General features: G+C 53.6%; 1 protein-coding gene across 1 annotated transcript; it reads right to left on the bottom strand.

Annotated features, from left to right (window-relative positions):
- Nucleotides 1-15723: 15723 nt before the first annotated feature.
- On the bottom strand, nucleotides 15724-60514 carry LOC144737102 (uncharacterized). The gene is made up of 24 exons (XM_078619777.1): nucleotides 60336-60514; nucleotides 59516-59638; nucleotides 57640-57759; nucleotides 56602-56724; nucleotides 55195-55317; nucleotides 54183-54302; nucleotides 52685-52807; nucleotides 51385-51504; nucleotides 50058-50180; nucleotides 48614-48727; nucleotides 46579-46701; nucleotides 45537-45659; nucleotides 40959-41075; nucleotides 39360-39482; nucleotides 36126-36248; nucleotides 34984-35106; nucleotides 32359-32481; nucleotides 31186-31308; nucleotides 29842-29964; nucleotides 29036-29180; nucleotides 28251-28432; nucleotides 20107-20254; nucleotides 17857-18060; nucleotides 15724-17150 (listed from the first exon to the last, which is right to left on the bottom strand). Exons 5-24 carry the CDS (start codon nucleotides 55298-55300, stop codon nucleotides 17126-17128), a joined length of 2511 nt encoding a protein of 836 aa, XP_078475903.1. The 5' UTR covers nucleotides 55301-55317; nucleotides 56602-56724; nucleotides 57640-57759; nucleotides 59516-59638; nucleotides 60336-60514; the 3' UTR covers nucleotides 15724-17125.
- Between the last annotated feature and the right edge of the window lie 1169 nt (nucleotides 60515-61683).

Genomic DNA, 61683 nt, shown 5'->3' on the forward strand with positions numbered 1-61683 from the left:
AGTATAGTGTATAGTGTAGTATACTAATTCAGCACTAACCGGTTGTGTGTTGGAGAGTATATCCACAACATTTACAATTATAGTGTAGTGGATAGTATAGTGTATAGTGTAGTGTATAGTGTATGGTGTAGTGTATGGTGTAGTGTATAGTGTAGTATACTAGTTCAGCACTAACCGGTTGTGTGTTGGAGAGTACATCCACAACATTTACAATTATAGTGTAGTGTATAGTATAGTGTATAGTGTAGTGTATAGTGTATGGTGTAGTGTATAGTGTAGTGTATAGTGTAGCATACTAGTTCAGCACTAACCGGTTGTTTGTTGGAGAGTACATCCACAACATTTACAATTATAGTGTAGTGTATAGTATAGTGTATAGTGTAGTGTATAGTGTATGGTGTAGTGTATGGTGTAGTGTATAGTGTTGTATACTAGTTCAGCACTAACCGGTTGTGTGTTGGAGAGTACATCCACAACATTTACAATTTGAGTACCGTCAAGTTTCGCTGGTGGGGCGGTGGCGGGTTTAACGGCACAGCTGTAGATCTACCCCAAAAATCTGATTCTTTTCATCATATTGCCCACGGAAGCTTCCTTCTTGTCACACTTTCCTGGCTCCCGCCCAGCAGAAGTCTCCGGCCCCACTGATTGGATGACAGCAGCGGAGCCGCAGCCAATCAGACACCATTCAACACTCCGCCCCACAGTGTGTCAGGATATTGCAACCACTGTACTGTAGAGGCGATCGCGTTTGATTTCCGATTTAGCGGGAGCGCACACGTATTTTGTTCGAGCTAAGCACGCGTGTGTTCCTCGTAATGAACACGTCCAAGAAAACCAAAGCGTATCACGGTTGTCGATATTATTAACTTTGGGTTTAAGGGAACAAGCTCACGAGTTTTTTTTATTGCGTGTCAAGATCTCAACGTCGGTGCAGTTAATCTGCAAATCGGACGAAGCCGCACGCAGACAACCCGCCACCTTGCTACATATTTTATGTATACATACAGAGTTACAAAGTTAATGTTTAAACGGAGCTTATGTATTATTTCTTTGTTGAGTTTATCACCAGGTCGATGATAAGGTGGGCGTGTTGGGATGGGCGGTTGTGCAGGCAGACAGCTTCATCAGCACTACGTTTCTACATTATATATATCGTAAAATAACACGTTGGTAATTTAATCTCTCGAGTTTTGGATTTGATGATGTTGGCGCTGCGTGGCTGATTTATACCAGGCAATCTGACACACACACACACACATTCTCACTCAATCACTCGCAACAAAGATAAAGATCCCCCGTGTAGACTTTACAGGCTGTATGGGGCAAGTGCTGTTCGTGAGCACCTATGAAGGCCGGCACCGTGGCACACGAGGAGAGTGGGTGGTCAGCAACCACGCCCGGACGCCTTTGTCTCCCCAGTAGCGATGTTTACTACACATCGCACCAGGTACTTATTTGAGGCCGAGTCGACCTAGGGGAGGCCCCCGTCACTGGTTCAGATATTCCTCACCAATTTTGGCTGTGAGCAGGAATCGAACTCAGGTCGACGGGTTCGTAGCGCAGCGCGGGAACCACTACACAGCCACACACACATACGCTCATCCATCCACCCACTCACCCACCCACTCACTCCAGCACTCACACACTCACCCACGCAATCAACTCAATGAAGATCAAAGTCATCCTAGCCATTACCCGCTTCCACCATGAACGTATAAACAAACATACACCTGGCTTGAATCACTCACCCACCCATCCATTAACTCACCAACCCATCCACTATCCCACCAATCTACCCACCCACTAATCCCTACACCCACTCAACCACCCATTCACTCACCCACCCACTCAACAACCCACACACTCACCTACCCACTCACACACTAACCCGATCACACACGAACCCATACACCCACTTAACCACCCACCCACTCACTTACCCACCCACTCATCCACTCACTCACTCACTCACCAAATCATGCACTCAGCCATACACCACTCACCTATCCAGCCACCCACTCACACACTCACCCATACAACGACTCAACTACCCACTCACCCACTCACCCACCCACTCACCGACCCACTCACCCACCCACTCACTCGACTACCCACTCACCCACCCACTCACTCACCCACTCACCCACCCACCCACTCACCCACCCACTCACCCATCCACTCACTCGACTACCCACTCACCCACCCACTCACCCACCCACTCAACCACCCACTCACCCACCCACCCACTCACCCACCCACTCACCCACCCACCCATTCACCCACCCACTCACCCACCCACCCACTCACCTACCCACCCACTCACCCACCCACTCACCCACCCACCCACTCACTCACTCACCCACCCACCCACCCACTCACTCACCCACCCACTCACCCACCCACTCACCCACCCACCAACCCACTCACCCACCCATCCACTCACCCACCCACTCACCCACCCACTCAACCACGCATTCACCCACCCACCCACCCACTCACCCACCCACCCACTCACCCACCCACTCAACCACGCATTCACCCACCCACTCACCCACCCATTCACTCGACCACCCACTCACTCACCGACTCACACGCGTGACTTGCCGCATGTTCTAGCACGTTGGTTCGCGTGTTCATTCACGACAACAACAATGACAGTAGTAACAATGACACACACACACACGAGACGCACCACACATTGATAACAAACACAAACATGAACACAACGTTAGGGCCAATCATAACCCCCACCCCTTCTTCACAGCTATCTGCGTCTCAACCCCGGCGATTCCACAGTGAGTCGCGTGCCTGGTGCGGGGTGGACTCCATGGGGGACACGCGTCAGATGCACGCGTCAGACACACTCGCAGCGATCCTCTCCGATTGCTCGAACTCGATCTTGATATTCCAGCAGGCGACCAGAGCCTCCACTCAGCTGCGCGGCACTTTCAATTCACAAATGATTGCAGCTCAGCGAAGTGGGATGATCATCATAATGGGTCTTTGTGTGTGAGTCTGTGGGTCTCTGTGTGTGAGTCTGTGGGTCTTTGTGTGAGTCTGTGGGTCTTTGTGTGAGTCTGTGGGTCTCTGTGTGAGTCTATGGGTCTTTGTGTGAGTCTATAGGTCTATGTGTGTGAGTCTGTGGGTCTCTGTGTGAGTCTATGGGTCTCTGTATGAGTCTATGGGTCTCCGTGTGAGTCTATGGATCTCTGTGTGAGTGTATGGGTCTCTCTGTGAGTCTGTGGGTCTCTGTGTGAGTCTATGGGTCTTTGTGTGAGTCTGTGGGTCTCTGTGTGAGTCTAAGAGTCTATGTGTGAGTCTATGGGTCTCTGTGTGAGTCTATGGGTCTTAGTGTGAGTCTATGGGTCTCTTTGTGAGTATGTGGGTATCTGTGTGAGTCTATGGGTCTTAGTGTGAGTCTATGGGTCTCTGTGTGAGTCTATGGCTCTCTGTGTGAGTCTATGGCTCTCTGTGTGAGTTTATGGGTCTCTGTGTGAGTCTATGGTTCTCTGTGTGAGTCTATGGGTTTTGTGTGAGTCTATGGGTCTCTGTGTGAGTCTATGGTTCTCTGTGTGAGTCTATGGGTCTCTGTGTGAGTCTATGGGTCTGTGTGTGAGTCTATGGTTCTCTGTGTGAGTCTATGTTTCTCTGTGTGAGTGTATTGATCTCTGTGTGAGTCTACGGGTCTTTGTGTGAGTCTACGGGTCTCTTAGTGTGTCTATGGTTCTCTATGTGAGTCTGTGGGCCTCTGTGTGAGTCTGTGGGCCTCTGTGTGAATCTATGGTTCTCTGTGTGAGTCTATGGCCCTCTGTGTGAGTCTATGGCTCTCTCTGTGAGTCTGTGGGTCTCTGTGTGAGTCTGTGGGTCTCTGTGTGAGTCTATGGTCTCTGTGTTAGTCTATGGGTCTCTGTGTGCGTCTTTAGGTCTGTGTGTGAGTATATGTGTCTCTGTGTAAGTCTATGGGTCTTTGTGTGAGTCTGTGGGTCTCTGTGTGAGTGTATAGGTCTTTGTGTGTGAGTTTGTGGGTCTCTGTGTGAGTCTATGGGTCTCTGTGTGAGTGTATGGGTCTCTGTGTGGGTATATGGGTCTCTGTGTGAGTCTGTGGGTCTCTGTGTGAGTCTGTGGGTCTCTGTGTGAGTCTATGTGTCTCTGTGTGAGTCTGTGGGTCTCTGTGTGAGTCTATGGCTCTCTGTGTGAGTCTGTGGGTATATGTGTGAGTCTGTGGGTCTTAGTGTGAGTCTGCGGGTCTCTGTGTGAGTCTGCGGGTCTTTGTGTGAGGCTATGGGTCTCTGTGTGAGTCTGTGGGTCTGTGTGTGGGTCTGTGGGTCTCTGTGTGAGTGTATAGTTCTTTGTTTGTGAGTCTATGGGTCTCTGTGTGAGTGTATGGGTCTCTGTGTGAGTCTATGGGTCTCTGTGTGAGTCTGTGGGTCTCTGTGTGAGTCTATGGGTCTCTGTGTGAGTCTATGGGTCACTGTGTGAGTGTATGGGTCTCTGTGTGAGTCTATGGGTCTCTGTGTGAGTCTGTGGGTCTCTGTGTAAGTCTGTGGGTCTCTGTGTGAGTCTATGGGTCTCTGTGTGAGTCTGTGGGTATCTGTGTGAGTCCACGGGTCTCTGTGTGAGTCTGTGGGTATCTGTGTGAGTCTGTGGGTCTTAGTGTGAGTGTATGGGTCTCTGTGTGAGTCTGCGGGTATTTGTGTGAGTCTGTGGGTCTTAGTGTGAGTCTATGGGTCTGTGTGTGAGTCTGTGGGTCTGTGTGTGAATCTGTGGGTCTCTGTGTGAGTCTGTAGGTCTTTGTGTGTGAGTCTGTGGGTCTCTGTGTGAGTCTATGGGTCTCTGTGTGAGTGTATGGGTCTCTGTGTGAGTCTATGGGTCTCTGTGTGAGTCTGTGGGTCTCTGTGTGAGTCTATGGGTCTCTGTGTGAGTCTGTGGGTATCTGTGTGAGTCTGTGGGTCTTAGTGTGAGTCTGCGGGTCTCTGTGTGAGTCTGCGGGTATCTGTGTGAGTCTGTGGGTCTTAGTGTGAGGCTATGGGTCTCTGTGTGAGTCTGTGGGTCTGTGTGTGGGTCTGTGGGTCTCTGTGTGAGTGTATAGGTCTTTGTTTGTGAGTCTATGGGTCTCTGTGTGAGTGTATAGGTCTTTGTGTGTGAGTTTGTGGGTCTCTGTGTGAGTCTATGGGTCTCTGTGTGAGTGTATGGGTCTCTGTGTGAGTCTATGGGTCTCTGTGTGAGTCTGTGGGTCTCTGTGTGAGTCTGTGGGTCTCTGTGTGAGTCTATGGGTCTCTGTGTGAGTCTGCGGGTATCTGTGTGAGTCTGTGGGTCTTAGTGTGAGGCTATGGGTCTCTGTGTGAGTCTGTGGGTCTGTGTGTGAGTCTGTGGGTCTCTGTGTGAGTGTATAGGTCTATGTTTGTGAGTCTATGAGTCTCTGAGTGAGTGTATGGGTCTCTGTGTGAGTCTATGGGTCTCTGTGTGAGTCTGTGGGTCTCTGTGTGAGTCTATGGGTCTCTGTGTGAGTCTATGGGTCACTGTGTGAGTGTATGGGTCTCTCTGTGAGTCTATGGGTCTCTGTGTGAGTCTGTGGGTCTCTGTGTAAGTCTGTGGGTCTCTGTGTGAGTCTATGGGTCTCTGTGTGAGTCTGTGGGTATCTGTGTGAGTCCACGGGTCTCTGTGTGAGTCTGTGGGTATCTGTGTGAGTCTGTGGGTCTTAGTGTGAGTGTATGGGTCTCTGTGTGAGTCTGCGGGTATTTGTGTGAGTCTGTGGGTCTTAGTGTGAGTCTATGGGTCTGTGTGTGAGTCTGTGGGTCTGTGTGTGAATCTGTGGGTCTCTGTGTGAGTCTGTAGGTCTTTGTGTGTGAGTCTGTGGGTCTCTGTGTGAGTCTATGGGTCTCTGTGTGAGTGTATGGGTCTCTGTGTGAGTCTATGGGTCTCTGTGTGAGTCTGTGGGTCTCTGTGTGAGTCTATGGGTCTCTGTGTGAGTCTGTGGGTATCTGTGTGAGTCTGTGGGTCTTAGTGTGAGTCTGCGGGTCTCTGTGTGAGTCTGCGGGTATCTGTGTGAGTCTGTGGGTCTTAGTGTGAGGCTATGGGTCTCTGTGTGAGTCTGTGGGTCTGTGTGTGGGTCTGTGGGTCTCTGTGTGAGTGTATAGGTCTTTGTTTGTGAGTCTATGGGTCTCTGTGTGAGTGTATAGGTCTTTGTGTGTGAGTTTGTGGGTCTCTGTGTGAGTCTATGGGTCTCTGTGTGAGTGTATGGGTCTCTGTGTGAGTCTATGGGTCTCTGTGTGAGTCTGTGGGTCTCTGTGTGAGTCTGTGGGTCTCTGTGTGAGTCTATGGGTCTCTGTGTGAGTCTGCGGGTATCTGTGTGAGTCTGTGGGTCTTAGTGTGAGGCTATGGGTCTCTGTGTGAGTCTGTGGGTCTGTGTGTGAGTCTGTGGGTCTCTGTGTGAGTGTATAGGTCTATGTTTGTGAGTCTATGAGTCTCTGAGTGAGTGTATGGGTCTCTGTGTGAGTCTATGGGTCTCTGTGTGAGTCTGTGGGTCTCTGTGTGAGTCTATGGGTCTCTGTGTGAGTCTATGGGTCACTGTGTGAGTGTATGGGTCTCTCTGTGAGTCTATGGGTCTCTGTGTGAGTCTGTTGGTCTCTGTGTGAGTCTGTGGGTCTCTGTGTGAGTCTATGGGTCTCTGTGTGAGTCTGTAGGTGTCTGTGTGAGTCTATGGGTCTCTGTGTGAGTCTGTGGGTATCTGTGTGAGTCTGTGGGTCTTAGTGTGAGTCTGCGGGTCTGTGTGTGAGTCTGCAGGTATCTGTGTGAGTCTGTGGGTCTCAGTGTGAGTCTATGGGTCTCTGTGTGCGTCTTTAGGTCTGTGTGTGAGTCTATGTGTCTCTGTGTAAGTCTATGGGTCTCTGTGTGAGTCTATGGGTCTCTGTGTGATACTGTGTGTCTCTGTGTGAGTCTATAGATCTCTGTGTGAGTCTGTGGGTATCTGTGTGAGTCTGTGGGTCTTAGTGTGAGTCTATGGGTCTTTGTGTGAGTCTGCGGGTATCTGTGTGAGTCTGTGGGTCTTAGTGTGAGTCTATCGGTCTCTGTGTGAGTCTGTGGGTCTGTGTGTGAATCTGTGGGTCTCTGTGTGAGTCTATAGGTCTTTGTGTGTGAGTCTGTGGGTCTCTGTGTGAGTGTATAGGTCTTTGTGTGTGAGTCTGTGGGTCTCTGTGTGAGTCTATGGGTCTCTGTGTGAGTGTATGGGTCTCTGTGTGAGTCTATGGGTCTCTGTGTGAGTCTATGGGTCTCTGTGTGAGTCTGTGGGTCTCTGTGTGAGTGTATGGGTCTCTGTGCGAGTCTATGGGTCTCTGTGTGAGTCTGTGCGTCTCTGTGTGAGTCTGTGGGTCTCTGTGTGAGTGTATGGGTCTCTGTGTTAGTCTGTGGGTATCTGTGTGAGTCTGTGGGTCTTAGTGTGAGTCAGCGGGTCTCTGTGTGAGTCTGCGGGTATCTGTGTGAGTCTGTGGGTCTTAGTGTGAGGCTATGGGTCTCTGTGTGAGTCTGTGGGTCTGTGTGTGGGTCTGTGGGTCTCTGTGTGAGTGTATAGGTCTTTGTTTGTGAGTCTGGGGTCTCTGTGTGAGTCTATGGGTCTCTGTGTGAGTCTATGGGTCACTGTGTGAGTGTATGGGTCTCTGTGTGAGTCTATGGGTCTCTGTGTGAGTGTATAGGTCTTTGTGTGTGAGTCTGTGGGTCTCTGTGTGAGTCTATGGGTCTCTGTGTGAGTCTGTGGGTATCTGTGTGAGTCTATGGGTCTCTGTGTGAGTCTATGGGTCTCTGTGTGAGTCTGTGGGTCTCTGTGTGAGTCTGTGGGTGGCTGTGTGAGTCTATGGGTCTCTGTGTGAGTCTGTGGGTGGCTGTGTGAGTCTATGGGTCTGTGTGTGAGTCTGTGGGTCTCTGTGTGAGTCTATGGGTCTCTGTGTGAGTCTGTGGGTCTCTGTGTGAGTCTATGGGTCTCTGTGTGAGTCTGTGGGTATCTGTGTCAGTCTGTGGGTCTTAGTGTGAGTCTATGGGTCTCTGTGTGAGTCTGCGGGTATCTGTGTGAGTCTGTGGGTCTTAGTGTGAGTCTATGGGTCTCTGTGTGAGTCTGTGGGTCTGTGTGTGAATCTGTGGGTCTCTGTGTGAGTCTATAGGTCTTTGTGTGTGAGTCTGTGGGTCTCTGTGTGAGTCTGTGGGTCTTAGTGTGAGGCTATGGGTCTCTGTGTGAGTCTGTGGGTCTGTGTGTGAGTCTGTGGGTCTCTGTGTGAGTGTATAGGTCTTTGTTTGTGAGTCTATGGGTCTCTGAGTGAGTGTATGGGTCTCTGTGTGAGTCTATGGGTCTCTGTGTGAGTCTGTGGGTCTCTGTGTGAGTCTATGGGTCTCTGTGTGAGTCTATGGGTCACTGTGTGAGTGTATGGGTCTCTCTGTGAGTCTATGGGTCTCTGTGTGAGTCTGTTGGTCTCTGTGTGAGTCTGTGGGTCTCTGTGTGAGTCTATGGGTCTCTGTGTGAGTCTGTAGGTGTCTGTGTGAGTCTATGGGTCTCTGTGTGAGTCTGTGGGTATCTGTGTGAGTCTGTGGGTCTTAGTGTGAGTCTGCGGGTCTGTGTGTGAGTCTGCAGGTATCTGTGTGAGTCTGTGGGTCTCAGTGTGAGTCTATGGGTCTCTGTGTGCGTCTTTAGGTCTGTGTGTGAGTCTATGTGTCTCTGTGTAAGTCTATGGGTCTCTGTGTGAGTCTATGGGTCTCTGTGTGATACTGTGTGTCTCTGTGTGAGTCTATAGATCTCTGTGTGAGTCTGTGGGTATCTGTGTGAGTCTATGGGTCTTTGTGTGAGTGTATGGGTCTCTGTGTGAGTCTATGGGTCTCTGTGTGAGTGTATAGGTCTTTGTGTGTGAGTCTGTGGGTCTCTGTGTGAGTCTATGGGTCTCTGTGTGAGTCTGTGGGTATCTGTGTGAGTTTATGGGTCTCTGTGTGAGTCTATGGGTCTCTGTGTGAGTCTGTGGGTCTCTGTGTGAGTCTGTGGGTGGCTGTGTGAGTCTATGGGTCTCTGTGTGAGTCTGTGGGTGGCTGTGTGAGTCTATGGGTCTGTGTGTGAGTCTGTGGGTCTCTGTGTGAGTTTATGGGTCTCTGTGTGAGTCTGTGGGTCTCTGTGTGAGTCTATGGGTCTCTGTGTGAGTCTGTGGGTATCTGTGTCAGTCTGTGGGTCTTAGTGTGAGTCTATGGGTCTCTGTGTGAGTCTGCGGGTATCTGTGTGAGTCTGTGGGTCTTAGTGTGAGTCTATGGGTCTCTGTGTGAGTCTGTGGGTCTGTGTGTGAATCTGTGGGTCTCTGTGTGAGTCTATAGGTCTTTGTGTGTGAGTCTGTGGGTCTCTGTGTGAGTCTGTGGGTCTTAGTGTGAGGCTATGGGTCTCTGTGTGAGTCTGTGGGTCTGTGTGTGAGTCTGTGGGTCTCTGTGTGAGTTTATAGGTCTTTGTTTGTGAGTCTATGGGTCTCTGAGTGAGTGTATGGGTCTCTGTGTGAGTTTATGGGTCTCTGTGTGAGTCTGTGGGTCTCTGTGTGAGTCTATGGGTCTCTGTGTGAGTCTATGGGTCACTGTGTGAGTGTATGGGTCTCTCTGTGAGTCTATGGGTCTCTGTGTGAGTCTGTTGGTCTCTGTGTGAGTCTGTGGGTCTCTGTGTGAGTCTATGGGTCTCTGTGTGAGTCTGTAGGTGTCTGTGTGAGTCTATGGGTCTCTGTGTGAGTCTGTGGGTATCTGTGTGAGTCTGTGGGTCTTAGTGTGAGTCTGCGGGTCTGTGTGTGAGTCTGCAGGTATCTGTGTGAGTCTGTGGGTCTCAGTGTGAGTCTATGGGTCTCTGTGTGCGTCTTTAGGTCTGTGTGTGAGTCTATGTGTCTCTGTGTAAGTCTATGGGTCTCTGTGTGAGTCTATGGGTCTCTGTGTGATATTGTGTGTCTCTGTGTGAGTCTATAGATCTCTGTGTGAGTCTGTGGGTATCTGTGTGAGTCTGTGGGTCTTAGTGTGAGTCTATGGGTCTCTGTGTGAGTCTGCGGGTATCTGTGTGAGTCTGTGGGTCTTAGTGTGAGTCTATCGGTCTCTGTGTGAGTCTGTGGGTCTGTGTGTGAATCTGTGGGTCTCTGTGTGAGTCTATAGGTCTTTGTGTGTGAGTCTGTGGGTCTCTGTGTGAGTGTATAGGTCTTTGTATGTGAGTCTGTGGGTCTCTGTGTGAGTCTATGGGTCTCTGTGTGAGTGTATGGGTCTCTGTGTGAGTCTATGGGTCTCTGTGTGAGTCTATGGGTCTCTGTGTGAGTCTGTGGGTCTCTGTGTGAGTGTATGGGTCTCTGTGCGAGTCTATGGGTCTCTGTGTGAGTCTGTGCGTCTCTGTGTGAGGCTGTGGGTCTCTGTGTGAGTGTATGGGTCTCTGTGTTAGTCTGTGGGTATCTGTGTGAGTCTGTGGGTCTTAGTGTGAGTCAGCGGGTCTCTGTGTGAGTCTGCGGGTATCTGTGTGAGTCTGTGGGTATTAGTGTGAGGCTATGGGTCTCTGTGTGAGTCTGTGGGTCTGTGTGTGGGTCTGTGGGTCTCTGTGTGAGTGTATAGGTCTTTGTTTGTGAGTCTGGGGTCTCTGTGTGAGTCTATGGGTCTCTGTGTGAGTCTATGGGTCTCTGTGTGAGTGTATAGGTCTTTGTGTGTGAGTCTGTGGGTCTCTGTGTGAGTCTATGGGTCTCTGTGTGAGTCTGTGGGTATCTGTGTGAGTCTATGGGTCTCTGTGTGAGTCTATGGGTCTCTGTGTGAGTCTGTGGGTCTCTGTGTGAGTCTGTGGGTGGCTGTGTGAGTCTATGGTCTCTGTGTGAGTCTGTGGGTGGCTGTGTGAGTCTATGGGTCTGTGTGTGAGTCTGTGGGTCTCTGTGTGAGTCTATGGGTCTCTGTGTGAGTCTGTGGGTCTCTGTGTGAGTCTATGGGTCTCTGTGTGAGTCTGTGGGTATCTGTGTCAGTCTGTGGGTCTTAGTGTGAGTCTATGGGTCTCTGTGTGAGTCTGCGGGTATCTGTGTGAGTCTGTGGGTCTTAGTGTGAGTCTATGGGTCTCTGTGTGAGTCTGTGGGTCTGTGTGTGAATCTGTGGGTCTTTGTGTGAGTCTATAGGTCTTTGTGTGTGAGTCTGTGGGTCTCTGTGTGAGTCTATGGGTCTCTGTGTGAGTCTATGGGTCTCTGTGTGAGTCTGTGGGTCTCTGTGTGAGCCTATGGGTCTCTGTGTGAGTCTATGGGTCACTGTGTGAGTCTATGTGTCTCTGTGTGAGTCTGTGGGTATCTGTGTAAGTCTACAGGTCACTGTGTGAGTCTATGGGTCTCTGTGTGAGTCTACGGGTCTCTGTGTGAGTCTACGGGTCACTGTGTGAGTCTATGGGTCTCTGTGTGAGTCTACGGGTCTCTGTGTGAGTCTATGGTTCTCTTAGTGAGTCTACGGGTCTCTGTGTGAGTCTATGGGTCTCTTAGTGTGTCTATGGTTTTCTGTGTGAATCTGTGGGCCTCTGTGTGAGTCTATGGTCCTCTGTGTGAGTCTGTGGGTCTCTGTGTGAGCCTATGGGCCTCTGTGTGAGTCTATGTTTCTCTGTGTGAGTCTGCGGGTATCTGTGTGAGTCTGTGGGTCTTAGTGTGAGTCTATGGGTCTCTGTGTGAGTCTGTGGGTCTGTGTGTGAATCTGTGGGTCTCTGTGTGAGTCTATAGGTCTTTGTGTGTGAGTCTGTGGGTCTCTGTGTGAGTCTGTGGGTCTTAGTGTGAGGCTATGGGTCTCTGTGTGAGTCTGTGGGTCTGTGTGTGAGTCTGTGGGTCTCTGTGTGAGTTTATAGGTCTTTGTTTGTGAGTCTATGGGTCTCTGAGTGAGTGTATGGGTCTCTGTGTGAGTTTATGGGTCTCTGTGTGAGTCTGTGGGTCTCTGTGTGAGTCTATGGGTCTCTGTGTGAGTCTATGGGTCACTGTGTGAGTGTATGGGTCTCTCTGTGAGTCTATGGGTCTCTGTGTGAGTCTGTTGGTCTCTGTGTGAGTCTGTGGGTCTCTGTGTGAGTCTATGGGTCTCTGTGTGAGTCTGTAGGTGTCTGTGTGAGTCTATGGGTCTCTGTGTGAGTCTGTGGGTATCTGTGTGAGTCTGTGGGTCTTAGTGTGAGTCTGCGGGTCTGTGTGTGAGTCTGCAGGTATCTGTGTGAGTCTGTGGGTCTCAGTGTGAGTCTATGGGTCTCTGTGTGCGTCTTTAGGTCTGTGTGTGAGTCTATGTGTCTCTGTGTAAGTCTATGGGTCTCTGTGTGAGTCTATGGGTCTCTGTGTGATATTGTGTGTCTCTGTGTGAGTCTATAGATCTCTGTGTGAGTCTGTGGGTATCTGTGTGAGTCTGTGGGTCTTAGTGTGAGTCTATGGGTCTCTGTGTGAGTCTGCGGGTATCTGTGTGAGTCTGTGGGTCTTAGTGTGAGTCTATCGGTCTCTGTGTGAGTCTGTGGGTCTGTGTGTGAATCTGTGGGTCTCTGTGTGAGTCTATAGGTCTTTGTGTGTGAGTCTGTGGGTCTCTGTGTGAGTGTATAGGTCTTTGTATGTGAGTCTGTGGGTCTCTGTGTGAGTATATGGGTCTCTGTGTGAGTGTATGGGTCTCTGTGTGAGTCTATGGGTCTCTGTGTGAGTCTATGGGTCTCTGTGTGAGTCTGTGGGTCTCTGTGTGAGTGTATGGGTCTCTGTGCGAGTCTATGGGTCTCTGTGTGAGTCTGTGCGTCTCTGTGTGAGGCTGTGGGTCTCTGTGTGAGTGTATGGGTCTCTGTGTTAGTCTGTGGGTATCTGTGTGAGTCTGTGGGTCTTAGTGTGAGTCAGCGGGTCTCTGTGTGAGTCTGCGGGTATCTGTGTGAGTCTGTGGGTATTAGTGTGAGGCTATGGGTCTCTGTGTGAGTCTGTGGGTCTGTGTGTGGGTCTGTGGGTCTCTGTGTGAGTGTATAGGTCTTTGTTTGTGAGTCTGGGGTCTCTGTGTGAGTCTATGGGTCTCTGTGTGAGTCTATGGGTCTCTGTGTGAGTGTATAGGTCTTTGTGTGTGAGTCTGTGGGTCTCTGTGTGAGTCTATGGGTCTCTGTGTGAGTCTGTGGGTATCTGTGTGAGTCTATGGGTCTCTGTGTGAGTCTATGGGTCTCTGTGTGAGTCTGTGGGTCTCTGTGTGAGTCTGTGGGTGGCTGTGTGAGTCTATGGTCTCTGTGTGAGTCTGTGGGTGGCTGTGTGAGTCTATGGGTCTGTGTGTGAGTCTGTGGGTCTCTGTGTGAGTCTATGGGTCTCTGTGTGAGTCTGTGGGTCTCTGTGTGAGTCTATGGGTCTCTGTGTGAGTCTGTGGGTATCTGTGTCAGTCTGTGGGTCTTAGTGTGAGTCTATGGGTCTCTGTGTGAGTCTGCGGGTATCTGTGTGAGTCTGTGGGTCTTAGTGTGAGTCTATGGGTCTCTGTGTGAGTCTGTGGGTCTGTGTGTGAATCTGTGGGTCTTTGTGTGAGTCTATAGGTCTTTGTGTGTGAGTCTGTGGGTCTCTGTGTGAGTCTATGGGTCTCTGTGTGAGTCTATGGGTCTCTGTGTGAGTCTGTGGGTCTCTGTGTGAGCCTATGGGTCTCTGTGTGAGTCTATGGGTCACTGTGTGAGTCTATGGGTCTCTGTGTGAGTCTGTGGGTATCTGTGTAAGTCTACAGGTCACTGTGTGAGTCTATGGGTCTCTGTGTGAGTCTACGGGTCTCTGTGTGAGTCTACGGGTCACTGTGTGAGTCTATGGGTCTCTGTGTGAGTCTACGGGTCTCTGTGTGAGTCTATGGTTCTCTTAGTGAGTCTACGGGTCTCTGTGTGAGTCTATGGGTCTCTTAGTGTGTCTATGGTTTTCTGTGTGAATCTGTGGGCCTCTGTGTGAGTCTATGGTCCTCTGTGTGAGTCTGTGGGTCTCTGTGTGAGCCTATGGGCCTCTGTGTGAGTCTATGTTTCTCTGTGTGAGTGTATTGATCTCTGTCTGAGTCTGTGGGTCTCTGTGTGAGTTTGTGGGTCTCTGTGTGAGTCTATGGGTCTCTGTGTGAGTCTGTGGGTATCTGTATGAGTCTGTGGGTCTTAGTGTGAGTCTGCAGGTCTCTGTGTGAGTCTGCGGGTATCTGTGTGAGTCTGTGGGTCTTAGTGTGAGGCTATGGGTCTCTGTGTGAGTCTGTGGGTCTGTGTGTGGGTCTGTGGGTCTCTGTGTGAGTGTATAGGTCTTTGTGTGTGAGTCTGTGGGTCTCTGTGTGAGTCTATGGGTCTCTGTGTGAGTGTATGGGTCTTTGTGTCAGTCTATGGGTCTCTGTGTGAGTGTGTGGGTCTCTGTGTGAGTCTATGGGTCTCTGTGTGAGTCTATGGGTCACTGTGTGAGTGTATGGGTCTCTGTGTGAGTCTATGGGTTTCTGTGTGAGTCTGTGGGTCTCTGTGTGAGTCTGTGGGTCTCTGTGTGAGTCTATGGGTCTCTGTGTGAGTCTGTGGGTATCTGTGTGAGTCTATGGGTCTCTGTGTGAGTCTGTGGGTCTGTGTGTGGGTCTGTGGGTCTCTGTGTGAGTGTATAGGTCTTTGTGTGTGAGTCTGTGGGCCTCTGTGTGAGTCTATGGGTCTCTGTGTGAGTGTATGGGTCACTGTGTGAGTCTATGGGTCTCTGTGTGAGTCTGTGGTTCTCTGTGTGAGTCTACAGGTCACTGTGTGAGTCTATGGGTCTCTGTGTGAGTCTACGGGTCTCTGTGTGAGTCTACGGGTCACTGTGTGAGTCTATGGGTCTCTGTGTGAGTCTACGGGTCTCTGTGTGAGTCTATGGTTCTCTTTGTGAGTCTACGGGTCTCTGTGTGAGTCTATGGGTCTCTTAGTGTGTCTATGGTTTTCTGTGTGAATCTGTGGGCCTCTGTGTGAGTCTATGGTCCTCTGTGTGAGTCTGTGGGTGTATGTGTGAGCCTATGGGCCTCTGTGTGAGTCTATGGTTCTCTGTGTGAGTCTATGTTTCTCTGTGTGAGTGTATTGATCTCTGTGTGAGTCTACGGGTCTCTGTGTGAGTCTATGGTTCTCTTAGTGATTCTACGGGTCTCTGTGTGAGTCTACGGGTCTCTTTGTGTGTCTATGGTTCTCTGTGTGAGTCTGTGGGCCTCTGTGTGAGTCTGTGGGTCTCTGTGTGAGTCTATGGGTCTCTGTGTGAGTGTATGGGTCTCTGTGTGAGTCTATGGGCCCATCCCGTGACCTTCTGCACCTAGCCTGGCACAGCAGTCAACCAATGGTACCTGGCTGGGTCTGTCCCGTGACCTCCTCCGACACTCCACGTAGCCTCAAAGTGCACCTAGCCTGGCACAAGCACCGTGGTGATGGTGGTGGTGGTCATGGAGCAGAATAGCGGTCCTGGGCCTCCCCTAGGCGGCCGGGCGTGGTGTTGGCCACCCTCCCCCTCGTGTGTCGTGCCGGCCTTTATAGGTGCTGCTCGCTAACAGCACTTGCCCCTACAGTCTGTTAAGGCTACACGGGGGATCTTTGTCTTTGTTGTTGATAGAGCGCCCTGTACGGCCCAAGCGCGTCGTGCACCATCATCATCATCGTCACCGTCACATGGCATCACAAACGTGTGAAAGGGCACACCCAGTGGCAGCTGTAGTTTGAGAATTATTTCCAATTTGAGTTGCGGTTTTTGTTGTTGTTTATGTTGTTGTTTATGTTGTTGTTACAAAATAAATCAGAGTCAGGGACGTTCGTCATTGCCAAGGTCATTATATTTATTTGAATCAGCAAGATACAGCACAGGAACTCCAAGCATTGCAAAAGGTTTAACAGCTCAGACTCTTCGAAGAGAACTCCTCGTCTTTGATCTCCGCCTTCTGTGGTTGATACCACTTATTGATTTGCTTGTTCAATGTTTGGGTTTTTTTACATTTTCTCACGCTTTCATTGACGGCACTTTAATCACACAAATCATCGTCTGCCATGAATGGGATTTCGCGCACCCACCACTCAATGCGATTACTCGATATCATGTATTTGTACAGCTCCATTATGTGTGTGCATTGAACTGCAATTAGCATGAATGCCGCTACAGATTGTATATATGGAGAGAGATGTTTCTAACCGAGATGACTACTGATTGATGTTGTTGTTGTTATTGTGGATAAGCCGGATTGGCGTTCCAGGACCTTGGGCTCCTTTACCCAACACTACTGTCATTGTTACTACTGCGGAAATTGGTGAGTGGTGGTGAGGACCAGGTGAGTTGACTGGTGAGTGGTGGTGAGGACCAGGTGAGATGAAGCTGGTGAGTGGTGGTGAGGGTCAGGTGAGATGAGGCTGGTGAGTGGTGGTGAGGGTCAGGTGAGTTGACTGGTGAGTGGTGGTGAGGACCAGGTGAGTTGACTGGTGAGTGGTGGTGAGGACCAGGTGAGATGAAGCTGGTGAGTGGTGGTGAGGGTCAGGTGAGTTGACTGGTGAGTGGTGGTGAGGACCAGGTGAGATGAAGCTGGTGAGTGGTGGTGAGGGTCAGGTGAGTTGACTGGTGAGTGGTGGTGAGGACCAGGTGAGATGAAGCTGGTGAGTGGTGGTGAGGGTCAGGTGAGTTGACTGGTGAGTGGTGGTGACGCCTGCTGCTGCTGCTGCGGTATATTTGGAGTCTGCGTCTCTCTCACCGTGGTCACTGCGTGGATTTTGTCTCTGGTTCCCTCCGAATGTTTCGGGCTGCTGCTACGAATGTCCACGTGACAGGGACGATGATGACCATGATGATGACGATGATGATGATGACGACGATGATGATGAAGATGATGATGACGTCAAACCTGCCATCATTTGTGGTGGCCAGGGGTCGCTTCTGAATAACGTAGTGCCTGGTTTAAAATAAAATATTGTGAAAGAGAGTTGCGGTGTTTTTAGTTGAGTTCAGTGATTAACCGTCAGGAAGAAACTGGCCTGGGTCCAGCTACTAAGATTTTGCAATGCTTGGCAGCGGCGATCACTGCCATAACAATTTAGATTTCTCTATATCCCTTTGCTTTGCTTAATATTAATATAGATTTTTGTTAAAGCGTTTTCTCTCCCGAGTGCCATCTTCGTGTCGTCGTCGTTGTTTCTGCGTTGTAAGCGTTTGATGTGGAGCGCGCGTGGTTCCCACTAGACGCACGCCATTGTAGCCAGCCTGTGGGGGAGAGACGAGACACACAGCGTCACGAACACAACATGCCGCATGGCGTGTTGTTAGTGTTGTTGTTATGTCTAGGGAGGGGACCTTCATTATTATTGTTATCTTAGCCAGTATCACAAGATTCGCAAAGGATCAAATTCCACTCTTTGCCGGCAAGACGTCCGGACGCCAGGTTTGTGCGTGCGAACGTGCACGCTGAACTTCTATAGGAGTGTAGTGTATAGTGTAGTGTAAAGTAGTGTAGTGTATAGTGGAGTGTATAGTAGTGTAGTGTATAGTAGTGTAGTGTATAGTAGTGTAGTGTATAGTAGTGTAGTGTATAGTAGTGTAGTGTAGTGTGTAGTGTAGTTTATAGTAGTGTAATGTATAGTGTAGTGTAAAGTAGTGTAGTGCATAGTGTAGTGTATAGTAGTGTAGTGCATAGTGCAGTGTAGTGTAGTGTATAGTGCAGTGTATAGTAGTGTAGTGTATAGTAGTGTAGTGTATAGTAGTGTAGTGTATAGTGCAGTGTAGTGTAGTGTATAGTGCAGTGTATAGCAGTGTAGTGTATAGTATAGTGTATATTAGTGGTGTATAGTCTAGTGTATATCAATCACACCCCCCCCCCATCCCACCCGTGACCCCATCGCCAGCGTGCGCTGTGCCGCGCTGGCGATGGGGTTTACAAAATGCGCTAACCGCGGCGCCTCCGCTCGCTCACCCGGTGGTGTAGGTGGCCACGAAGGCTCCGACCGAGTCGACGGCGTCGCTGATGAAGGTGAAGGTGATGGAGCTGCCGGTGCTGAGGATAGCCGGTGGGATGGCGGAGCCGCACAGCGTCGTACGGGGCGGGACCAGGGTCGCGTTGCTGTCGTAGACTATCAGGTAGTCGCCTGACGACCCGCATGGGGCCAGTCCGTTCAGGCTGTAGGGGTAAGGGGTAGGGGGGGGGGGGTTGTCAGTTTTTCACTTTCATTTATTAGGTACGAGCTTTACTTACGCGGCTTCGCCCGGGACTTGGATTCACCACCCCCGGCCGCCTTTGTCTCCCCAGTGTGCGATGTTCACACAGCACAGCAGTTACTCGTTTGAGGCTGAGTCGACCTAGGGGAGGCCCAGGACCGGTTGAAATAATCGTCACCGGTGGTGGCCGTGAGCGGGAATCGAACTCGGGTCGCCGGGTTCGTAGCGCGGCGTAGCGCAAACCACTACACTACCACTCCCAACACACACACAGCGCGCTAACCACTACACCACAATGCGTGACGCTTCCACGTGCGCGGGTCACGTGACAGATGTGACGTCACAGCTCACTTGCCGTGCAAAAAATATGCATTATTAAGCCCCCCCCCCCCCCCCAAAAAACCACAAAAGTGTATTTGTATAATGTGTGCATGGTGTACAGTCTGGAAAGTACCCACATGGTAAATTTCAAGTTTGTTGCATGTCGGGAAGTACGCTAAACTTTTTGAACAGACACACATAATCACAACTTTGCCTTCTATATACTGTATATAGAGATAGCCCTGTGAGCCATGCGGCTCTTGAATGGGGTGCAACCGCAACAAACAAAAAAACAAAACATGAACAAGAAAATATCTTAAAGTGACTATGTGACTAAGCGCAAACAGAAGATCCAGGAAAGAACAGCAAAATATTGCAGGAAAAGCACCGTACACCAACGCTGTGTGCAAAAATCCCAGTGGGATGCAAGTCAAACAACAACAACCACCACAAGACAACTTAGATTAAGGCTTCATTCTAACTCCGTACTACAACAAACAAACATGGCAAAAACCAATTTTTTTTTCGAAATCACCAAAATAAAGCCATAAAAGCAATGTAACAGTGATCATAGGAACTGTGACCCGTTGAGATGTGTTCCTCAATCTCGATTCGAAGCTTTCGTGACTGCAGGAATCCATACCCTTAGGTTTTTTTGGTAAAGTCACGTGGGTAGAAATGAAATAAAACAAACCGCGACGATTCGATCGCAACACAAGTAGCAATCCTCATCAGGTGGAACAACCACAGCAAGAAAACATTGCTGAAGTTGGTATGACTTTACCGAAAGAACCAAAGAGTTTGTGTTCTTCAATGAGGTGGTGACAGTGGCCCGGCTATGAGTTGTTGACTACCTCGCCTGGTATACAGGAGGTCGTGGGTTCGATCCAGAGCCTGACGATGCCTGCTGCTGCTGTATATTTGGAGTTTGTATCTCTCAATCTCATAATCATCATCACGGTGGCTAGGAGATGTTAACTACCTCGCCTGGTGTACAGGACTACAGGAGGTCGTGGGTTCGATCCCTACCCTGATGATGGCTGCTGCTGCCGTATATTTAGAGTTTGCGTCTCTCTCATCATCATCACCACCGTGGCTAGGAGATGTTAACAACCTCGCCTGGTGTACAGGAGGTCGTGGGTTCGATCCAGACCCTGACGATGCCTGCCTGCTGTATATTTAGAGTTTGCGTGTCTCTCTCTCATCATCATCATCACGGTGGCTAGGAGATGTTAACTACCTCGCCTGGTGTGCAGGAGGTCGTGGGTTCGATCCAGAGCCTGACAATGCCTGCTGCTGTATATTTGGAGTTTGCCTGTCTCTCTCTCTCTCCCCGTGGCAGCGTGGATTTGTCTCTGGGTCCTCCGGTTTTTGTCCCCTCCACATTTAGAATCAAACGTCACCGCGCGTTCAGATGGTTTGGGTGCTGTAAATGTCGACGTGGTGATGATGCCTTAACTGGTAGGATACAAAATAAAGTAGTCGCTTGTTTAGTGTGCAGATGAGGACCACCCCACCACACCACCACCCCACTGCTCCACGTAGGTGAAAGGAGCTCACAATTGAGAAACAAGAGAGAGACGGGAGACAGACAGAGACATAGAAACAGACAGAGAGACACGAGAGAGAGAGAGAGACAGACGAGAGAGGGTGAGATTTATAAACAAATTAGAACCGGTGGACTCACCTGAAGGAGGTGAACTTGGTGCAGATGAACTTGCCGGCGCGCGTGATGGTGACGGTGAGGTTGGCGTTACTCGCGAACGTGGTCGCGGTCTCATTGGGAGCCATGAAGCTGCCCGTGGCGGCGGTGAGCGACAGCCTCCTGCGGTAGACTGCGGACGGGAGAGAGACACGTGGTCACGGCACGGCCATTGCTGGTGGTGGTGGTGGGGAACGGTGGTGGTGGTGGGCGGTGGTGAGCGGTGGTGGTGGTGGTGGTGGTGGTTGGAAGTGGTGGTGGTGGGGAGCAGTGGTGGTGGTGGTGAGCGGTGTGCAGTGGTGGTGGTGGTGAGAGGTGTTGAGTGGTGTTGGTGGGGAGCGGTGGTGGTGATGATGAGTGGTGGTGGTGGTGGTGAGTGGTGATGGTGGTGGTGAGAGGTGTTGAGTGGTGGTGGTGGGGAGCGGTGGTGGTGATGGTGAGTGGTGATGGTGGTGGTGAGCGGTGGTGAATGGTGGTGGTGAACGGTGGTGAGTGGTGGTGGTGGTGGTGGTGAGCGGTGGTGGTGGTGGTGGTGAGCGGTGTTGAGTGGTGGTGGTGGTGAGCGGTGGTGGTGGTGAGGGGTGGTGGTGAGCGGTGGTGAGCGGTGGAGAGCGGTGGTGGTGGTGAGCGGTGGTGGTGGTGAGCGGTGGTGGTGGTGGTGAGGGGTGGTGGTGAGCGGTGGTGAGCGGTGGAGAGCGGTGGTGGTGGTGAGCGGTGGTGGTGGTGGAGAGCGGTGGTGAGCGGTGGAGAGCGGTGGTGGTGAGCGGTGGTGGTGGTGGAGAGCGGTGGTGAGCGGTGGAGAGCGGTGGTGGTGGTGGAGAGCGGTGGAGAGCGGTGGTGGTGGTGGAGAGCGGTGGTGGTGGTGAGCGGTGGAGAGCGGTGGAGAGCGGTGGTGGTGGTGGAGAGCGGTGGTGGTGGTGAGCGGTGGAGAGCGGTGGAGAGCGGTGGTGGTGGTGGAGAGCGGTGGTGGTGGTGTGAGCGGTGGAGAGCGGTGGAGAGCGGTGGTGGTGGTGGAGAGCGGTGGTGGTGAGCGGTGGAGAGCGGTGGAGAGCGGTGGTGGTGGTGAGCGGTGGAGAGCGGTGGAGAGCGGTGGTGGTGAGCGGTGGTGGTGGTGGAGAGCGGTGGAGAGCGGTGGTGGTGGTGGAGAGCGGTGGTGGTGGTGGAGAGCGGTGGAGAGCGGTGGTGGTGGTGGAGAGCGGTGGTGGTGGTGGAGAGCGGTGGAGAGCGGTGGTGGTGGTGGAGAGCGGTGGTGGTGGTGAGCGGTGGAGAGCGGTGGAGAGCGGTGGTGGTGGTGGAGAGCGGTGGTGGTGAGCGGTGGAGAGCGGTGGAGAGCGGTGGTGGTGGTGGAGAGCGGTGGTGGTGGTGAGCGGTGGAGAGCGGTGGAGAGCGGTGGTGGTGGTGGAGAGCGGTGGTGGTGGTGAGCGGTGGAGAGCGGTGGTGGTGGTGGAGAGCGGTGGTGGTGGAGAGCGGTGGTGGTGGTGGTGAGCGGTGGTGAGCGGTGGTGGTGGTGGAGAGCGGTGGTGGTGGTGAGCGGTGGAGAGCGGTGGTGGTGGTGGAGAGCGGTGGTGGTGGAGAGCGGTGGTGGTGGTGGTGAGCGGTGGTGAGCGGTGGAGAGCGGTGGTGGTGGTGGAGAGCGGTGGTGGTGGTGAGCGGTGGAGAGCGGTGGTGGTGGTGGAGAGCGGTGGTGGTGGAGAGCGGTGGTGGTGGTGGTGAGCGGTGGTGAGCGGTGGTGGTGGTGGAGAGCGGTGGAGAGCGGTGGTGGTGGTGGAGAGCGGTGGTGGTGGTGGTGAGCGGTGGGAGAGCGGTGGTGGTGGTGGAGAGCGGTGGTGGTGGAGAGCGGTGGTGGTGGTGGTGAGCGGTGGTGAGCGGTGGTGGTGGTGGAGAGCGGTGGTGGTGGTGAGCGGTGGAGAGCGGTGGTGAGCGGTGGTGGTGGTGGAGAGCGGTGGTGGTGGTGAGCGGTGGAGAGCGGTGGTGGTGGTGGAGAGCGGTGGTGGTGGAGAGCGGTGGTGGTGGTGGTGAGCGGTGGTGAGCGGTGGTGGTGGTGGAGAGCGGTGGTGGTGGTGAGCGGTGGAGAGCGGTGGTGAGCGGTGGTGGTGAGTGGTGGTGGAGAGCGGTGGAGAGCGGTGGTGGTGAGTGGTGGTGGAGAGCGGTGGAGAGCGGTGGTGGTGAGTGGTGGTGGTGAGCGGTGGAGAGCGGTGGTGGTGGTGGAGAGCGGTGGTGGTGGAGAGCGGTGGTGGTGGTGGTGAGCGGTGGTGAGCGGTGGTGGTGAGTGGTGGTGGTGGTGGTGGAGAGCGGTGGAGAGCGGTGGTGAGCGGTGGTGGTGGTGGAGAGCGGTGGTGGTGGAGAGCGGTGGTGGTGGAGAGCGGTGGTGGTGGTGGTGAGCGGTGGTGAGCGGTGGTGGTGAGTGGTGGTGGAGAGCGGTGGAGAGCGGTGGTGGTGGTGGTGAGCGGTGGTGGTGGTAGTGGTGGTGGTGAGTGGTGGTGGTGGTGAGCGGTGGTGGTGGTGGTGGTGGTGAGTGGTGGTGGTGAGTGGTGGTGGAGAGCGGTGGAGAGCGGTGGGTGGTGGTGGTGAGCGGTGGTGGTGGTGGTGGTGGTGGTGGTGAGTGGTGGTGGTGGTGAGCGGTGGTGGTGGTGAGTGGTGGTGGTGAGTGGTGGTGGTGGTGAGTGGTGGTGGTGGTGAGCGGTGGTGGTGGTGGTGAGTGGTGGTGGTGGTGAGCGGTGGTGGTGGTGAGCGGTGGTGGTGGAGAGCGGTGGTGGTGAGTGGTGGTGGAGAGCGGTGGAGAGCGGTGGTTGGTGGTGGTGAGCGGTGGTGGTGGTGGTGGTGGTGGTGAGTGGTGGTGGTGGTGAGCGGTGGTGGTGGTGAGTGGTGGTGGTGAGTGGTGGTGGTGGTGAGTGGTGGTGGTGGTGGTGGTGGTGGTGAGTGGTGGTGGTGGTGAGTGGTGGTGGTGGTGAGCGGTGGTGGTGGTGGTGGTGGTGGTGAGTGGTGGTGGTGGTGAGTGGTGGTGGTGGTGAGCGGTGGTGGTGGTGGTGGTGGTGGTGAGCGGTGGTGGTGGTGAGCGGTGGTGGTGGTGGTGGTGGTGGGTGAGTGGTGGTGGTGGTGAGTGGTGGTGGTGGTGAGTGGTGGTGGTGAGCGGTGGTGGTGGTGGTGGTGGTGGTGAGTGGTGGTGGTGGTGGTGGTGGTGGTGAGTGGTGGTGGTGAGCGGTGGTGGTGGTGGTGAGCGGTGGTGGTGGTAGTGGTGGTGGTGGTGGTGAGTGGTGGTGGTAGTGGTGGTGGTGGTGGTGAGTGGTGGTGGTGAGCGGTGGTGGTGGTGGTAGTGGTGGTGGTGGTGGTGAGTGGTGGTGGTGGTGAGTGGTGGTGGTGGTGAGTGGTGGTGGTGAGCGGTGGTGGTGGTGGTGGTGGTGGTGAGTGGTGGTGGTGAGTGGTGGTGGTGGTGAGTGGTGGTGGTGAGCGGTGGTGGTGGTGGTGAGCAGTGGTGGTGGTGGTGGTGAGTGGTGGTGGTATTGGTGGTGGTGAGCAGTGGTGGTGGTGGTGGTGAGTGGTGGTGGGTGAGCGTGGTGGTGGTGGTGGTGGTGGTGGTGAGTGGTGGTGGTGAGCGGTGGTGGTGGTGAGCGGTGGTGGTGGTGGTGAGCGGTGGGTGGTGGTAGTGGTGGTGGTGAGTGGTGGTGGTGAGCGGTGGTGGTGGTGGTGGTGGTGGTGGTGAGTGGTGGTGGTGAGCGGTGGTGGTGGTGGTGGTGGTGGTGGTGAGTGGTGGTGGTGAGCGGTGGTGGTGGTGAGCGGTGGTGGTGGTGGTGGTGGTGGTGAGTGGTGGTGGTGGTGGGTGAGCGGTGGTGGTGGTAGTGGTGGTGGTGAGTGGTGGTGGTGAGCGGTGGTGGTGGTAGTGGTGGTGGTGAGTGGTGGTGGTGGTGAGTGGTGGTGGTGAGCGGTGGTGGTGGTAGTGGTGGTGGTGGTGAGCGGTGGTGGTGGTGGTGGTGGTGGTGAGCGGTGGTGGTGGTGGTGGTGGTGGTGAGTGGTGGTGGTGAGCGGTGGTGGTGGTGGTGAGCGGTGGTGGTGGTGAGCGGTGGTGGTGAGTGGTGGTGGTGGTGAGTGGTGGTGGTGGTGAGTGGTAGTGGTGGTGGTGAGCGGTGGGTGGTGGTGGTGAGTGGTGGTGGTGGTGGTGAGTGGTGGTGGTGAGCGGTGGTGGTGGTGGTGAGCGGGTGGTGGTGGTGGTGAGTGGTGGTGGTGAGCGGTGGTGGTGGTGGTGAGCGGTGGTGGTGGTGGTGGTGGTGGTGAGTGGTGGTGGTGGTGAGCGGTGGTGGTGGTGAGCGGTGGTGGTGGTGAGCGGTGGTGGTGGTGAGCGGTGGTGGTGGTGAGTGGTGGTGGTGGTGGTGGTGGTGGTGGTGAGTGGTGAGTGGTGGTGGTGAGCGGTGGTGGTGGGTGAGCGGTGGTGTGGTGGTGAGCGGTGGTGGTGGTGAGTGGTGGTGGTGGTGGTGGTGAGTGGTGGTGGTGAGTGGTGGTGGTGGTGGTGAGCGGTGGTGGTGGTGAGCGGTGGTGGTGGTGGTGAGCGGTGGTGGTGGTGGTGGTGAGTGGTGGTGGTGGTGGTGGTGAGTGGTGGTGGTGAGCGGTGGTGGTGGTGGTGAGTGGTGGTGGTGGTGGTGAGTGGTGGTGGTGGTGGTGGTGAGTGGTGGTGGTGAGCGGTGGTGGTGGGTGGTGAGCGGTGGTGGTGGTGAGTGGTGGTGGTGAGTGGTGGTGGTGGTGGTGGTGGTGGTGAGTGGTGGTGGTGGTGAGCGGTGGTGGTGGTGGTGGTGGTGGTGGTGAGCGGTGGTGGTGGTAGTGGTGGTGGTGGTGAGCGGTGGTGGTGGTGGTGGTGGTGGTGAGCGGTGGTGGTGGTGGTGGTGGTGGTGAGTGGTGGTGGTGAGCGGTGGTGGGTGGTGAGCGGTGGTGGTGAGTGGTGGTGGTGGTGAGTGGTGGTGGTGGTGGTGAGCGGTGGTGGTGAGCGGTGGTGGTGGTGGTGGTGGTGGTGAGTGGTGGTGGTGGTGAGTGGTGGTGGTGAGCGGTGGTGGTGGTGAGCGGTGGTGGTGGTGGTGAGCGGTGGTGGTGTGTGGTGAGTGGTAGTGGTGAGCGGTGGTGGTGGTGGTGAGTGGTGGTGGTGGTGGTGAGTGGTGGTGGTGAGCGGTGGTGGTGGTGGTGAGTGGTAGTGGTGAGTGGGTGGTGGTGGTGGTGAGTGGTGGTGGTGGTGGTGAGTGGTGGTGGTGAGCGGTGGTGGTGGTGGTGAGCGGTGGTGGTGGTGGTGAGTGGTAGTGGTGAGCGGTGGTGGTGGTGGTGAGCGGTGGTGGTGGTGGTGAGTGGTGGTGGTGAGCGGTGGTGGTGGTGGTGGTGGTGGTGAGTGGTGGTGGTGGTGAGTGGTGGTGGTGAGCGGTGGTGGTGGTGAGCGGTGGTGGTGGTGAGCGGTGGTGGTGGTGAGTGGTGGTGGTGGTGGTGGTGGTGAGTGGTGAGTGGTGGTGGTGAGCGGTGGTGGTGGTGAGCGGTGGTGGTGGTGGTGAGCGGTGGTGGTGGTGAGTGGTGGTGGTGGTGGTGGTGGTGGTGAGTGGTGGTGGTGAGCGGTGGTGGTGGTGGTGAGTGGTGGTGGTGGTGAGTGGTGGTGGTGAGTGGTGGTGGTGGTGGTGAGCGGTGGTGGTGGTGAGCGGTGGTGGTGGTGGTGAGCGGTGGTGGTGGTGGTGGTGAGTGGTGGTGGTGGTGGTGGTGAGTGGTGGTGGTGAGCGGTGGTGGTGGTGGTGAGTGGTGGTGGTGGTGAGTGGTGGTGGTGAGTGGTGGTGGTGGTGGTGGTGGTGAGCGGTGGTGGTGGTGGTGAGCGGTGGTGGTGGTGGTGGTGAGTGGTGGTGGTGGTGGGTGGTGAGTGGTGGTGGTGAGCGGTGGTGGTGGTGGTGAGTGGTGGTGGTGGTGGTGAGTGGTGGTGGTGGTGGTGGTGAGTGGTGGTGGTGGTGGTGGTGAGTGGTGGTGGTGAGCGGTGGTGGTGGTGGTGAGCGGTGGTGGGTGGTGAGTGGTGGTGGTGAGTGGTGGTGGTGGTGGTGGTGGTGGTGAGTGGTGGTGGTGGTGAGCGGTGGTGGTGGTGGTGGTGGTGGTGGTGAGCGGTGGTGGTGGTGGTGGTGGTGAGTGGTGGTGGTGAGCGGTGGTGGTGGTGGTGGTGAGTGGTGGTGGTGAGCGGTGGTGGTGGTGAGTGGTGGTGGTGAGTGGTGGTGGTGGTGGTGGTGGTGGTGGTGAGTGGTGGTGGTGAGCGGTGGTGGTGGTGGTGAGTGGTGGTGGTGGTGAGTGGTGGTGGTGGTGGTGGTGGTGAGTGGTGGTGGTGAGCGGTGGTGGTGGTGGTGAGCGGTGGTGGTGGTGAGCGGTGGTGGTGGTGGTGGTGAGTGGTGGTGGTGAGCGGTGGTGGTGGTGGTGCGTGAGTGGTGGTGGTGAGCGGTGGTGGTGGTGGTGAGTGGTGGTGGTGAGCGGTGGTGGTGGTGGTGAGCGGTGGTGGTGGTGGTGAGTGGTGGTGGGTGAGCGGTGGTGGTGGTGGTGAGTGGTGGTGGTGGTGAGTGGTGGTGGTGGTGGTGGTGGTGAGTGGTGGTGGTGAGCGGTGGTGGTGGTGGTGAGCGGTGGTGGTGGTGAGCGGTGGTGGTGGTGGTGAGTGGTGGTGGTGGTGGTGGTGGTGAGTGGTGGTGGTGAGCGGTGGTGGTGGTGGTGGTGAGTGGTGGTGGTGAGCGGTGGTGGTGGTGGTGAGCGGTGGTGGTGGTGAGCGGTGGTGGTGGTGGTGGTGAGTGGTGGTGGTGAGCGGTGGTGGTGGTGGTGGTGAGTGGTGGTGGTGAGCGGTGGTGGTGGTGGTGGTGGTGGTGGTGGTGGTGGTGGTGGTGAGTGGTAGTGGTGAGCGGTGGTGGTGGTGGTGGTGGTGGTGGTGAGCGGTGGTGGTGGTGGTGAGTGGTAGTGGTGAGCGGTGGTGGTGGTGGTGAGTGGTGGTGGTGAGCGGTGGTGGTGGTGGTGAGTGGTGGTGGTGAGCGGGTGGTGGTGAGCGGTGGTGGTGGTGGTGAGCGGTGGTGGTGGTGGATGGTGAGTGGTAGTGGTGAGCGGTGGTGGTGGTGGTGAGCAGTGGTGGTGGTGATGGTGAGTGGTGGTGGTGAGCGGTGGTGGTGGTGGTGGTGAGTGGTTGGTGGGTGAGCGGTGGTGGTGGTGGGTGGTGGTGAGCGGTGGTGGTGGTGGTGAGCAGTGGTGGTGGGTGGTGGTGGTGATGGTGAGTGGTGATGGTGATGGTGAGCGGTGGTGGTGGTGGTGGTGAGTGGTGGTGGTGGTGGTGGTGGTGGTGGTGAGTGGTGGTGGTGAGCGGTGGTGGTGGTGGTGGTGGTGGTGGTGGTGAGTGGTGGTGGTGGTGGTGGTGGTGGGTGAGTGGTGGTGGTGAGTGGTGGTGGTGGTGGTGGTGGTGGTGAGCGGTGGTGGTGGTGGTGGTGGTGAGCCGGTGGTGGTGGTGGTGGTGAGTGGTGGTGAGCGGTGGTGGTGGTGGTGAGTGGTGGTGGTGAGCGGTGGTGGTGGTGGTGGTGGTGAGCGGTGGTGAGTGGTGGTGAGCGGTGGTGGTGGTGGTGAGCGGTGGTGGTGGTGGTGGTGGTGAGCGGTGGTGGTGGTGGTGAGCGGTGGTGGTGGTGGTGGTGGTGAGCGGTGGTGGTGGTGGTGAGCGGTGGTGGTGGTGGTGGTGAGCGGTGGTGGTAGTGGTGAGCGGTGGTGGTGGTGGTGGTGAGCGGTAGTGAGCGGTGGTGGTGGTGGTGAGTGGTAGTGAGCGGTGGTGGTGGTGGTGAGTGGTGGTGAGCGGTAGTGAGCGGTGGTGGTGGTGGTGAGTGGTGAGTGGTGATGGTGGTGGTGGTGGTGGTGAGTGGTAGTGGTGAGCGGTGGTGGTGGTGGTGGTGAGCGGTAGTGAGCGGTGGTGGTGGTGGTGAGTGGTAGTGAGCGGTGGTGGTGGTGGTGAGTGGTGGTGAGCGGTAGTGAGCGGTGGTGGTGGTGGTGAGTGGTGAGTGGTGATGGTGGTGGTGGTGGTGGTGAGTGGTAGTGGTAGCGGCGGTGGTGGTGGTGGTGGTGGTGGTGGTGGTGGTGAGTGGTAGTGGTGAGCGGTGGTGGTGGTGGTGGTGTCCGCGTACAGGAGGTGTAGCTGCACTGGAAGCCCGTGTCGAGCCCGGTGCCCGAGTTGTAGTAGTCGAGCAGGAGGACGTTGGCGGAGCTGAGCACCGGGGCGGTGAGCGCCTTGCAGACCTTCTTGGAGGACGTGGCGGAGAGCGCGAGGCTCATGTTGGCGTAGGTGCACACCCCCGCGTCACCAAACCTGCGGGCGTGGGGACGGGGCGGGACAGTCGGATGGACAGTCAGACAGATGGACAGACGGATGGACAGACAGATGGACAGACGGATGGACAGTCGGATGGACAGTCAGACAGATGGACAGATGGATGGACAGTCGGATGGACAGACAGATGGACAGACAGATGGACAGTCAGACAGATGGACAGTCGGATGGACAGTCAGACAGATGGACAAACTGATGGACAGTCGGATGGACAGACAGATGGACAGACAGATGGACAGTCAGACAGATGGATGGACAGACAGAAGGACAGTCGGATGGACAGTCAGACAGATGGACAGACGGATGGACAGTCGGATGGACAGACAGATGGACAGACAGATGGACAGACATATGGACAGTCAGACAGATGGACAGATGGATGGACAGACAGATGGACAGACAGATGTACAGTCGGATGGACAGTCAGACAGGTGGACAGACGGATGGACAGTCGGATGGACAGTCAGACAGGTGGATGGAGGATGGACAGACAGATGGACAGACGGATGGATGCACGGATTGATGGACACACGCACGGACAGACGGACGAGACGCACACACGCCCGTGCGTGTAGAACTCACATCACTTGTCCGCAGGTCATGTTGACGCGGTAGAACAGGGGCAGCGTGATGTTCCACGTGCACGTCTCGGACACCGCGAAGCCGATGTAGGGGTAGCCCGGAGACGCGATGGAGTCCGACAGCAGGGACATGCTGCCTCCACACTCTGTGAGAGAGAAGGGAGAGGGAGCAAAGAGCTTTGTAGGTTGTCGGGTTTGCTGCCAGTATTAAATATTGAATCGGATTGATCCTGAACGGCAGGAGTAACAGCAGTAGCTGGAGGAGCAGCAGTAGCAGCAGCAGTAGCAGCAACAGCAGTAGCAGCAGCAGCAGCAGCGTTATCAGCAGTAGCAGCAGCAGTAGCAGCAGTAGTAGCAGCAGTCACACGGAGAGAGAGAGGGGGGGTCACCTCCGGCCATCCATCCAGCAGTGGACAAGACGAGTCGTAACTCCCCCCACCATCCCCACCGCCCCCACCACCCCTACCACCACCACCAACCCCACCACCACCACCCCCACCACCACCACCCCCATCACCTCCTCCACCACCACTACCTCCACCCTCACCACCACCCCCACCACCACCACCCCCACCACCCCCACCCCCACCACCACCACCCCCACCACCCCCACCCCCACCACCACCAACCCCACCACCACCACCCCCACCACCACCACCCCCATCACCTCCTCCACCACCACTACCTCCACCCTCACCACCACCCCCACCACCACCACCCCCACCACCACCACCCCCACCACCACCACCCCCACCACCCCCACCACCACCACCCCCCCCACCACCCCCACCCCCCCACGTGACTCACTCATGCAGGCGCTCTCGTTATCCAGCAGCACGTAGCCCACGTGGCACTGGCAGGTGAAGGAGCCGGCGCTGTTGACGCACAGCTGCTGGCACTTCCCATTGCTGGTGGCGCACTCGTCGATGTCTGCGTGGGGGCAAAGGCAAAGGTAAAGGTCCCCCGTGTAGCCTCAGCAGACTGCTGGGGGCAAGTGCTGTCGGTGGATGTAGCGCCTGAGAATAGGTTTTAGCCTTTCTGGCAATGAACCAGGCTGTGTTGAGATGTTAAAACGCCAAACTGAAACCCTTTAGCAAGGAACCGTGTACTGCTTCTGGTGGCACACACACACACAAATACAACAACACGCTCTGCCTCGTGTGTGGGGCATTGTCTTTGAAACGGATCGGTCCACCCCAGAGACACCCTCTTCAGAGCCTCGTCTCGAGCAGCGTTAGACCAGAGGACGCCAACAGGCGAACACGGCACAAAGACAACGCATCGTCATACACGAGCAGAGCGTGTTGTTCAGTGCGTGTGTGCGTGTGTGCGTGCTTCACCACACGAGTGCGGTTCGTGCAGCACTCGATTCCTTGCGAAAGGGTTTCACTTTAGTGTCTGAACATCTCAACACCGCCTGCTTGATTGCCAGAAAGGGAGATTTTACTGGTAGGAACCTCCTGGTTACACCAGCCCACAGGGGATTATTGTGTCCGTCCGTCGTGCAGGGAGGGGCTGGGTGGGGAGGGAGGGGCTGGGTGGGGAGGGTGGGGAGGGGCTGGATGGGGAGGGTGGGGAGGGGCTGGGTGAGGAGGTGGGGGGTGGGAGGGGTGGGGCTGGGTGAGGAGGGGCTGATCACCCCGTGGTGCCCTTATAAAACTCAACGTTTAACCTACTCACGCCGGCTTGTGCCCGCCCTCACAGTCGGGCATATTTGCGGAATACACCACGCCGCCGTTGACCCTGCAGGCCATTGACCGAGCAACCCAACGTTCCTACCAGCTCCCTCCGCAGGACAATGTGTTCGATGCTTGCAAGGGAGGTGCCACACGTGCACGTACGAACTCTCACGCTCGCTGACTCACACAGAGACAAAGATCACCCGGACAGCCTCAACAGGCTGCTGGGGCGAGTGCTGTTGGCCAGCAGCACCTATGAAGGCCGGCAATGAAAGAGAGCTGTACGGCTCAGTGGGCCTTACCCGGGGAAATGTTTTTGTTGAATATATCGCGAGCAATGCTTCGTTATTCGCCTGCTTGCTGTGTTTAGTTTGTTGTTGTGCTTCCGCCGCACCACCGGTGAGCGGGGCTGGCTACGTACGGTGCGAAAGAAGTTCAACAAACACACGACGACGAGAGGCGAGGGCGCTACCTTGGCACGCGGTCTGGTTGAACAGCTGATATCCAGGGTGGCAGCCGCACTTGAAGGAGCCGTTCGTGTTGATGCAGAAGTCGCTGCAGCCGCTGAGCGCTGGGTCGGCACATTCGTCGATGTCTGCGGATACCACAGACGCGCACACACAGACACACGCAGACACACGCACACAGACACACGCACAGACACACGCAGACACACACGCACAGATACACGCAGACACACGCACACAGACACACGCAGACACACGCACACAGACACACGCGCACAGACACACGCGCACAGACACACGCGCACAGACACACGCAGACACACACGCAGACACACGCGCACAGACACACACACACAGACACACACAAACACACGCAGACACACGCACACAGACACACGCGCACAGACACACACAGACACACGCGCACAGACACACGCACACAGACACACGCGCACAGACACACGCAGACACACGCACACAGACACACGCACACAGACACACGCGCACAGACACACACAGACACACGCGCACAGACACACACAGACACACGCAGACACGCACACACACACACGCAGACACACGCAGACACACACAGACATACGCGCACAGACACACGCACACAGACACACGCGCACAGACACACGCGCACAGACACACGCACAGACACACGCGCACAGACACACGCGCACAGACACACGCAGACACACGCAGACACACGCGCACAGACACACGCGCACAGACACACGCACAGACACACGCAGACACACGCGCACAGACACGCGCACAGACACACGCACACACACACGCAGACACACACGCACAGACACACGCGCACAGACACACGCGCACAGACACGCGCACAGACACACGCACACACACACGCAGACACACACGCACAGACACACACGATCACCCACCCGCTCGCCCACCCGCTCGCCCACCCACACGCTCGCCCACCCGCACGCTCACCCACCCGCTCACCCGCACACTCACCCGCCGGCTCACCCGCCGGCTCACCCGCACGCTCACCCGCACGCTCACCCACCCGCTCACCCGCACGCTCACCCGCACGCTCACCCACCCGCTCACCCACCCGCTCACCCAACACGCTCCCCCACTCGCTCGCCCACCCGCCCGCCCGCCCACCCGTGGCGCAGCACGCTGCCCCTGCTGCTCACCTGAGCAGCTCTTGCCATCAGCCTGCAGCTCGAAGCCGGCGGGACAGGAGCAGGCGAAGGAGCCCACGTTGTTGGTGCAGACATCCTGGCAGCCGCCGTTGTTCAGCAAACACTCGTCCACGTCTAGCGGTGGGCGAGAGGGCGGGGTGTCGTGTTGTTGTGGTGTTGTTGTTGTGGTGTGTGTGTGTGTTGTGGTGTTGTGGTGTGTGTGTGTTGTGTGTGGGTGTGTTGTGGTGTGTGTGTGTTGTGTGTGGGTGTGTCGTGTTGTGGTGTGTGTGTTGTGGTGTGTGTGTGTTGTGGTGTTGTGGTGTGTCGTGTTATTGTGGTGTTGATGTGGTGTGTGTGTCGTGTTGTTGTGTGCGTTGTGTGTATTGTGGTATGTGTGTGTTGTGGTGTTGTGGTGTGTGTGTTGTGGTGTGTGTTGTGTTGTTGTGGTGTGTGTGTGTCGTGTATGTTGTGGTGTGTGTATTGTGGTGTGTTGTGGTGTTGTGGTGTGTGTGTTGTGGTGTGTGCGTGAGCAGTGTGTGTGAGCAGTGTGAGTCACAAGTCAATTGTGTTTCTGTTAACACACGTGTCTAGCCACAAATCTGCCACTCAGTGCCACCACCATCATCATCACATGAATACACTTATTCGACAATTCTATACTTTAGTGGGTGGGTGGGTGAGTAAGTGGTTGGGTGTGTGGTTGAGCGTGGGTGAGTGGATGACTGAGTGTGTGGGTGAGTGGGTGAGTGGATGACTGAGTGTGTGGGTGAGTGGGTGAGTGGATGACTGAGTGTGAGGGTGAGTGGGTGAGTGTGTGAGTGGGTGGGTGAGTTGGTGACTCAGTGAATGGTTGGGTGAGTGGTTGGGTGAATCGGTGGGTGAGTGTGTGGGTGAGTGGCTGAGCGTGGGTGGATGAATGAGTGAGTGTGTGAGTGGGTTACTGAGTGAGTGTGTGGGTGAGTCGGTGGGTGGGTGTATGAGTGGGTCAGTGGGTGAGTGTGTGGGTGGGTGAGTGTGTGACTGAATGAGTGGTTGGGTGAATCGGAGGGTGAGTGTGTGGGTGAGTGTGTGGGTGCGTGAGTGGGTGTGTGAGTGAGTAAGTGGTTGGGTGAGTGGTTGGGTGAATCGGTGGGTGAGTGTGTGGGTGAGTGGGTGGGTGAGTGAGTGTGTGACTGAGTGAGTGGTTGGGTGAATCAGTGGGTGAGTGTGTGGGTTAGTGGGTGAGTGGGTGGGTGGGTGGGTGGATGAGTGAGTGAGTGTATGAGTAGGTGTATGCAGCCTCACGTATCTAATGAAGGCGTGGCTTTATTGCTATAATTTTCCTACTGGCGTAACAATTATAAATTAATCCATGAACTAACGAGCAAAACGCTTTCTCTCTCTCTCTCTCATCTCCAGAGCGCAGTGCCCGGGCGCGGTTCGTCCTCTAGGGGGCGTTGGGGCACCGCCCCACCCAGCAGCTGGAGACCAGAAATAAAAAATTCTAATAAAAAAAATACTCTTCTCTCAATCGTTTTGTCGTGTTTAAAAAAAAAGCATAAACGTAACGATTTCCTTCAACGTGCATTGCCCAATGAAGGTAAAGTTTTCAAGTTGTTCGCGTTAGAAACCGCTGCAAACAACGCAGTCCGATTCCTTGGGCTATCATAGCTAGCCCGCTTCTGCTAAAGAGCTACATGGCTCAATGGACTTTGCTGGTGAAGTAAAATAAGTTTTTTTACACCATTGGAACCTCATTTGCCAGTAAAAAATATGATATTAGTTTTTTTACCCTTCTATCTGGCAACAAAACTGACACCTTTTTTACAAGGAGTCATGTTTACATAGACCACAATACCTGCGGTCATAATGCAAACAAAAAACACAACTCTGATAATGTGCATTGTCCTTGAAGTGAGACTAGGCTCTAAGGAAAGCTGTCTCGGGTGTGGACCAATCAACTTCAAGGACAATGCGCATTATCAGAGTTGTGTTTTTTGTTTGCATTATGACCGCAGGTATTGTGGTCTATGCAAACATGACTCCTTGTAAAAAAAGGTGTCCGTTTTGTTGCCAGATAGAAGGGTAAAAAACCACATATCGTAAAATAAGTTGTTTAGTTCATAGAGCATCTGGCTACCGCTATGAATTTCCACGCGATGATGACGATGATGATAAACCACTTCGTTGAGCACCTATCACTTGTGATAACCAGAAGTCACTTCTGAAGAAAGAGCTGCACAACATTCTAGATTTGAAGTGTTCGTGACTGCAGGGATCCATACTCTTTGGTTCTTTCGGTACAGTCACGTCGGTATAAAATGAAAAATAAATTAATTTAGTTTTCATTTTATCTTAACACGTAGCAGGCTTTCGCGACCAATATTATTCATAATCAACGTTTTTTGGTTCAGATTGCGTTATTTATAAATGTGTCGTAACCCTCCACCACCCGACACGGCGAAACAGTAAAAAAGTGTCGCGTTGACAAAAGTGTCACCTACGTAAGGTGCACGGCAGCTCAGCAATGGGGGGGCCCTGCCTCTAAAAAAAGACCAAAAAATAGTTTCCAGTCGAAGTTTCAGTTCGTCGCCGCTGCCCGCCAGGCTCGCGGCATTTCGACATGCCACCCGACACTCCGGCGCGTTCCCAACTCACCGTCGCACAGGTGACCGTCGGCGTTGAGCGTGTAGCCCGGCATGCAGGCGCACACGTAACTCCCGTCCGTGTTGTCGCAGATCTGAGCGCATCCGCCGTTGGCTGAGTCGCACTCGTTCACGTCTAGCGGAGGGGGTTGGCGGTGAGGCGACAACGGGTTTTTGTTTTGTTTTACTTACAGGAGGCGTGGGGAACTTTTTTTATGCCAAGGGCCGTTTGGATATATACAACATCATTCGCGGGTCATACAAAATTATCAACTTAAAAATTAGCCCGTTAGATTTGGTCAAACATTTAATTAACTCATCCCTAATTGGATGGCTGGAACTGCTTCTCTTTGGCGAGGTGTGTGTGATGTTAGCTGGCTATTGATGATGTTGCTACTCGCAACTGCTTTTCCAGGTTTGCTCCTAGATTCATTGAATTTCGAGTCCCGCCTGCGGTTGCCTTGGCAGGGCCAGACCAAAATGATTTTGCGGGCCTCATACGGCCCGCGGGCCGGACGTTCCCCACCCCTGTCTTACAGGGACCTCTCTAGTTGTGAACGAGTTAGGTTCTAGAAGTCTCTTCGTAAGTCCAACTTTGCTCCTGGCGATTCCAAACGTGTTGTACGGCGTGTACATCGGAATAGCTTTAAAATTTGAATAATCTCCTGTAGGTGTAAATGCCACCGGTTCATCTTCTGTAGATGTAGATGCCAATGGTTCTACATGTTCTGCAGATGTAGATGCCACTGGTTCTACATGTTCTGCAGATGTAAATGCCACCACCGCCATCTATTGCGCGGCAGTTGAACTTACGACTCTCGGTCCGAAAAGGCAACTGGACATAACGGACCAGCTTTGTTCGTATCTCTGAAAGTTCACAAGTCGAATGTCCGTAAGTGGAGGAGTCTCTGTGCCGTGCTGGCCTTCATAGGTGCTGCTACTTGCTGACAGACAGTGCTTGCCCCGACAGGCAGTTAGAGGCCATAAGGGGGACCTTTATCTTTGTACGTGTACGACTCACCCACCGCCCTCGTGTGCCGTGCCTGCCTCCATCCGTCATAGCTGCTACACACAAACTGCACTTGGCCCGACAGTCTGTCAGAGGCTACACGGGAGGGACACCTTTGCCTGTATCTGTGTACGAGCCCGACTCACCCACGCACGAGTGCTTGTCTGTCGACAGCAAGAAGCCAGGGCTGCACGAGCAGGCATACGACCCGTACGAGTCTGTGCAGATCTGTTGGCAGGGGCCTGTTCCACCATTGCACTCGATGATGTCTGTCAAACGAAATGGGCATGAACGTGCGTCAGCGCTGTGGTGGGCTGGATAGTATTGTGTTGGTCTCAATAGTATTGTGGTGGGCTGGATAGTATCGTGGTGGGCTTGTTAGTATTGTGGTGGGCTGGTTAGTATTATGGTGGGCTTGTTAGTATTGTGGTGGGCTGGATAGTATCGTGGTGGCCTTGTTAGTATTGTGGTGGCCTGGATAGTATTGTGTTGGTCTCAATAGTATTGTGGTAGCCTTGATAGTGTTGTGGTGGGCTGGATAGTATTGTGGTGGGCTGGATAGTATCGTGGTGGGCTGGATAGTATTGTGGTGACCTCAATAGTATTGTGGTAGCCTGGATAGTGTTGTGGTGGGCTGGATAGTATTGTGGTGGCCTTGTTAGTATTGTGGTGGGCTGGATAGTAATGTGGTGGGCTGGATAGTATTGTGGTAGCCTGGATAGTATTGTGTTGGTCTGAATAGTATTGTGGTAGCCTTGATAGTGTTGTGGTGGGCTGGATAGTATTGTGGTGGGCTGGATAGTATCGTGGTGGGCTGGATAGTATTGTGTTGGTCTCAATAGTATTGTGGTGGCCTTGATAGTGTTGTGGTGGGCTGGATAGTATTGTGGTGGGCTGGATAGTATCGTGGTGGGCTGGATAGTATTGTGGTGACCTCAATAGTATTGTGGTAGCCTGGATAGTGTTGTCGTGGGCTGGATAGTATTGTGGTGGCCTTGTTAGTATTGTGGTGGGCTGGATAGTAATGTGGTGGGCTGGATAGTATTGTGGTAGCCTGGATAGTATTGTGGTGGTCTCAATAGTGTTGTGGTGGCCTTGATAGTAATGTGGTGGCCTTGTTAGTATTGTGGTGGGCTGGATAGTATCGTGGTGGGCTGGATAGTGTTGTGGTGGGCTCGATTATATTGTGGTGACCTCAATAGTATTGTGGTAGCCTGGATAGTATTGTGGTGGGCTGGATAGTAATGTGGTGGGCTGGATAGTATTGTGGTGACCTCAATAGTATTGTGGTAGCCTGGATAGTGTTGTGGTGGGCTTGATGGAAGGCTACCCTGGGGGCTAGGGAAGGGTAGTGGAGGTGATGGCAAGTAGTGGAGGGGCAAGGGAAGAGGGAATGGGGGATGGAGAAGAGATGAGACTTCGAGAGAGGAATGGAATGCAGTTAAGAAGGCGGGCTGCTTCATGTGCAGGGCCAGGGTTGAGGCTATGAGTATCGCTGACTCTACGGGGAGTGTTGAGTCTATGGGTAGTGTTAGGTCTATAGGTAGCAGTGTTGAGTCTATGAGTAACAGTGTTGAGTCTATGGGCATCGTTGAGTCTATGGGCAGTGTTGAGTCTCTGAGCAGTGCTGAGTCTATGGGCAGTGTTAAGTCTATAGGTAGCAGTGTTGAATCTATGGGCAGTGTTGGGTCCATGGGCAGTGTGGAGTCTATGGGTAGTGTTGAGTCTATGGGCAGTGTTGAGTCTATGGGTGGCAGTGTTGAGTCTATGGGCAGTGTTGGGTCTATGGGCAGTGTTGAGTCTAGGGGAAGTGTTGAGTCTATGGTGCAGTGTTGAGTCTATGGGCAGTGTTGAGTCTATGGGCAGTGTTGAGTCTATGGGTGGCAGTGTTGAGTCTATGGGCAGTGTTGAGTCTATGGGTGGCAGTGTTGAGTCTATGGGTGGCAGTGTTGAGTCTATGGGTAGTGTTGAGTCTATGGGCAGTGTTGAGTCTAGGGGAAGTGTTGAGTCTATGGTGCAGTGTTGAGTCTATGGGCAGTGTTGGGTCCACAGGCAGTGTTGAGTCTATGGGTAGCAGTGTTGAGTCTATGGGTAGCAGTGTTGAGTCTATGGGCAGTGTTGAGTCTATGGGTAGCAGTGTTAAGTCTATGGGCAGTCTTAACTCGGAGCTTTCGTGACTGTAGGAATTATTCTTTGGTTCTTTCGGTAAAGTCACGTATAAAGAAAAAATAATAAATTAAATAATAGCATACGACGTTTCGATTGCAACACAAGCAATCATCATCAGGTATAATGAAATAGCGACATAAAATCTAACCAGAAAAAATTATAGACAGACATATAAGCAGACAGATATCACCAAGATGCACACAGCGGGCAACACCGGTACAGAGAGGGGTGATCGTCTCTGTGGGGTGGCCTTAAATAGACAGAGGGGGGCGGAGGCAGCGAGAGGGAGGGGTTAGAGACAACAAAAGGGGGGTGAGCAGGCTTAGGGGGAGAAAGAAACACACTAAAATTAAATAACCCAGCAAAGTATCGAAATGTTGTGTAAAACGACACAGAGAGTCGTTTTACATAACATTTCGATACTTTGAAATGTGTCAGAGACGATCACCCCTCTCTGTACCGGTGTTGCCCGCTGTGTGCATCTTGGTGATATCTGTCTGCTTATATGTCTGTCTATAATTTTTTCTGGTTAGATTTTATGTCGCTATTTCATTATACCTGATGATGATTGCTTGTGTTGCAATCGAAACGTCGTATGCTATTATTTAATTTATTATTTTTTCTTTATCTATGGGCAGTGTTGAGTCAATGGGCAGTGTTGAGTCTATGGGTAGCAGTGTTGAGTCTATGGGTAGCAGTGTTGAGTCTATGGTGCAGTGTTGAGTCTATGGGTAGTGTTGAGTCAATGGGCAGTGTTGAGTCTATGGGTAGCAGTGTTGAGTCTATGGGTAGCAGTGTTGAGTCTATGGTGCAGTGTTGGGTCTATGGGCAGTGTTAAGTCTATGGTGCAGTGTTGGGTCTATGGGCAGTGTTAAGTCTATGGGCAGTGTTGAGTCTATGGGTAGCAGTATTGGGTCTATGGGCAGTGTTGAGTCTATGGGCAGTGTTGAGTATATAGGTATCAGTGTTGGGTCTATGGGTAGCAGTGTTGAGTTTATGGTGCAGTGTTGGGTCTAGGGGAAGTGTTGGGTCTATGGGCAGTGTTAAGTCTATGGGTAGTGTTGAGTCTATGGGCAGTGTTGAGTATATAGGTATCAGTGTTGAGTCTATGGGTAGCAGTGTTGAGTCTATGGGTAGCAGTGTTGGGTCTAGGGGAAGTGTTGGGTCTGTTGGGCTTCACGGGGTGACATGTGTCTGTGTGCGTGTCTCACTGTCACACATGAGGAGATCAGCGTTGAGAGAGAAGCCAGGTTGACACTCGCAGATGTACGACCCATCCGTGTTGACGCAAGTCTGGTTGCATTTGTCGCTGTTCAGCTTGCATTCGTCCACATCTGCAAAGACCACACACGAAGAAAGAGATCCACCGTGTAGCCTTAACAGATTGTTCGGGCAGAGAATTATACAAACTCCACTCACTCGCTCTCACTCTGTAGAACAGGGGGAAATCATACAAACACCACTCACTCACTCTGTAGAATAGGGGGAGATCACACAAACTACACTCACTCGCTCTGTAGAACAGGGGGAGATCATACAAACTCCACTCACTCACTGTGTAGAACAGGGGGAGATCATACAAACTCCACTCACTCACTCCGTAGAACAGGGATGGATCACACAAACTCCACTCACTCACTCTGCAGACCAGGGGGAGATCATACAAACTCCATTCACTCACTCACTCTCTAGAACAGGCAGAGAACATACAAACTCCACTCACTCACTCTGCAGACCAGGGGGAGATCATACAAACTCCACTCACTGTGTAGAACAGGGGGAGATCATGCAAACTCCACTCACTCACTCTGTAGAACAGGGGGAGATCATACAAACTCCACTCACTCACTCTGTAGAACAGGGGGAGATCACACAAACTCCACTCACTCACTCTGTAGAACAGGAGGAGATCACACAAACTCCACTCACTCTGTAAAACAGTGGAAGGGAGAACGTACAAACTCCACTCACTCACTCTGTAGAACAGGGAGAGATCATACAAACTCCACTCACTCACTCTGTAGAACAGGAGGAGATCACACAAACTCCACTCACTCACTCTGTAGAACAGGGAGAGATCATGCAAACTCCACTCACTCACTCTGTAGAACAGGGGGAGATCACACAAACTCCACTCACTCACTCTGTAGAACAGGAGGAGATCACACAAACTCCACTCACTCACTCTGTAGAACAGGGAGAGATCATGCAAACTCCACTCACTCGCTCTGTAGAACAGGAGGAGATCATACAAACTCCACTCACTCACTCTGTAGAACAGGGGGAGATCACACAAACTCCACTCACTCACTCTGTAGAACAGGGGGAGATCACACAAACTCCACTCACTCACTCTGTAGAACAGGAGGAGATCATACAAACTCCACTCACTCACTCTGCAGAACAGGGGAAGATCATACAAACTCTACTCACTCGCTCTGTAGAACAGGGGGAGATCACACAAACTTCACTCACTCACTGTGTAGAACAGGGGGAGATCACACAAACTCCACTCACTCAGTCTGTAGAACAGGGGGAGATCACACAAACTCCACTCACTCACTCTGTAGAACAGGGGGAGATCACACACACTCCACTCACTCAGTCTGTAGAACAGGGGGAGATCACACAAACTCCACTCACTCACTCTGTAGAACAGGGAGAGAACATACAAACTCCACTCACTCACTCTGCAGAACAGGGGGAGAGAGATCGTACAAGACGTCACACCGAAAAGGGCTCCCGAGTCAGCAATCAAACCCAGGCCCTTCTGGCTGCAACCCGAGCCGCGACGTTCGCCCTCTGCGTACCGATACAGGACGAGCTGTCCGTCGCCAACTCCCAGCCGGCCATGCAGCTGCACTGGAATCCTCCGAGCAGCTCGGCGCACGTGTGCGCACAGGGGCTGCTGGCGCACTCCAACACATCTGTGAGAACGCACACACGACGGCAATCGTCGACGTCTCCCCCGTCGCACGTGTGCAGTGACATGGAATGGGTCACCGTGGAACGCAGCGCCGGCTGCTGGCAGAGAAGGGTATCTGCGTTTGCAGCAGCCCTGTCCGTCAGCAGGTCACGTGATAAGCCAGAGAGAGGGACGTAGGGCAAAGGTGATAAGGGGGGGGCACGTAGGTTCTAGAAGGGGAGCGTGGCCGGGGGCGGAGCGAGACCACGCCGGGAGGATAAAAGGGGACCCCCGAGTGAAGGCTCGGGGCTGTCGCTGTGAGTGGGATCCCGTCGGGCTGCTGGAGTCTTCGTCGACGTCCTCACCTCCTCGGCATCGTCAGTCAGGCAGTCCGTTAGCCGACCCGACTGAGAGTGTAGCTACCCCCTGTACCCCGTGACGGTTGTGATAAATAGAGGGCCTCCTACTCCAAGTGTCTCTGAGTGTCTCACTACACATTCATGTAGCCTTCAAGAGGCTGTCGGGGCAAGCGCTGCTCATGAGCAGCACCGATGCAGGCCGGCACGGCACACGAGGGGGTGGGTGGCCGGCGCCACGCCCAGCCGCCTTTGTCTCTCCCCCAGTGGCGATGTTCACTACACACTGCACCAGGTACTCATTTGAGGCTGAGTCGACCTAGGGGAGGCCCAGGACCTGCTTCAGATAATCGTCACCGGTGTTGGTAGCCGTGTACGGTAATCGAACTCGGGTTCACCAGGTTCGTAGTGCAGCAGTGCGCTAACCGCTCCTTCACCACCGCTCCTCCCAAAGTTACAGACAAAGATCCCCTGTGTAGCCGAGATTTTATCTCAGAATCAGGAAATATTTATTTAACGCTGAAGAATCCCTTGAGCTAGCAAGCTCCATCTCAGAATCAGGGAACATTTATTTAACGATGAAGAATCCCTTGGGCTAGCAAGCTCCATCTCAGAATCAGGGAATATTTATTTAACGATGAAGAATCCCTTGAGCTAGCAAGCTCCATCTCAGAATCAGGGAACATTTATTTAACGATGAAGAATCCCTTGGGCTAGCAAGCTCCATCTCAGAATCAGGGAATATTTATTTAACGATGAAGAATCCCTTGAGCTAGCAAGCTCCATCTCAGAATCAGGGAATATTTATTTAACGATGAAGAATCCCTTGGGCTAGCAAGCTCCATCTCAGAATCAGGGAATATTTATTTAACGATGAAGAATCCCTTGAGCTAGCAAGCTCCATCTCAGAATCAGGGAACATTTATTTAACGATGAAGAATCCCTCGAGCTAGCAAGCTCTATCTCAGAATCAGGGAATATTTATTTAACGATGAAGAATCCCTTGAGCTAGCAAGCTCCATCTCAGAATCAGGGAATATTTATTTAACGATGAAGAATCCCTTGGGCTAGCAAGCTCCATCTCAGAATCAGGGAATATTTATTTAACGATGAAGAATCCCTTGGGCTAGCAAGCTCCATCTCAGAATCAGGGAATATTTATTTAACGATGAAGAATCCCTTGAGCTAGCAAGCTCCATCTCAGAATCAGGGAACATTTATTTAACGATGAAGAATCCCTCGAGCTAGCAAGCTCTAACTCAGAATCAGGGAATATTTATTTAACGATGAAGAATCCCTTGGGCTAGCAAGCTCCATCTCAGAATCAGGGAATATTTATTTAACGATGAAGAATCCCTTGAGCTAGCAAGCTCCATCTCAGAATCAGGGAACATTTATTTAACGATGAAGAATCCCTTGAGCTAGCAAGCTCCATCTCAGAATCAGGGAACATTTATTTAACGATGAAGAATCCCTCGAGCTAGCAAGCTCCATCTCAGAATCAGGGAACATTTATTTAACGATGAAGAATCCCTCGAGCTAGCAAGCTCCATCTCAGAATCAGGGAATATTTATTTAACGATGAAGAATCCCTTGGGCTAGCAAGCTCCATCTCAGAATCAGGGAATATTTATTTAACGATGAAGAATCCCTTGAGCTAGCAAGCTCCATCTCAGAATCAGGGAACATTTATTTAACGATGAAGAATCCCTCGAGCTAGCAAGCTCTATCTCAGAATCAGGGAATATTTATTTAACGATGAAGAATCCCTTGAGCTAGCAAGCTCCATCTCAGAATCAGGGAATATTTATTTAACGATGAAGAATCCCTTGGGCTAGCAAGCTCCATCTCAGAATCAGGGAATATTTATTTAACGATGAAGAATCCCTTGGGCTAGCAAGCTCCATCTCAGAATCAGGGAATATTTATTTAACGATGAAGAATCCCTTGAGCTAGCAAGCTCCATCTCAGAATCAGGGAACATTTATTTAACGATGAAGAATCCCTCGAGCTAGCAAGCTCTAACTCAGAATCAGGGAATATTTATTTAACGATGAAGAATCCCTTGGGCTAGCAAGCTCCATCTCAGAATCAGGGAATATTTATTTAACGATGAAGAATCCCTTGAGCTAGCAAGCTCCATCTCAGAATCAGGGAACATTTATTTAACGATGAAGAATCCCTTGAGCTAGCAAGCTCCATCTCAGAATCAGGGAACATTTATTTAACGATGAAGAATCCCTCGAGCTAGCAAGCTCCATCTCAGAATCAGGGAACATTTATTTAACGATGAAGAATCCCTCGAGCTAGCAAGCTCCATCTCAGAATCAGGGAATATTTATTTAACGATGAAGAATCCCTTGGGCTAGCAAGCTCCATCTCAGAATCAGGGAATATTTATTTAACGATGAAGAATCCCTTGAGCTAGCAAGCTCCATCTCAGAATCAGGGAACATTTATTTAACGATGAAGAATCCCTCGAGCTAGCAAGCTCTATCTCAGAATCAGGGAATATTTATTTAACGATGAAGAATCCCTTGGGCTAGCAAGCTCCATCTCAGAATCAGGGAACATTTATTTAACGATGAAGAATCCCTTGAGCTAGCAAGCTCCATCTCAGAATCAGGGAACATTTATTTAACGATGAAGAATCCCTCGAGCTAGCAAGCTCCATCTCAGAATCAGGGAACATTTATTTAACGATGAAGAATCCCTTGAGCTAGCAAGCTCCATCTCAGAATCAGGGAACATTTATTTAACGATGAAGAATCCCTTGGGCTAGCAAGCTCTATCTCAGAATCAGGGAATATTTATTTAACGATGAAGAATCCCTTGGGCTAGCAAGCTCCATCTCAGAATCAGGGAATATTTATTTAACGATGAAGAATCCCATGAGCTAGCAAGCTCCATCTCAGAATCAGGGAATATTTATTTAACGATGAAGAATCCCATGAGCTAGCAAGCTCCATCTCAGAATCAGGGAATATTTATTTAACGATGAAGAATCCCATGAGCTAGCAAGCTCCATCTCAGAATCAGGGAATATTTATTTAACGATGAAGAATCCCATGAGCTAGCAAGCTCCATCTCAGAATCAGGGAATATTTATTTAACGATGAAGAATCCCTTGAGCTAGCAAGCTCCATCTCAGAATCAGGGAATATTTATTTAACGATGAAGAATCCCTCGAGCTAGCAAGCTCCATCTCAGAATCAGGGAATATTTATTTAACGATGAAGAATCCCTTGAGCTAGCAAGCTCCATCTCAGAATCAGGGAATATTTATTTAACGATGAAGAATCCCTCGAGCTAGCAAGCTCCATCTCAGAATCAGGGAATATTTATTTAACGATGAAGAATCCCTCGAGCTAGCAAGCTCCATCTCAGAATCAGGGAATATTTATTTAACGATGAAGAATCCCTCGAGCTAGCAAGCTCTATCTCAGAATCAGGGAATATTTATTTAACGATGAAGAATCCCTCGAGCTAGCAAGCTCCATCTCAGAATCAGGGAACATTTATTTAACGATGAAGAATCCCTCGAGCTAGCAAGCTCCATCTCAGAATCAGGGAACATTTATTTAACGATGAAGAATCCCTCGAGCTAGCAAGCTCTTTGTTTTACAGAAGGCCAGTAGCGGTTACAAGGGCACAGAACAGAACGGTAGCAAACACACGATAGACAACCACCATGGGAGTGCGGTGGCTCCCCTACAGTGCCGGATGATCCTCGTAGCAACAGGAGCTGCACATGCAGCTACGGGCCCCGCACTTTCAAGGGCCCCACGCTCAATGCTTTCAAGCTATCAATTCCGGTTCAGTGATTCTACACTTGCTCTATTACTATAGTACTATACCGCCTTCAACTTTTACGAACGACCGGGTGTTTAAGTTTAGCGATTTGCCGTATTATCCGGCTGTATAGCGAATGACTTGCATAGTAAACATACTTTACTATGCAAGTTAAAAAAATGTGTGTTTTAATATTTGTGTTTTAGTTAATTTAGTGCCCCTTTATAACACATTGCTAGAGGCACCGCAACAGCTTCCTAACGTGGTAAAAAAATAAAAAAATAAAAAAAACATTTCTATATATATAGCGGCATAGTCGCTTTTCGTTTACGTACCGATGCAAGTCACTTTATCAACGTCCAGACGGAATCCTTTGAGGCACGTGCAGTGGAAGCTCCCGTCCGTGTTCACGCAGTCGCCCAGGCAGCCGTCCGTGTCGAGGGCACACTCGTCAATGTCTACACGACGCAGCGCACGTGGACAAAGGGTGCCCCCCCCCCCCCCCGTGTCGCCGTGAGCAGACAGTTGTGGCGAGTGCTGTTCACGAGCAGGCCGGCACTGCGGCACACGAGGGGGTGGGTGGCCAGCGCCACGCCCGGCCGCCTTTGTCTCCCCAGTGGTGGTGTGTACACACCGCATCAGTTACTCATTCACTCATTCGCCCACTAACTCACCCACTCACTCACACACTAATTCACCCACTCACCCACCCGCTCACACACTCACTCACCCGCTCACTCACATACCCACCCACTCACCCACCCACTCACCCACTCACTCACCCACTAACTCACCCACTCACTCACACACCCACCAACTCACCCACTCACACACTCACCCACCTGCTCACTCACTCATTCACCCGCTAACTCACCCACCCACTCACTCATTCACCCACTAACTCACCCACTCACTCACTCATTCGCTCACTAACTCATCCACTCACTCACTCACTCACCCACTAACTCACCCACTGACACACTCACTCATCTGCTCACTCATCCCCCCATTAACTCACCCACCCACTCACTCATTCACCCACTAACTCACCCACTCGCTCACTCACCCACCCGCTCACTCACCCACCCGCTCACTCACCCACCCACTCGCTCACTCACCCACCCGCTCACTCACCCACCCGTTCACTCACCCACCCGCTCACCCACCCGCTCACCCACTTGCTCACCCACCCACCTACTCACTCACCCACCTACTCACCCACCCACCCACCTACTCACCCACCCACCCACCCACCTACTCACCCACTCACCTACTCACCCACCCACCCACCTACTCACTCACCCACGCACCCACCCACCCACCCACAAGACAGACGTTTAAGTGCAGGAGCTGCACTCAGTGCCTCTCTCCCCGCACCTTCACAGCTGCTGTTGTCTTTGCCCAGTTTCCATCCGGTAGTGCAGGCGCAGGCGAAGGTGCCGACCGAGTTGGTGCAGATCTGGCTGCAGGGGCCCGGAGATGGCGCGCACTCGTCAACGTCTGCCGGGAGACAGAGACAAAGGTCCCCCGTGTAGCCTCTAACACATCGTTGGGGAAAGTGCTGTTAGTGGCGGGTGAGCAGCGGCACCGCGGCACACGAGAGGGGGTGGTTCGCCACGCCCGCTGGCCCTTGTCTCCCCCAGCGGCGATGTTTAACAACATCGCACCAGGTGCTCGTTTGAGGCCGAGTCGACCTAGGGGAGGAGGCCCAGGACCGGTTCAGATAATCGTCACTGGCGGCGTTGGTGGCCGTGAGCGGGAATCGAACTCAGGCCATAGACGGGTTCGCAGCGCAGCAGCGCAGCGCTAACCGCTGCACCACCGCTCCCCACACAACGCCTTGACGTGGTTTTCATTTTACCAGGTAAGCCCCACTGAGCCATAGAGCTCGTTCTGGTGACACGTAATGACGGACCACGGGGAGAGAGAGAGACGCAGACTCCAAGTATACATCAGCGGGATCGAACCCACGACCTCCTGTACACCGGGCGAGGTAGTCAACATCTCCTAGCCACCGTGATCATGATGATGAGAGAGACGCAGACTCCAAATACACAGCTGGTGTCAGGGTCGGTATCATAACCACGACCTCCTGTGTACCAGGCGAGGGAGTTAACATCTCCTAGCCACCGTGATGATGATGAGAGAGACGCAGACTCCAAATACACAGCTGGTGTCAGGGTCGGTATCATACCCACGACCTCCTGTAGACCGTGCGAGGTAGTCAACATCTCCTAGCCACCGTGATCATGATGATGAGAGAGACGCAGACTCCAAATACACAGCTGGTGTCAGGGTCGGTATCATAACCACGACCTCCTGTGTACCAGGCGAGGGAGTTAACATCTCCGAGCCACCGTGATGATGATGAGAGAGACGCAGACTCCAAATACACAGCTGGTGTCAGGGTCGGTATCGTACCCACGACCTCCTGTGTACCAGGCGAGGGAGTTAACATCTCCGAGCCACCGTTGCGCCCGTGGTGGACGAGTTTGAAGCAGCAACTCAGTTAGAGATAAGTGTCTAAGTGGGAGCGGCTATTGTAAAGTAAGGGGTTTGTCACGTGAACAAAAGTGCCAATTCGTTTCTAGTACAGCACTAACCAGTCGTGTGGATGGGGAGTAAACCCACGACAACGATTACAATTCGAGTAGCCGTGACGTTTTGCCGGTAATTACAACAACAACTACAACAACCAGCAGCAGCATCAGGCGACAGCCACAGAGCTGCGGAGGAATGTCCCCCCTCTTCCTGTTTCGGTCTCCGATAGAGCGGAGGTCACAGATGTGACGTCGTCAACTTTCGCGCCAATGCGGGTGCCGAATCACCACCACCACCAGCACCAGCAGCAGTCACGAATCACCACCACCAGCAGCAGCAGCAGCCACGAATCACCACCACCACCAGCAGCAGCAGCAGTCACGTGGGTGTGAACCGCCTTCCACGTGCGGTGGCAGGAGAGTCAAGCTGCAGTGTGACGGGGCTCGTGGCTACGAGGATGACCGAGAATAGGGGAATGTCCAGGTGATCTAGGGACACAGTGGAGTCAACCTGCAGGGCGAGTGGAGTCGACCTGCAGGGCGATTGGACTAGAGGGTCAACGAGAAGGATCGGGAACAGGGGTGTGTCCACAGGACAGGGGCGTGGCCTCGGGACAGGGGCGTGGTCACGTGACAGGGGCGTGGTCACGTGACAGAGGCGTGGCCTCGCACCGTATATAAGGCGGACGCGCGGGTGAATCGAGGCTGCCGCAGGTCGTTCTTCGTCGGCTCGAGGGAGAGCCACGTGGCTCCTTAAATTAAGATCCTTCCTGGACAAGTGCAGCGAAGCCGTCGCTGCTGCACGCGTGAAAGCGTGGCCCCCCCCCCACCCCACCCCGTGGCCTGTGTTTTACCCGTGGCCTGTGTTTTACCCGTGCAGGTCGTGGGCGCGCTGAGCACGAATCCGGAGTTGCAGGTGCAGTAGAAGGAGCCGAAGGTGTTGACGCAGTTCTGGTTGCACGGCGACAAGGTGCACTCGTCGACGTCTGGGGTTCACAACAACAACAGCAACAACGAGAGACCGAGTTGGCGACAACAGACAAAAAACGCGGCGGAAGATGAGATTAAAAGGGAGTTCGGGGCTGGGTCAGGGCGGGGAATTTTTAATCTAACGGTGCATTTATTTCGCCTTTGGGATCTTGCGCTAGCCCGTCCGCGACGCCACGTGCCGTAGAATGTCGCTGTACGCTCGCCGCTGCCTCTCGTCCACTGGTCAGTCCCAACTCCCAGTTTGTAATAACTTGACATTTTCTTTCACGTCTAGGGACCACCTCCCCCTCTCCCACCTTGTGCCAATAATGAACGTGTTTTGTCGCGTTCTTGGTTAGAGATGGCGTCAATATAATTGTTGCGACCTATAAACCCGCCACCCATCCCAACACGCGTCCAATTAGCAAAGGGTGTTCGCACTGAATCAGAAACATGCCAATGAGTTACTGGTTCAGCGGTTAGCGCTACGCTGCGCTGCAAACATGGCGACCCGAGTTCGATTCCCGCTCACGGCCAACACCGGCGACAATTATCTGAACCGGTCCCGGGTCTCCCCTAGCTCGACTCAGCCTCAAATGAGTACCTGGTGCGGTGTGTAGTAAACATCGCCACTGGGGAGACAAAGGTGGGTGGGTGGAGTGGTGCTGACCATCCCACCCCCTCGTGTGCCACCGTGCCGGCCTTCGTAGGTGCTGCTACTCACTACCAACACTTGTCCCAACAGTCTGTTGCAGGCTAAACGGTGTGATATTTGTCTCGTCCGTCAGCACCAGCGGTGATCCAGTCAAACATCGTAGCCCCCTCTGCGATTTGTCGAAGTCGACGAAAATAACCCGGCGTGTCTCAACAATCTTTTCTTTGATAATTTTTTTTTACCCTTTTATCTGGCAACAAAACTGATGCCTTTTTTTTACAAGGAGTCATGTTTGCAGATGACACCAAAAGGCGTCATCTGGTCCAACACCATGTGAGACTAGGCCCTAAGGAAAGCTGTCTCGGGTGTGGACCAATCAACTTCAAGGACAGTGCATACATTATCAGAGTTATGTTTTTGTTTGCATTATGACTGCAGGTATTGTGGTCTATGCAAACATGACTCCTTGTAAAAAAGGTGTCAGTTTTGTTGCCAGATAGAAGGGTAAAAAAACTATGATCATATTTTTTACGGGCAAATGAGGTTCCAATGGTGTATATCTTTTCTTTTTTCGGGCCCACCCCCGTATTTCGTATCGCTTCGTTTAATAAAACTAAACACAAAGTCACGAGATCCAACAGCAAGCGCGCCCCCCCCCCCACCACCCTCCCCCTTTAAAGTTGACCACTCACCGATGCAGGAGTGACCGTCCGAGGCCAGGGCCAGCCCGGACCCGCAGCTGCAGGTGTAGCTGCCGTCGATGTTGGTGCAGGTGCCGTTGCAAGGAGGTGGAACTTTGGCACACTCGTCGTCATCTGCACAGGGCGCGTAAACAAATGGCGAGTCACAGTACGCCGATGAGCGATAATGACGCGCGCCCTTCGCTCACCCCCCCGCTAGCCCTCAGCGTTCTCCGTTGTGAATGAGTGGAGAGGGAGTGAGCGGAGGGAGCCCGGAGACAAGATCCACGCGACCGCGGGGAGAGCGAGAGACACGCTGATCCACAAATACACACGGAGTGGAAGCCGCGGCCCCGTGCGTAGCAGGCGAGGTAGATGACATCTCGCAGCCGCTGTGCTAAACAATTCAAAACAATTCCCCGAAAATCACTCAAACTAAAGACGAAACTACGTTTTTAATTTTTTTATTTTACCAGGTCATGCCCACTGAGCTAAATAGCTCGTTGTGCTTATCGCGTGCACATTGATAGCAGCCAAATACTCTAAACGCGTGACGTTGATTCCAAATCAACCGGAGGAACCGGAGAAAAATCCACGCGACCGCGGGGAGAGAGAGCCAAACAAGCAAACTCCAAGTATACAGCAGCAGCAGGCGTCATCAGAGTGGGGATCTAAACCACGACCTCCTGCGTACCAGGCGAGGGAGTTAACATCTCCTGGCCACTGAGATGCCCCTATGCTAAACAATGCCAACCAAGTCCCCAACTAATCACTCGACTGGGATCACACAGCAGCCGCCCTCCACTTGTAAAGAGAATCCAAATATTGAGGCATCTGATGAGCTATGAAGCTATTCTTCACAGAGTTGAGTCTATGGGCATTAACACGACCCACAGACCCAACACTGTCCATAGACTCAACACTGCCCATAGACTCAACACTGCCCATAGACTCAACACTGCCCATAGACTCAACACTGTCCACAGACTCAACACTGTCCAAAGACTCAACACTGCACTATAGACCCAACACTGCCCATAGACTCAACACTACCTCATAGACTCAACACTACCCACAGACTCAACACTGTCCATAGACTCAACACTGCCCACAGACTCAACACTGTCCAAAGACTCAACACTGCACCATAGATTCAACACTGCCCATAGACCCAACACAGCCCAAAAGACTCAACACTGCCCATAGTCTCAACACTGCCCATAGTCTCAACACTGCCCATAGACTCAACACTGCCCACCCCACCACAATACTACCGAGGCCACAGCAATACAACACCGAGGTGCCACCCATCCACCTGGTACCCGGCGGGACCTGTTACCTGCGCAGGTGGAGGCCGTGGCCAGGATGTAGCCGATGGGGCAGTGGCACGCGAACGAGCCGGGGCTGTTGACGCACAGGTTGGAGCAGCCTCCGTTGGCGACGGCGCATTCGTCCACGTCTGGGGAACGGTCAACGTGCGGTCACTCGCCGTTACCCCTCTCTGTGTACCCCTGTCTGTGAACCCCTACCAGCCCCTACCCCTGTCTGTGAACCCCTACCCCTGTCTGTGTACCCCTGTGTGTGAACCCCTACCCCTATTTGTGAACCCCTACCAGCCCCTACCCCTGTCTGTGAACCCCTACCCCTGTCTGTGTACCCCTGTGTGTGAACCCCTACCCCTGTCTGTGAACCCCTTACCAGCCCTACCCCTGTGTGTGTACCCCTACCAGCCCTACCCCTGTCTGTGAACCCCAACCAGCCCCTACCCCTGTCTGTGAACCCCTACCCCTGTCTGTGAACCCCTACCAGCCCTACCCCTGTGTGTGTACCCCTACCAGCCCTACCCCTGTCTGTGAACCCCAACCAGCCCCTACCCCTGTCTGTGAACCCCTACCCCTGTCTGTATACCCCTACCCCTGTCTGTGAACCCCTACCAGCCCTACCCCGGTCTGTGTACCCCTACCCCTGTCTGGGGTGTGTGCGTGTGGTGTGTGTGTGGTGTGTGTGTGTAGTGTGTGTGTGTGTGCTGTGTGTAGTGTGTGTGTTGTGTGTGTTGTGTGTGATGTCTGTGTGTTGTTTGTGTGTGCAAGGACTGGTCAAGATCTCCCCATACCTTCACAGCTGCTGTTGTCTTTGCCCAGTCTCCATTCACCCACCCACCCACCTATCCACTCACCCACTCACCCACCCACCCACCCACTCACCCACTCACCCACTCACTCACTCACCAACCCACTCACCCACCCACTCACCCACCCACCCACCCACTCTCCCACCCACCCGCTTACCCACCCACCCACCTACCCACCTACTCACCCACCCACTCACCCACCCACCCACCCACTTACTCACCCACTCTCCCACCCACCCGCTTACCCACCCACCTACTCACCTACTTACCCACCTGCCCAACCACTCGCTCACCCACCCACCTACTCACCCACCCACCCACTCACCCACCCACCGATTCACCCACCCACTCACCCACCCACCTACTCACCCACCCACCTACTCACCCACCCGCTCACCCACCCACCTACTCATCCACCCACCTACTCACCCACTCACCCACCCGCTCACCCACCCACAAGACAGACGTTTAAGTGCAGGAGCTGCACTCAATGCCTCTCTCCCCGCACCTTCACAGCTGCTGTTGTCTTTGCCCAGGATCCATCCGGTAGTGCAGGCGCAAGCGAAGGCGCCGACCGAGTTGGTGCAGGTCTGGTTGCAGGGGCCCGGAGACGCCGCACACTCGTTAACGTCTGCCGGGAGACAGAGACAAAGATCCCCCAGCCGGTGATACATTTTTTTTAGTATTTTATGAACAAAGACGATTCAAACGAGACTCGAAGCTTTCGAGACTGCACGAATTACTCTTTGGATCTTTCGGTAAAGTCACGTAGAAGGGAAATAATACATTAATAAAAATAAAACAATAAATGATCACGACGTTTGGACTGCAACACAAGCAATCATCATCTGGTGTGAAATCCACAGCAAGAAAATTTAAAAAAAAAATTTGCTGTGGATTTCACACCTGATGATGATTGCTTGTGTTGCAGTCGAAACGTCGTAATAATTTAATTGCTTCATATTTATGTATTTATTTTATTATTTCCCTTCTACGTGACTTTACCGAAAGAACCAAGAATATGAATCCCTGCAGTCACGAAAGATTTTAAATAATAACAATAGTACGAATGAATGAGTTGTGTGGAATTCCAGCCCATAGCGACCGGAGGAAAGGCAATCGCCTTACAAACAAGTACGGAGAAAGCAAGTTGAGTCAAATTAGGAAGTGTAACGCAATGCCATCCCGATAGTCGGTTCAACACACAGTTGACGCATAGCCTGGTTCATTACGCTCTTCCACAGATTGCTAGATTAGAAACAAACACGGAAAGAACCAAAGAGCAATTCCTGCACTCACGAAAGCTTCGAATCCAGTTTGAACCACTGCCTGTTGCATGTGTAGGGGTGTTACGGGAGGGCAAACAAACACACCAGGGGTGTTTGCGCCCGCACACGTAAGGGCGCCTACATCCACGTCCGCATCGGTTAGCCCTGGGGGGCTGTGACGGCGCTGTGATCCCCCACAACCCCACCCCTCGGGGGGGAGTTGCTATATAAGGCGGGGAGCCGGTGGGCTCGGGGTCGAGTATTACAGCTTAACCAGCGAAGAGTGAAGACCGGCTAGACAGGCCCTGTGACTCCCCTGGCTCGCTGTCCTTCTAAGGACCGACCAGGGCAAGCCAGTGGCGCGGCCCTGAGAGCCCAGAGCCGATGCTCCTGTAAGAGCCGGTCTGGTTGGCTAAGGGTGCCGAGATCCCAGCTTGGCCAGAGCTGGATCAGCTAGCCTCCCCTAGCTCTGTAGTTGGAGGACCTGGGAGCAGGCTAGCCGGGCTAGCGCTAAGGGAGTCTCCATGTTAGACGGGTGAAGGGGCCGTTACCTCTTCAAGTGTCGTGTTCTGCCCTTTGGCTGAATAAATAAGTGTGCCTCCGACTACGTCGTCTACGTCTCCTTGAACTCACTACACAGGCTACCAGGGGGATCTTTGTCTTTGTGTGAGTCAATGCCACTAGGGAGACAAAGGCGGACGGGGAGCGTTGACTCTGTGTGCGTGTCCCCCTCATCACCATCGCAGGTCTTGTGGTCCACTGCGTTGAGGAGGAACCCGGGGTTGCACTTGCAGGCGAACGAGCCGATGGAGTTGACGCAGACTTGCCCACAGGGAGAAGACGCGCACTCATTGTCATCTGTAGGGAGGAGTGGGGGAGGGGGAGTGGGTAGTGTGGGGGGGGAGTAGGGGGTGGGGGGAAGGGTGGGGGGGAAGAGTGGGGGAGGGAGAGTGGGTAGTGTGGGGGGGGAGTAGGGGGTGGGGGGGAGTAGGGGGTGGGGGGAAGGGTGGGGGGGGAAGAGTGGGGGAGGGAGAGTGGGTAGTGTGGGGGGGAGTAGGGGGTGGGGGGAAGGGTGGGGGGGGGGTAGGGTGGGGGGAAGGGTGGGGGGGAGTAGTAGGTGGGGGTGGGGGGAAGGGTAGGGGGTGGTGGTGGGGGGAAGGGTGGGGGGGAAGAGTGGGGGAGTGAAAGTGGGTAGTATGGGGAGTAGGGGGTAGGGGGTGGGGGTAGGGGGTGGGGGTAAGGGTGGGGGGGTAGGGGGTGGTGGTGGGGGGAAGGGTGGGGGGAAGGGTGGGGGGGGGTGAAACACAAGGGACGAGAAGCCACGCGCACGGAGGGATTCCGTAAAGTATTCCTCGGGAGAGAATGGGATGTGTTGGGATTGCAGGCCGTTTGTGTACGTTGAACTTCTGTCGCACCGTACGTCGGCAGGCGAGGTAGTTAACATCTCCTAGCCACCGTGATGATGATTGAGAGAGAAACTCCAAATATACAGCAGCAGGCGTCAGGGTTCCGGTTCGAACCCACGACCTCCTGTGTACCAGGCGAGGTAGTTAACATCTCCTAGCCACCCTGATGATGATGATGATGATTGAGAGAGACGCAAACTCCAAATATACAACAAGCGTTAAGGTCGGGATCGAACCCACGACCTCCTGTACACCAGGCGAGGTAGTTAACATCTCCTAGCCACCGTGATGATGATGATGATTGAGAGAGAGATCGAGGCAGTAGTGGTGCTCGCTCCACCCACCGATGCACTTGCTGTTGTCTTCGGCGAGGACGTATCCCGGATCGCAGGAGCAGCTGTAGGAGCCCGCGGCGTTGTTGCAGTGCACGGCGCACACGCCCGGGCTCATCAGGCACTCGTCAATATCTACAGAGGTTTTGAAACATCCACGTCACGTGCACACCAAATACACAGATCCCTCCCCTGCCGTGTAGTCTCAACAGACTGCGGGGGCAAGTGCTGTTAGCGGCACGCGGGGGGGGGGGGTGGGTGGCCAGCACCACGCCCGGCCGCCTTTGTCTTCCCAGTGGCGATGTTTACTGCGCACCGCTACTCCAGGTACTCATTTGAGGCTGAGTGTTGTTGTGAGTGTTGTTGTGAGTGTTGTTGTTGTTGTGAGTGTTGTTGTGAGTGTTGTTGTTGTGAGTGTTGTTGTGAGTGTTGTTGTTGTGAGTGTTGTTGTGAGTGTTGTTGTTGTGAGTGTTGTTGGGATTGTTGATGTGAGTGTTGTTGTTGTTGTGAGTGTTGTGAGTGTTGTTGTTGTTGTGAGTGTTGTTGTGAGTGTTGTTGTTGTGAGTGTTGTTGGGATTGTTGATGTGAGTGTTGTTGTTGTTGTGAGTGTTGTTGTGAGTGTTGTTGTTGTTGTGAGTGTTGTTGTTGTGAGTGTTGTTGTTGTGAGTGTTGTTGTTGTGAGTGTTGTTGGGATTGTTGATGTGAGTGTTGTTGTTGTTGTGAGTGTTGTGAGTGTTGTTGTTGTTGTGAGTGTTGTGAGTGTTGTTGTGAGTGTTGTTGTTGTGAGTGTTGTTGTTGTTGTGAGTGTTGTTGTTGTTGTGAGTGTTGTTGTTGTTGTGAGTGTTGTTGTGAGTGTTGTTGTTGTTGTGAGTGTTGTTGTTGTGAGTGTTGTTGTTGTTGTGAGTGTTGTTGTTGTGAGTGTTGTGAGTGTTGTGAGTGTTGTTGTTGTTATTGTTGTGAGTGTTGTTGTTGTGAGTGTTGTTGTGAGTGTTGTTGTTGTTGTGAGTGTTATTGTTGTTGTGAGTGTTGTTGTTGTTGTTGTTGTGAGTGTTGTTGTTGTTGTGAGTGTTGTTGTTGTGAGTGTTGTGAGTGTTGTGAGTGTTGTTGTTGTTGTTGTGAGTGTTGTTGTTGTGAGTGTTGTTGTGAGTGTTGTTGTTGTTGTGAGTGTTATTGTTGTTGTGAGTGTTGTTGTTGTTGTTGTGAGTGTTGTTGTTGTGAGTGTTGTTGTTGTGAGTGTTGTTGTTGTGAGTGTTGTTGTTGTGAGTGTTGTTGTTGTTGTGAGTGTTGTTGTGAGTGTTGTTGTTGTGAGTGTTGTTGTTGTGAGTGTTGTTGTTGTGAGTGTTGTTGTTGTGAGTGTTGTTGTTGTGAGTGTTGTTGTTGTGAGTGTTGTTGTTGTGAGTGTTGTTGTTGTTGTTGTACCGTCGCAGGCGACTCCGTCCCCTGCGAGCTGGTAGCCTGGTGGGCACGCGCAGCGGTGCGAGCTCCACGTGTTCACGCAGAACTGGGAGCACGGAGACAACGCCGCTCCACACTCGTCCACGTCTAGCACAAACAACAACAACAACAACAACGATGAGAGATGATGCAGCAGCAACACAAACAACAACAACAACAACAATGAGAGATGATGCAGCAGCAGCACAAACAACAACAACAACAATGAGAGATGATGCAGCAGCAGCCACACAAACAACAACAACAATGATGAGAGATGATGCAGCAGCAACACAAACAACAACAACAACAACAACAACAATGAGAGATGATGCAGCAGCAACACAAACAACAACAACAACAACAACAACAACGATGAGAGATGATGCAGCAGCAACACAAACAACAACAACAACAACAACAACAATGAGAGATGATGCAGCAGCAGCACAAACAACAACAACAACAATGAGAGATGATGCAGCAGCAACACAAACAACAACAACAACAACAACAATGAGAGATGATGCAGCAGCAACACAAACAACAACAACAACAACAATGAGAGATGATGCAGCAGCAACACAAACAACAACAACAACAACAATGAGAGATGATGCAGCAGCAACACAAACAACAACAACAACAACAATGAGAGATGATGCAGCCACACAAACAACAACAACAACAACAATGAGAGATGATGCAGCAGCAGCACAAACAACAACAACAACAACAACAATGAGAGATGATGCAGCAGCAACACAAACAACAACAACAACAACAACAACAATGAGAGATGATGCAGCAGCAACACAAACAACAACAACAACAACAATGAGAGATGATGCAGCAGCAACACAAACAACAACAACAACAATGAGAGATGATGCAGCCACACAAACAACAACAACAACAACAATGAGAGATGATGCAGCAGCAGCCACACAAACAACAACAACAACAATGAGAGATGATGCAGCAGCAGCAACACAAACAACAACAACAACAACAATGACGCACCTCTGCATGTCCGCCCGTCATCGTTGAGGAGCTGTCCAGACGGGCAGCTGCAGGAGAAGTTCCCCACGCTGTTGGTGCATTGCGACTCGCACGGAGAGCTGGGGATGCACTCGTCGATATCTGTAAACAACAACAACAACAACAAGGCAAACGCGTAATCGTCAGAAGCAGCAGCAGCATCATCAGAAGCAGCAGCAGTAGCGTCATCATCAGCAGCAGTAGCATCATCGTCAGCAGCATCATCATCATCATCAGTGTCATCAGAAGCAGCGTCATCACCACCAGTGTCATCAGCAGCAGTGGCATCAGCATCAGCAGCAGCGTCATCATCATCAGTGTCATCAGAAGCAGCGTCATCACCACCAGTGTCATCATCAGCAGTGGCATCAGCATCAGCAGCAGCGTCATCATCATCAGTGTCATCAGAAGCAGCGTCATCACCACTAGTGTCATCATCAGCAGTGGCATCAGCATCAGCAGCAGCGTCATCATCATCAGTGTCATCAGAAGCAGCGTCATCACCACCAGTGTCATCATCAGCAGTGGCATCAGCATCAGCAGCAGCGTCATCATCATCAGTGTCATCAGAAGCAGCGTCATCACCACCAGTGTCATCATCAGCAGTGGCATCAGCAGCAGCAGCAGCGTCATCATCACTGTCGCTTCTCGCCGTCACGCGCCCTGCCCTGTGTGCGTTGAACTTCTTTCGCACCGTACGTAGCCAACCGTGGCTAATCCGAGTTGTGGGGGGAAGGACAACAATCTAAACAACAACATCAACAAGAAGCAGCAGCAGTTCTAAACAAATGAGTTTGTCAATGTAGACGACGATTTCCAAGTTGCCGCATAGCTCCCTGTGGGCTTCCGAATGTCGGAAGGGAAGAACGTTCCAGACGGCCCTGGAGGCAGAGCGATCTGCGAGTCAAGGTTTGTGATGTTGGAATAGAGGAGGCTCGTGAAGGACGCTGCTGCTGCTGCTACTGGGCACTTGGAGGCAGTCGCCTCTCCAGCAACAACAACCACAACGGAGGGTAGAGGAGCGACGCTCACAACAACGAGCTGAACGCCGGGCGGCTAAAGCACAGCAAGTTGGCACAGTGGGGGTACAGCTGGTGGTGCATCTACCAGGGGTCATCTCAGTCGGGCAACCCATGGCACCTGCTGGGTCTGTCCCGTGACCTCCTGCACCTAGCCTGGCACAGTAGGGGGTACAGCTGGTGGTGCATCTACCAGTGGTCATCTCAGTTGGGTAACCCATGGCACCTGCTGGGTCTGTCCCGTGACCTCCTGCACCTAGCCTGGCACAGTAGGGGGTACAGCTGGTGGTGCATCTACCAGTGGTCATCTCAGTTGGGTAACCCGTGGCACCTGCTGGGTCTGTCCCGTGACCTCCTCCTGCACCTAGCCTGGCACAGTAGGGGGTACAGCTGGTGGTGCATCTACTGGTCATCTCAGTCGGGCAACCCATGGCACCTGCTGGGTCTGTCCCGAGACCTCCTCCTACCAGCAGCGAGGCCTTCGACACTTGACGTGGCAACCTCAAAGTGCACCTAGCCTGGCACAGGCGCCGTGGGGACGTCACTTGTGACGAAGGGGGTGTTGGTATTGGTAGGTGTGTGTGTGTGTACGTGTGTCAAGGTTGATGATGTTTGTGTGCAGCGATTAGCACTACGAACCCGGCTATGAGCCGAGTTCGATTCCTGCGCACGGCCACCAACACCACCAGTGACGATTCTCTGAACCGGTCATGGTCATCCCCTAGATCGACTCAGACTCAAATGAGCACTCTCGCGTGCTGCTCGCTACCAACAGCACTTGCCCCGACAGTCTGCTGAGGCTATACGGGCGTGTTAGGAAGCTTTGTCTCTGTACTCACCATCACAAGCCAGGCCGTCCGCAGCTATGGTGTAGCCGCTGTTGCAGGCGCATTTGAACGAGCCGATGGAGTTGATGCAGATCTGAGCACAGGGGCTTGGCAGAGCCTTACACTCGTCAACATCTGTTCGGGGGCAGAAGTGCGATCGTTACAATCATTGTCATCAGAGTAAGCACCATCATCATCGTCGTCGTGGTCTTCATCTCCCAAGCCACCGTGATGATGATGATGAGACAGAGAGACGCAAACTCCAAATACACAACCGGTGCCGTCAGGATCGAGATCGAACCCACGACCTCCTGTGTACCTGGCGAGGTAGTTAACATCTAGCCACCGTGATGATGATGAGAAAAACACGCAAACTCCAAATATACAGCTGGAATTATCAGGGTTAGATATCGAACCCACGACCTCCTGTGTACCAGGCGAGGTAGTCAACATCTCTTAGCCACCGTGATGATGATGATGATGAGAGAGACACAAACTCCAAATATACAGCAGGCGTCAGGGTTCAGGATCGAATCCACGACCTCCTGTGTACCAGGCGAGGGAGTTAACATCTCCTAGCCACCGTGATGTTGATGATGATGAGAGTGAGACTCAGACTCCAAATATACAGCAGCAGGCGTCAGGGTTCGGGATCGAATCCACGACCTCCTGTATACCAGGCGAGGCAGTTAACATCTCCTAGCCACCGTGATGATGATGATGAGAGAGACACGCAGACTCCAAATATACAGCAGCAGGCATCGTCAGGGTTAGGGATCGAACCCACGACCTCCTGTGTACCAGGCGAGACAGTTAACATCTCCGCGCTCACCTTCACAGGACAGGCCGTCGGCTCCCAGGGTGTAGCCGGCGTTGCAGGAGCAGCTGAAGGATCCGTCGGAGTTGGTGCAGGTCTGTCCACAGCCTCCGTTCTGTGTCAAGCACTCGTCGATATCTGGGCGGGGTGGGTGGTGGTGGTGGTCGTGGGTGGTGGTGGTGGTGGTCGTGGGTGGTGTGGGTGGTGGTGGGGTGGGTGGGTGGGTGGGTGGGGTGGGTGGTGGTGGGGTGGGTGGGGTGGGTGGTGGTGGGGTGGGTGGGGTGGGTGGTGGTGGTGGTGGTGGGTGGTGGGTGGTGGTGTAGGTGGTGGTGGGTGGGTGGGGTGGGTGGTGGTGGGGTGGGTGGGGTGGGTGGTGGTGGTGGTGGGTGGTGGGGTGGGTGGTGGTGGGTGGTGGTGGGGTGGGTGGATGGTGTGGGTGGTGGGTGGGTGGTGGTGGGGTGGTGGTGGGGTGGGTGGGTGGTGTGGGGTGGGTGGGTGGTGTGGGTGGTGGTGGTGGTGGGGTGGTGGGGTGGGTGGTGGGTGGTTGTGGTGGTGTTGGGGTGGGTGGGTGGTGTGGGTGGTGGTGGTGGGGTGGGGTGGGTGGTGGTGGGGTGGGTGGGGTGGGTGGTGGTGGTGGGTGGTGGTGGTGGGTGGTGGTGGTGGGTGGGTGGTGGGTGGTGGTGGTGTGGGTGGTGGTGGGGTGGGTGGGTGGGTGGTGTGGGTGGTGGTTGGGTGGGTGGTGGTGGGGTGGTGGTGGTGTGGGTGGTGGTGGGGTGGGTGGGGGGTGGTGGGTAGTGGGTGGTTGTGGCGGTGGGTGGTGGTGGGTGGTGGGGTGGGTGGGGTGGGTGGTGGGTGGTTGTGGTGGTGGGTGGTGGTGGGGTGGGTGGGTGGGGTGGGTGGTGGGGTGGGTGGGTGGGGTGGGTGGTGGTGGAGTGGGTGGTGGTGGGTGGTGGTGGAGTGGGTGGGTGGTGGTGGGGTGGGTGGGTGGGTGGGGGGGTGGGTGGGTGGGGGGGTGGGTGGGGTGGTGGGTGGGTGGGGTGGGTGGGTGGGGTGGGTGGTGGTGGTGGGGAGAGAGGATCGCGGGTCACGCACGGTCACGTGTGGACAGGGAGGAGGGGGTATCGGGGGGGAAGGGGGTGAGGGGGGGAAGGGGGGTGAGGGGGGGAAGGGGGTGAGGGGGGGAAGGGGAGGTTGGGGTGGGGGCAGGGGGCGTAGAAGAGTAGAAACCCTCCACCCACCACCCCCCCTGCAACGTTGGGGAAACGATGGGTCAAGGTTGGAGCAACGTTGGGTCAAGGTTGGATCAAGGTTGGACCAACGTTGGGTCAACGTTGGGGCGCAACGTCATGCAAAAGTCGGTCTC

This window comes from Lampetra planeri, chromosome 64 (assembly GCF_965212315.1).
Source record: "Lampetra planeri chromosome 64, kcLamPlan1.2.h2, whole genome shotgun sequence".
Lineage (NCBI taxonomy): Eukaryota > Metazoa > Chordata > Hyperoartia > Petromyzontiformes > Petromyzontidae > Lampetra > Lampetra planeri.

What these genes read in the sequence shown, in the direction of transcription:
- LOC144737102 (XM_078619777.1), bottom strand. Translation starts at nt 55,300, where the DNA reads ATGAGCCCGGGCGTGTGCGCCGTGCACTGCAACAACGCCGCGGGCTCC. An exon ending in AGACAACAGCAGCTGTGAAG is followed by an intron (nt 51,505 to 52,684) that starts GTGCGGGGAGAG and finishes ACCGTTCCCCAG; the next exon opens with ACGTGGACGAATGCGCCGTC. An exon ending in AGACAACAGCAGCTGTGAAG is followed by an intron (nt 45,660 to 46,578) that starts GTGCGGGGAGAG and finishes TGCGTCGTGTAG; the next exon opens with ACATTGACGAGTGTGCCCTC.